A 62,591-nucleotide genomic window follows, 5' to 3' on the forward strand; every position below is an offset into this window, starting at 1 on the left:
GCCTGCACACAGGATGTCTTTTTTGTTATTTTCAATTGCCTTAAACAGTCTATATCTCACATCAGCATAGAAATATATCTCTTAAATACATGCAAACCTTTAATTAAAAATAAACTATTAAACATACAAAATTGGAACAATAGTTTATAACAATTGCGAAACAGGACGAAATAATAGCTATCTTTCCATTTAGACCATTCAATACAATACGTCTTTGTCTCTAAATCCTTATTTGTTTGAGGGAGACAAAAGCTAGAATGGGATGGATGGATGAATAGATGACAGACATAAGCACAGAAAGACCTATCTCTGTGTCTGTCTCACCTCCATCTATTTATTTTTATTTAAATCCTTCGATTTTATTTTAAAACACCATAAGATAACATTAATTAATCAATTGCATTTAAATTCTGTCACAATCAGACTTACGAATGAAGGTTGAGTTTTTCATGAGCCCCTAAAATATTTTAACTGTCCATTACTTTAGGATACTACTGTTCCAAGCATCAGCTTATAGAGAATATCTCCAGATACTCTCCTATCCTCCTAATTACTTGCAAGGTAATAAAGCTTGCATGATCAAGGGAAAACACAAGGCAGTCTCCAGAGTCTTCAATCTTAATAGGAAGGTTAACAAAAAAAAAACAAGCTGTCTAGGATGAAAAAAGATCACATGAAAGAGATGTTCAGTACTCCTGTCTAGTTGTGTGTGAAACTGGAGATCCAGAAGGAGGGATATTCAGTTGGTTCCATTGTTGTGAAAGGATTCACCCATTGGGTCACATCACCTTTAGGGATCTCCATATCTCATCAAATGAGTAAGGAAGTTGCACAGGGCAGGACCCATGAAAATAGAGGGGGAAAAAATGGATCCTCTAAGACCTAGCTCTAGATTATTTTAGAATATAACCTCAATTTAGAGGGAATATCCAAGATGTATATTAAATGGTGTATTTAATTTAATTTAACTCCCAATACACTTTTATATGCAGAGATAAATAATGATATCTTAGGATCCTGGAGTTGTCTTGTCTTTCACAGCTCTTCTCCTCTGGAATAACATTCACCCCAAGGTCTGTTTGACCCCAGACCAGCTGCCTTTTGGAAAAGCTTTAAAAGTTGGCCTTTGCAACAGGCCAAAGGGCAGGGTGAAATTATAATTCCCCTTGACTCATGGAATATTCCTGCTTGTGTACTTCCCCTATTGTTAATTTTGTTTTTGGTTGTGTGTTTTTAGTTGTATGTTCTAATGATGTTACCATTAAGATCATAATGATGTTTTTTGTTCAGTGCGTCCTTCAGAATTTTTGTGGCTTATTATTATTATGGTTGGTCGCACAGTCAGCCAGATGTTTAGACTGGATTGGGCATTTTTATCCACCTATCGAGTCCTTCCCAAGGACCTGGGATAGGCAGAGGTTGTTTGACGGTGTTAAAAGTATCACCGCAGGTTGTAAGCTGTTCAAAGTAAAGCTGCCTTTTGCAATTGACTGATGGTAATTTCGTCAATGCTGATGGTGTTCAAGTGGCACTCCAGTTGTTTTGGGATTGCAACCAAGGTGCCTATTACTATTGGTACTATTTTTGCTTTCTTTTGCCACAGTCAGTCTTATTACTCTTTCCAGAAATTCATTCTTTGCAGATTTATTATTAAACTCATCTGCTTTTTTCTGGTGAAGCTGAATGGTGTAAAACACATTAATTAGGGTTAATACATTTCAGGTAATCAGACTAAGACGTTTTGTGACCCACTGTATAATTCTATGTTTCTGACAAACACATATTTATTATTTGGAAGGTTTATTTATTATTTTAGTTTTATGTCCTGCTTTCCATACAAGAGCTCTATGCAGTATGTGTATTTATTGCTCTCTGGGAATCATATAGAACAAAACAAAACCAATCTTGTTAGGGAAAATATAGTGGAGTTTTCAAACTGCTTCAAAGAAAAGGGAAGTTATATATTCTCTATAACCCCTGGGGGTAGGTTCTAGAACCAATGGCTGAAAGCTTTGAGGATGGCCATCATGACTTGTCTGTTTGAGATGTCAACCATAGGACAACCCCACCAGAGATACGGTGAATTCACCTTTTCTAAAGGACTTCTAACAGAGATTGGATGGTCATCTGCTACCAGCACTATGATTCTATTGCAGATGACCATTTTTTTCCCCCAGATTGTGTCGATGTACTTATTCTTCTTATCAGTGGAAGAACGTAATTGCCAGTATAGTTGCATTGACACATCTCCTGTTAGCACAATTTGAAGGCCTTGTATTATAGAACAGTTGTCATTACTGGTCTTAGTGGAGAACAGCAATTACTTTCTTTGCTTACTTTGGCAATTCCTCAATTCATGCTATTTTTGCTGCTGAGAGCCAGTGTGGTGCAGTGGTAAAGGTGGTGGATACAAGTGAGGAGCTTTAACTTCTACTCCACCATCATCCATGGAAACTCACTGGGTACCTTTGATTCAGTCACTTTCTCTCGGCCCAACTTGCCTCACAGAGTTATTGTTGTGAGGAAGAATAAGGAGAATTGTGTATGTTGCCTTAGGTTCCTCTACAAAAGGCAGAATATAAATCTAATACTTAAAAAATTCTATTACTTAGATGAAAGTTGCTTGGGATATTTGGAGACGGGTGGGATTTAAAAGTTAATTAGCAAGTAAGTCAATACAGTTGGAAGAAGTACCTTGGACCTCTTGTAAACATGAACACAGTATCTCCTTGCTATTCCAAAGTAGCCCTCTTTTGATCAGGTTTCTTCTCAGCTATACCTGATGTACAAATAACATAGTTTTCAGGATAAAATACTGCAGACTCTAGAAGACATATGTCTCAAAAGAAGCTTGATGGTCTGCTTGACAAAAGGTAAAACCATGTCTATGTAAAGCTTTGAAGGTATTGCTTGACTTTAAAAAAGTATAAGTGAAACACTCCTGGTGAAGCTGCTTCATGAAGCAACCTAATTTCTACTCATTTCTAAAAAACTGATTCGTGGCTGTGTACAGGAGGTGAATGGAGGAAACTCTGATGAGACTATGTGACATACATACTTACATGTGACACAAAGTTGCAAGTGTGAAAACCTCAGTTTTTCATTGTTATGTCTTAACTCATGCATTATCATTTTCACATCATCACAATTTCTACAGAATGCCTATGATCATAGTAGAGGTAGTACTAGTAACAACGTTATTTACTGTATGCTTATATAGATATTTTCTTGAAAAACATAAAGTATCAACAAATATGAAGAATAAAACAATCTAACAATCAGTGAAAGATATCTGAATGTAATAATCAATAGAAAGCATTTCCTAATATTAGCACAGCCATAATATGAACCAAGAGTGCATAAGGACAAACGACTTTGATAGATTAATAAAAGCCCTGAAAAATAAATATTTTAAGAATATTTCTGGCCAGTAAGAGATGAACATAATTCAAGGGGGAGTAGATTCCACAGAGTAGATGTCAGATGGGGAAAAATCCTAAAATGTGAGGTGGTCATGAGGAAAAATGAACCAACCGTGACTGAATGATTGAACTTAGTCCGTAGGAATAAATGTTGTTACAAATTGTCCAAGAATTGGGTGTTCCTGTAGACAGGGCTCAGAAGGTCAGCACCATCAAGCAAAATTAAGAGCTATGCCAAATACCCAACCATCATAGTGATTCAAAAAAGAAGTAAGAGTGGACTGGGAAAGATTTAAGATCACATGAATCAACCTATTCTGGAGCTGACTCTGTAGATGGAGAACAGTCGGGAGGTTCACCAACAGTAATCTAGGTACGACACCATCAAGGCATGAAGCAGCTGCTTAACCATTTTTGAAGGATGATGTGAAAAAAAATCTCCCAGTATTCAGCAGGCAAAAATTACAAGTTCTTATAGTTTTACAGCTTTAAGTATTTAAAGTAAGTTACTTATCAATACTCTCAGTTTGGAATCATTCTAACTGTCCTTTTGTAAACTCTGGAGGATATAAGCTTCCTTGATATCTTCCTTATGACGTCCTTCACCTCCTTATTTCTCAGGCTGTAAATGAGAGGATTTGCAACAGGGGTCAAGACTGTATATAAGAGAGACAAAATATGATTGATATCACTAAATCCTTTAGGTTTTGGTAACATATAAACAACCATGATGGCTCCATAAAACATACAAACCACTATCAGATGAGATGAACAAGTGGAAAAGGCCGTTTTCCTCCCAAAGGTGGAACGAATTCTCAAGATAGTAGATATGATGTATATATAGGAAGTCAAGGTGAGGAGAAAAGGTGGTAAAGTAAATGCAAAGGCAAGGATAAAACTAATAAGTTCAACCAGGTTTGTGTCACTACAAGAAAGTTTTATAAGTGGAACAGAATCGCAAAAATAATGATCAATTTCATTTGGTCCACAGAATGTTAACTGTAACATTAAAATCAAGACAAATGAAGAAGCTATAAGGCCACTTATTCATGAGGAAGCTGCCAGCTGGATACAGATTTGTGCATTCATACTTGTTGTATAATGCAAGGGTTTGCATATTGCTAAATATCAATCATACGACATTACAGACAGGAGATAACATTCAGTTCCTATGAGGTAGCTAAAGAAGAAAAATTGCACAAAGCAGCCACTGAAGGAAATGGTGTTTTCATCAGTCAATAAGCCCACCATCATCTTGGGTACAATATTTGAGATGTAGCAAGTCTCTAGGCATGACAAATTTCCCAGGAAGAAGTACATGGGCGTATGAAGATGTTGATCAACTGCAACTAAAATTACTATGAGAACATTTCCAGCCATGGCTACAATATAAAGTATTAGAAAAACAAAGAAGAGGGTAGATTGCCATTGTTCAGATTTTCCAAACCTCAAAATGATAAATCCTGTGATATTCATCTGTTATCTTCGTTCTATTTCTTCCATAATTGAAAGAAAGCAAACAGTAGGAACCGAACAGGTCTCCTACTACATCCTTGAAAAAAAGAGAAAGTTTAGATGTTACAAAACACATTGCAGTATATTCCATCTTAGAAGGGGACTTTTAATTTTGAAATACTTTTGGTAAGTTCCCTGCATAATGGAAATGGTGTCTACTCTTCTATATTCTATTGTAAATACTGCATCCAGAAGGCAGTTTTAGCTCTGAGCGTCTAAATAACAACTCAAAAAAAAAAACATGGTGCAAGCCATTTTCCTTTCTTTTCTTTACACATAGATGGACTTCCTCATTCTTAGTACTTTTACCACGTAATATTTAAAGGATTATACTCGATTCTGCGTAGACTTAGAGTTTAGGTAAAACTCTCCTCATTTATTTTGATGGCCCTAATGTGCAGTCTATACATATTCTTATAAGGTTGGCCAGAAAAAAAAAAAAGGGTGGGTGGGTGGGTGGGTGGACAGGCAATCGGGTAGTGGAGATGTATAGAATGGAATTGAAGAACAAAGTTATCACACAGGCCAGTATTCCTCTACTCAGCATGGTCACTCTTATAAATCTCCTCGTGTTGTGGAAGGGGAAAAATTGACTGGAAATAATTGACTGTTGTCCGCTTTACTTCTTGCCCTGCAGAATATTGCTACTTTTAATTTTACTCGAGCACAAAATAGCTGAATTTAAGATAGAAATTCTTTATTTCCAGCACCACAATATTTTTTTCAACATGAAACCATTTTTGTTGATAATCTCTTTGTTTATATTACACATTTTCAGAAAGTGTTGTGAGATAGGAAAATAATTACCTGTGTGACCTGATAGGAAAGACATCTTCATGATTCAGAATGAATGTGGCAGTTTCACATTTTGCCTCCTCACTTTATGAAGATACAACTTTTTTGTAATTATTGGCTTGGGGAAATCATTACAAGTTGTAATTTGCTGTCTATCTTTTTTTTTTTTTTTTTAAGTCATGAATTACTCTAGAGGGAAAGCATTAATCTGATTCCCATTGCTTGTGTTCAGAATTATAGAAGAATGCTTCCCTAGATATTTCTGTTTATTGGCTTTTGAAGTCATTGGATATTCTAATAATTTTTTTAAATTTTTATCTGAACTTTGTTGAGAAGGAAGGAAGGAAGGAAGGAAGGAAGGAAGGAAGGAAGGAAGGAAGGAAGGAAGAAAGGAAGGAAGGAAGGAAGGAAGGAAGGAAGGAAGGAAGGAAGGAAGGAAGGAAGGAAGGAAGGGAGAGAGAGAGATTTCCACACACAGATGAACAGGTATACTGCTGTGCCTCTAAGTAGGCAAGCTTGCTCTCTATATATTTTTTTAAAATAGAAGTGAAATCTTATCATATAAGAACCTTAACTTAATGGGATTTAGTGGGAGATAGTTTCAATCTGAATCAGGAGGGCCACAATTTTGCTCCTTCCTTACAGCATTCCTTTTCAATGTGTCTAGAAAGTGGCAAGATTTTGATCTTTATTGTACTGCATTAGGAAGGAAAGCCCTTCTATCCACTCTCACAAATGCTAGTTATTCTTCCTTTTCCCATGCACTGAAATCTACTATGAATCATCATATTGATTATTTTAATAGTAAAAAAAAAAAAAAACCCATCAAGCAGAGAAGTTCATGTTATATTTTTAGTATTCCTGGTTGTGTTTCTGCTTGCAATGCTATTCTTTCATAGTATCATACACTTGGAAAGTTCCTTAAATCTAGTCTACTCCAACTCCCTGCTTGGTACAGGACCCATGACAGCATGTTTCATAGATGACCATCTGTCTGAAAAGGTTCCGGTTGACATCTACTCTAAACCATCTTTGTACAGATTCATTGATTGATTTTTTACCACAGTACAATCAACCAATCATCTTGGTGGCTTATGTAAGCTGAAAATACATTTATAACTTATAACTATTCAGCTTTGTTGGGACCCAGGTTATACTGTATGCATGTAAATAAAATTATGTTGTATCTTCAAAGTGATTTGGTTGCTTTAGGTGAGCCAGGTTTTGGCCACAGCAATGCTTTGAAGGCAATCTAGAAATTGTAGTTGTTGCTGAATTTGTCCATAAGAGAAATTTAGCAATGTAATCCCTTCGCTATTGGTATTGCCAGTGTATTTCTATGTACAGTTGTAAGTGTTATTTAAGTTCTTCAGAGATCAGGTCCTTGTTACTTATGCACAATGTTCTCCCAATTGAATCTGAAGGAAACAATTAGCAAGTTGGGGAGTGAAGGACAGGCTTATTGATGGTTGCCCCCGGCCTTGTAGAATAGCTCATACTTTTAGGTTGGAATGGCACCCACATTGCAAGCCTTTTGGAGACAGCTAAAACATATTTTGTCTGTGCCTTTAGGATTTAATGTATTATTATGTAGTCCTTATTTATTTATTTTGACTATGTCATTATTTTAGGCTTGGTTTTGGGGTTTTTATTATGATAATATTAGCTTCTTGGGTTAATCATGATGTTGGAATAGATTGTGTTTGAATATAAATATACCCCTTCTATAGTATCTGGATGAGTGTTCTAATTTTGATACCAAACCTGTTATAATGCAGGCTACACTCAGATAGGGAAGCTCACAAAGCTTTCGTTATGGGAATAAAATAAAGGGTGATCATGAGTAAGCTGCCTTGACCTCCTGGTGAAAAGGTGGGAAATAGATATAGCAAAATAAGTGTATACATATATGGGAATCTAGATTTAAATTAGGATGTACAGGTGTAGATCTGTGGATTCTCATAATCTTCAAACTTGAGAACTAATGATGATGATTATGGTCATACCTAAACAAGTAAAGAAATAAAATGAAGAAATGAAAGACTGGGGGCAGAGAAGCATAAGGGCACATGCATTTTATGTGTAACTAGAGAATTGGCACTGGATACACAGTATTTTCATGCAATAGTTTACATTGTTGTTAATTAAGTCAATGGATTTAACAATAACATAAACAAGAATCCACTGTATGTTGAAAGCTAAGCTGAATAATCTACTACACTGACCCAGTACTGGTTAGTATATAGATTGGAGGTTCGTTTTGTTTTGCTTAATTTCATAGTCTAGGGCTAAGTGAAAGTGACTGCCCCAGAGTTCTCCATCCAGATTCCGGTCTGAGAACAAGCACTGACAGTCTTCTGGTTTCTAGCCAATGCTTTTATCTGTACAGCCATCTGTCTGTCCTCTGTCCCTCTGTTTTTCTCTGTTTCTGAAAAACTTGTTCCTATGTGTTAAAGTATTCCAAATAAGTTTCTAAGCGCTAAAGAGGAACATTGATGAAATTTTTTTTGAATATAGAAAATATGTAAATATTTCAAATAAAGAAATGGTTGAGACCTTCAATCTATTGGATAACCTGAATAAAATAATCCCTCCAATTTTATACAACTTAACTATGATCACACAATATTTCTTTCCATTGTCCATATTTACTTTACAATAGTTGGCCTATAATTCAAAATAATACAATTAATGGCAAAAAAGTCTTCTAAAACAAAATTAAGAACAGAATTAACCTATTATTTTCCTAATGCTTCATAATCTCATTTGTCCCTAATACTGCTTGGCATTTGTAAAAACATGCATTATAGATGCTTATTAATAATCTTTCCATGCTTTCATTAAAATCATGGAAAATTTCATCTAATATATTTATTGTAATGAGTAGCATATCCTGAGCATCAACTCTCAAATTCATTGGAAGAATTTTTTTCAGGTGACAGTGAATAAAATTAGTCATAATATACAATATAATACATTATAACATTATAACAGTTGCAGATTTTTATCTGGAAAGAGACTTTGGAAAGAAAGAAATGTGGTATTGACTAAAGGAATCTCACCATTCCTCTTCTTCCCTGCCAACTTCTCCATCTTCTTCTCTGATTATGAAAACAATTTTCTTCTGATTTCCTTTGAAAGAAAATGAAAATTCCTGCAGATATTATTTCTCAGGGCATCCTTGACCTCCTTGTTTCTCAAACTGTATATAAAGGGGTTGACCAGAGGAGGCAAAACTGTGTACAAGAGAGAGAGAAATTTTTGCATGTCTCCCCTAATCTCAGCCTTTGGGGTCATATACACAATAATTAGAGCTCCATAGAAAACAGAAACTACAATCAAGTGAGATGAGCAGGTAGAAAAAGCCTTTTGCCTCCCAGTAGTAGAGGGAATTTTTAAGATGGCAACAATTATATAAATGTAAGATACAAGCGTCAGAAGAAAAGGAGGGAACGTGAATATGGAGGCCACTATGAAGCTCAACATTTGCACCACGCTAGTATCACTGCAGGAGAGTCTCAGAATAGGAAAGTATTCACAGATGTAATGATCAATCTCAGTGGAGCTACAGAAGTTTAACTGCAACATCAACACAAGGAGTACGGTCAAAGCCACAAATCCATTGATCCAAGATATAGCTGCCAGCTGGATAGATGTCCAGCTTTTCATGATGGCTACATAATGCAATGGTTTACAGATTGCTAAATATCTGTCATAAGACATCACGCAGAGTAAACAGCATTCTGCAGATACCAATGAACCAACGAAATAGAGTTGTGTGAAACAGCCAATGAAGGAAATTGTCCTGTCCCCAGTCAGGAGAGCTGAAATCATCCTTGGAAATATATTGGAACTGTAGCAAGCCTCCAGGAAGGAGAGGTTCCCCAGGAAAAAGTACATGGGGCTTTTAAGATGTGGATCCAAGACAATCAGCAGAAGAATGAGCAGATTTCCCGTTATGGTCACCATGTAAGTCATTAAAAGAGTCAGGAAAAGAAGCACCCGTAGTTCAGAGAATTCTTGAAACCCCAACAGGATAAATTCTGTTATCTTCGTGTGGTTTCTGAACATGATAGGTATGGGAACAGTTCCTGAAATAATGTGCAATATAGTTAAAGGGATATGTTTGTTTGTCTGTATGTCTGTATGTCTGTATGTATGTAAATCCACATAGAGGAAGATGAAATTAAACTAAATGAATGCCCTAGGCAAAGCAAGATGCCTATGAGCAGATAATTTGACTTTGGCCTTAACTACTTTCTGGTTAAAGGGATATATTTTATTATTTGGCATCAAGACCCAACACTTCTGAGAGTTAAAAATTTTTGATCATTCTTTGGCACCCATAGAAGCACTGTTACAATAAAATGCACTGGTGGACAGGAGGCAGTTATATGCAGAAACAATTTTTGCAAGTCAGCCTGCACACAGGATGTCTTTTTTGTTATTTTCAATTGCCTTAAACAGTCTATATCTCACATCAGCATAGAAATATATTTCTTAATTACATGCAAACCTTTAATTAAAAATAAACTATTAAACATACAAAATTGGAACAATAGTTTATAACAATTGCGAAACAGGACGAAATAATAGCTATCTTTCCATTTAGACCATTCAATACAATACATCTTTGTCTCTAAATCCTTATTGTTTGAGGGAGACAAAAGCTAGAATGGGATGGATGGATGAATAGATGACAGACATAAGCACAGAAAGACCTATCTCTGTGTCTGTCTCACCTCCATCTATTTATTTTTATTTAAAACCTTTGATTTTATTTTAAAACACCATAAGGTAACATTAATTAATCAATTGCATTTAAATTCTGTCACAATCAGACTTACGAATGAAGGTTGAGTTTTTCATGAGCCCCTAAAATATTTTAACTGTCCATTACTTTAGGATACTACTGTTCCAAGCATCAGCTTATAGAGAATATCTCCAGATACTCTCCTATCCTTCTAATTGCTTGCAGGGTAATAAAGCTTGCATGATCAAGGGAAAACACCAGGCAGTCTCCGGAGTCTTCAATCTTAATAGGAAGATTAACAGAAAAAGACAAGCTGTTGTCTAGGATGAAAAAGATCACATGAAAGAGATGTTCAGTACTCCTGTCTACTTGTGTGTGAAACTGGAGATCCAGGATATTCAGTTGGTTCCATTGTTGTGAAAGGATTCACCCATTGGGTCACATCACCTTTAGGGATCTCCATATCTCATCAAATGAGTAAGGAAGTTGCATAGGGCAGGACCCATGAAAATAAAGGGGGAAAAAATGGATCCTCTAAGACCCAGCTCTAGATTATTTTAGAATATAACCTCAATTTAGAGGGAATATCCAAGATGTATATTTAATGGTGTACTTCATTTAATTTAACTCCCAATACACTTTTATATGCAGAGATAAATAATGATATCTTAGGATCCTGGAGTTGTCTTGTCTTTCACAGCTCTTCTCCTCTGGAATAACATTCACCCCAAGGTCTGTTTGACCCCAGACCAGCTGCCTTTTGGAAAAGCTTTAAAAGTTGGCCTTTGCAACAGGCCAAAGGGCAGGGTGAAATTATAATTCCCCTTGACTCATGGAATATTCCTGCTTGTGTACTTCCCCTATTGTTATTTTTGTTTTTGGTTGTGTGTTTTTAGTTGTATGTTCTAATGATGTTACCATTAAGATCATAATGATGTTTTTTGTTCAGTGCGTCCTTCAGAATTTTTGTGGCTTATTATTATTATGGTTGGTCGCACAGTCAGCCAGATGTTTAGACTGGATTGGGCATTTTTATCCACCTATCGAGTCCTTCCCAAGGACCTGGGATAGGCAGAGGTTGTTTGACGGTGTTAAAAGTATCACCGCAGGTTGTAAGCTGTTCAAAGTAAAGCTGCCTTTTGCAATTGACTGATGGTAATTTCGTCAATGCTGATGGTGTTCAAGTGGCACTCCAGTTGTTTTGGGATTGCAACCAAGGTGCCTATTACTATTGGTACTATTTTTGCTTTCTTTTGCCACAGTCAGTCTTATTACTCTTTCCAGAAATTCATTCTTTGCAGGTCTATTATTAAACTCACCTGCTTTTTTCTGGTGAAGCTGAATGCTCTAAAGCACATTAATTAGGGTTAATGCATTTCATGTAATCAGACTAACTAGTTTTGTGACCCATTGTATAATTCTATGTTACTGACATACACGTAATTATTATTTGCAAGGTTTATTTATTATTTTAGTTTTATGTCCTGCTTTCCATACAAGAGCTCTATGCAGTATGTGTAGTCTTTTATTTATTGCTCTCTGGGAATCATATAGAACAAAACAAAACCAATCTTGTTAGGGAAAATATAGTGGTGTCTTCAAACTTCTTCAAAGAAAAGGGACTTGATATATTCTCTATCACCCCTGAGCATAGGTTCTAGAACTAATGGCTGAAAGCTATGAGGTAGGAAAGTCAGGATGGCCATCATGACTTGTCTGTTTGAGACGTCAACTATAGGACCAGCCCGCCAAAGACATGGTGAATTCACCTTTTCCACAGGACTTCTAACAGAGATTGGATGGTCACCTGCTACCAGCACTATGATTCTATTGCAGATGACCATTTTTTTTCCAGATTGCGTAGATGTACTTATTCTTCTTATCAGTGGAAGAACGTAATTGCCAGTATAGTTGCATTGACACATCTCCTGTTAGCACAATTTGAAGGCCTGGTACTATAGAACAGTTGTCATTACTGGTCTTAGTGGAGAACAGCAATTACTTTCTTTGCTTACTTTGGCAATTCCTCAATTCATGCTATTTTTGCTGCTGAGAGCCAGTGTGGTGTAGTGGTAAAGGTGGTGGATACAAGTGAGGAGCTTTAACTTCTACTCCACCATCATCCATGGAAACTCACTGGGTACCTTTGATTCAGTCACTTTCTCTCGGCCCAACTTGCCTCACAGAGTCATTGTTGTGAGGAAGAATAAGGAGAATTGTGTATGTTGCCTTAGGTTCCTCTACAAAAGGCAGAATATAAATCTAATACTTAAAAAATTCTATTACTTAGATGAAAGTTGCTTGGGATATTTGGAGACAGGTGGGATTTAAAAGTTAATTAGCAAGTAAGTCAATACAGTTGGAAGAAGTACCTTGGACCTCTTGTAAACATGAACACAGTATCTCCTTGCTATTCCAAAGTAGCCCTCTTTTGATCAGGTTTCTTCTCAGCTATACCTGATGTACAAATAACATAGTTTTCAGGATAAAATACTGCAGACTCTAGAAGACATATGTCTCAAAAGAAGCTTGATGGTCTGCTTGACAAAAGGTAAAACCATGTCTATGTAAAGCTTTGAAGGTATTGCTTGACTTTAAAAAAGTATAAGTGAAACACTCCTGGTGAAGCTGCTTCATGAAGCAACCTAATTTCTACTCATTTCTAAAAAACTGATTCGTGGCTGTGCACAGGAGGTGAATGGAGGAAACTCTGATGAGACTATGTGACATACATACTTACATGTGACACAAAGTTGCAAGTGTGAAAACCTCAGTTTTTCATTGTTATGTCTTAACTCATGCATTATCATTTTCACATCATCACAATTTCTACAGAATGCCTATGATCATAGTAGAGGTAGTACTAGTAACAACGTTATTTACTGTATGCTTATATAGATATTTTCTTGAAAAACATAAAGTATCAACAAATATGAAGAATAAAACAATCTAACAATCAGTGAAAGATATCTGAATGTAATAATCAATAGAAAGCATTTCCTAATATTAGCACAGCCATAATATGAACCAAGAGTGCATAAGGACAAACGACTTTGATAGATTAATAAAAGCCCTGAAAAATAAATATTTTAAGAATATTTCTGGCCAGTAAGAGATGAACATAATTCAAGGGGGAGTAGATTCCACAGAGTAGATGTCAGATGGGGAAAAATCCTAAAATGTGAGGTGGTCATGAGGAAAAATGAACCAACCGTGACTGAATGATTGAACTTAGTCCGTAGGAATAAATGTTGTTACAAATTGTCCAAGAATTGGGTGTTCCTGTAGATAGGGATCAGAAGGTCAGCACCATCAAGCAAAATTAAGAGCTATACCAAATACCCAACCATCATAGTGATTGGAAAAAGAAGTAAGAGTGGATTGGGAAAGATTTAAGATCACATGAATCAATCTATTCTGGAGCTGACACTGTAGATGTAGAACAGCCAGGAGTTTCGCCAACAAACTAATACAGTAATCCAGGTACGACACCATCAAGGCACGAAGTAGCTGCTTAACCATTTTTGAAGGATGATGTGAAAAAAATTCTCCCAGTATTCAGCAGGCAAAAATTACAAGTTCCTATAGTTTTATAGTTTAAAGTATTTAAAGTAAGTTTCTTATCGATACTCTCATTTTAGAATCATCCTAACTGTCCTTTGTAAACTCTGGAGGATATAAGCTTCCTTGATATCTTCCTTATGACATCCTTCACCTCCTTATTTCTCAGGCTGTAAATGAGAGGATTTGCAACAGGGGTCAAGACTGTATATAAGAGAGACAAAATTTTGTTGACATCACTAAGTGCTTTAGATTTTGGTAACATATAAACAACCATGATGGCTCCATAAAACATAGAAACTACTATCAGATGAGATGAGCAAGTAGAAAAGGCCTTTTTCCTCCCAATAGTGGAGGGAATTCTCAAGATAGTAGATATGATGTATATATAGGAAGTCAAGGTGAGGAGAAATGGTGGTAAAGTAAATGCAAAGGTAAAGATAAAACTTATAAGTTCTACCAGGTTGGTGTCACTACAGGAAAGTTTTATAAGGGGAACAGAATCACAAAAATAATGATCAATTTCATTTGGTCCACAGAATGTAAGCTGTAATATTAAACTCAAGTAGGTGAAAGTGGCTATAAGGCCATTTATCCATGAAGAAGCTGCCAGCTGGATACAAATTCGAGTATTCATACTTGTTGCATAATGCAAGGGTTTGCATATTGCTAAATATCGATCATATGACATTACAGACAGAAGATAACATTCAGTTCCTATGAGGTAGCTAAAGAAGAAAAATTGAACAAAGCAGCCACTGAAGGAAATGGTGTTTTCATCAGTCAATAAGCCCACCATCATCTTGGGTACAATATTTGAGATGTAGCAAGTCTCTAGGCATGACAAATTTCCCAGGAAGAAGTACATGGGCGTATGAAGGTGTTGATCAACTGCAACTAAAATTACAATGAGAACATTTCCAGCCATGGCTACAATATAAAGTATTAGAAAAACAAAGAAGAGGGTAGATTGCCATTGTTCAGATTTTCCAAACCCCAAAATGATAAATCCTGTGATATTCATCTGTTATCTTCGTTCTATTTCTTCCATAATTGAAAGAAAGCAAACAGTAGGAACCGAACAGATCTCCTACTACATCCTTGAAAAAAAGAGAAAGTTTAGATGTTACAAAACACATTGCAGTATATTCAATCTTAGAAGGGGACTTTTAATTTTGAAATACTTTTGGTAAGTTCCCTGCATAATGGAAATGGTGTCTACTCTTCTATATTCTATTGTAAATACTGCATCGAAGGCAGTTTTAGCTCTGAGCGTCTAAATAACAACTCAAAGAAAAACATGGTGCAAGCCATTTTCTTTTCTTTACAAACAGATGGACTTCCTCATTCTTAGTACTTTTACTACGTAATATATAAAGGATTATACTCGATTCTGTGTAGACTTAGAGTTTAAGTAAAACGCTCCTCATTTATTTTGATGACCCTAACATGCGGTCTATACATATTCTTATAAGGTTGGCCAGAAAAAAAAAAGGGTGGGTGAGTGGATGGGAGAGGGAATTGGGTAGTGGAGATGTATAGAATGGAATTGAAGAACAAAGTTATCACACAGGCCGGTATTCCTCTTCTCAGCCTGATTACTCTTATAAACCTCCTCGTGTTGTGGAAGGGGAAAAAATTGCCTGGAAATAATTGACTGTTGTCCGCTTTACTTCTTGCCCTGCAGAATATTGCTACTTTTAATTTTATTCGAGCACAAAATAGCTGAATTTAAGATAGAAATTCTTTATTTCCAGCACCACAATATTTTTTTCAACACGAAACCATTTTTGTTGATAATCTCTTTGTTTATATTACACATTTTCAGAAAGTGTTGTGAGATAGGAAAATAATTACCTGTGTGACCTGATAGGAAAGACATCTTCATGATTCAGAATGAATGTGGCAGTTTCACATTTTGCCTCCTCACTTTATGAAGATACAACTTTTTTGTAATTATTGGCTTGGGGAAATCATTACAAGTTGTAACTTGCTGTCTATCTTTTTTTTTTTTTTTTTAAGTCATGAATTACTCTAGAGGGAAAGCATTAATCTGATTCCCATTGCTTGTGTTCAGAATTATAGAAGAATGCTTCCCTAGATATTTCTGTTTATTGGCTTTTGAAGTCATTGGATATTCTAATAATTTTTTTAAATTTTTATCTGAACTTTGTTGAGAAGGAAGGAAGGAAGGAAGGAAGGAAGGAAGGAAGGAAGGAAGGAAGGAAGGAAGGAAGGAAGGAAGGAAGGAAGGGAGGGAGGGAGGGAGGGAGGGAGGGAGGGAGGGAGGGAGGGAAGACATATGAAAGATAGATAGAAGATAGATAGATAGATAGATAGATAGATAGATAGATAGATAGATAGATAGATAGATAGATAGATTTCCACAGACAGATGAACAGGTATATTGCTATACCTCTAAGTAGGCAAGCTTGCTTAATATTTTTTAAAAATAGAAGTGAAATCTTATCATATAAGAACCTTAACTTAATGGGATTTAGTGGGAGATAGTTTCAATCTGAATCAGGAGGGCCACAATTTTGCTCCTTCCTTACAGCATTCCTTTTCAATGTGTCTAGAAAGTGGCAAGATTTTGATCTTTATTGTACTGCATTAGGAAGGAAAGTCCTTCTATCCACTCTCACAAATGCTAGTTATTCTTCCTTTTCCCATGCACTGAAATCTACTATGAATCATCATATTGATTATTTTAATAGTAATAAAAAAATGCAAAGAAGTTCATGTTATATTTTTAGTATTCCTGGTTGTGTTTCTGGTCACAATGCTGTTCTTTCATAGGATCATACACTTGGAAAGTTCCTTAAATCTAGTCTACTCCAACTCCCTGCTCAGCATGGAACCCATGACAGCATGTTTGATAGATGACCATCTGTTTGAAGACCCCTTGAGAAGGAGAACTCACCATTTCATGTGGCAGCCTGTTTTACTGAATGTCAGCTTGTCCTGCCAGTAGGAGGTTCCTGTTGACATCTACTCTAAACCATCTTCGTTATAGATTGATTGATTTTTTACCATAGTGCAATCAACTAAATCTTGGTGGCTTATGTAAGCTGAAAATACATTTATAACTTATAACTACTCAGCTTTGCTGGGACCCAGGTATGCATACATGTAAATAAAATTACGTTGTATCTTCAAAGTGATTTGGTTGCTTTAGGTGAGCCAGGTTTTGGCCACAGCAATGCTTTGAATTCAATCTAGAACTTGTAGTTGTTGCTGAATTTGTGCATAAGAGAAATTTAGCAATGTAATCCCTTCACTATTGGTTTTGCCAGTGTATTTCTACGTACAATTGGAAGTGTTATTTAAGTTCTTCAGCGATCAGCTCCTTGTTACTTATGTACAATGTTCTCCCAATTGAATCTGAAGGAAACAATTAGGAAGTTGGGGAGTGAAGCACAGGCTTATTGATGCTTGCCCCCAGCCTTGTCAAATAGCTCATACTTTGAGGTTGGAATGGCACCCACATTGCAAGCCTTTTGGAGACAGCTAAAATATATTTTGTCTGTGCCTTTAGGATTTAATGTATTATTATGTAGTGCTTATTTATTTATATTGACTATGACATTATTTTAGGCTTGGTTTGGGTTTTTTTATTAAGATAATATTAGCTTCTTGGGTTAATCATGATGTTGGAATAGATTGTGTTTGAATATAAATATAACCCTTCTATAGTATCTGGATGAGTGTTCTAATTTTGACACCAAACCTGTTATAATCCAGGCTACACTCAGATAGGGAAGCTCACAAAGCTTTTGTTATGGGAATAAAATAAAGGATGATCACAAGTAAGCTGCCTTGACCTCCTGGTGGGAAATATATATAGCAAAATAAATGTATACATATATGGGAATCTAGATTTAAATTAGGATGTACAGGTGTAGATCTGTGGATTCTCATAATCTTCGAACTTGAGAACTAATGATGATGATTATGGTCATACCTAAACAAGCAAAGAAATAAAATGAAGAAATGAAAGACTGGGGACAGAGAAGCATAAGGGTGCATGCATTATATGTGTAACTAGAGAATTGGCACTGGATACACAGTATTTTCATGCAATAGTTTACATTGTTGTTAATTAAGTCAATAGATTTAACAATAACATAAACAAGAATCCACTGTACATTGAAAGTTATGTCCAATAATCTACTACACTGATCTCGTACTGGTTAGTATATAGATTGGAGTTTTGTTTTGTTTAATTTCATAGTCTACGGCTAAGTGAAAGTGACTGGCCCAGAATTACCCATCCAGATTCCAGTCTGAGGACCAGTATTGAGAGTCTCCTGGATTCTAGTCTAATGCCTTTATCTGTACAGCAAACTGGCTATTCTCTGTCTCTCTGTTTTTCTCTGTCTCTTTCTGAGAAACTTGTTTCTATGTGTTAAAGTGTTCCAAATAAGTTTGTAAGTGCTAAAGAGGAACATTGATTAAATGCTTTTTGAATATAGAAAATATGTAAATATTTCAAATAAAGTAATGGTTGAGACCTTCAATCTATTGGATAACCTGAACAAAATGTATTCCTCCCATTTTACACAATCAACTAAACTATGATCCCACAATATTTCTTTCCGTTGTCCATATTTACCTTACAATAGTTGGCATATAATTCAAAATAACACAATTAACAACAACAAAAGTCTCCTAAAAGAAAATTAAGAATAGAATTAACCTATTATTTTCCGAATGGTTCATAATCTCATTTGTCCCTAATACTGCTTAGCATTTGTAAAAACATCCATTATATACGCTGTTTAATAATCTTTCCATGCTTTCATTAAAAACATGGAAAATTTAATTTAAGGTATTTATTGTAACGAGTAGTATATCCTGATCATCATCTCTCAAATTCATTGGAATATTTTTTTTCAGATGACAGTGAAATAAAATTAGTCATAATATACAATATAATACATTCTAACATTATAGCAGTTGCAGGTTTTTATCTGGAAAGAGACTTTGGAAAGAAAGAAATGTGGTATTGACTAAAGGAATCTCACCATTCCTTTTCTTCCCTGCCAACTTCTCCATCTTCTTCTCTGATTATGAAAACAATTTTCTTCTGATTTCCTTTGAAAGAAAATGAAAATTCCTGCAGATATTGTTTCTCAGGGCATCCTTGACCTCCTTATTTCTCAGACTGTATATAAAGGGGTTGACCAGAGGAGGCAAAACGGTATACAAGAGAGAGGAAAATTTTTGCATGTCTCTCCTAATTTCAGCCTTTGGGGTCATATACACAATAATTAGAGCTCCATAGAAAACAGAAACTACAATCAAGTGAGATGAGCAGGTAGAAAAAGCCTTTTGCCTCCCAGTAGTAGAGGGAATTTTTAAGACGGCAACAATAATATAAATGTAAGATACAAGCGTCAGGAGAAAAGGTGGGAACGTGAATATGGAGGCCACTATGAAGCTCAACATTTGCACCACACTAGTATCACTGCAGGAGAGTCTCAGAATAGGAAAGTATTCACAGAAGTAATGATCAATCTCAGTGGAGCTACAGAAGTTTAACTGTAACATCAACACAAGGAGTACGGTCAAAGCCACAAATCCATTGATCCAAGATACAGCTGCCAGCTGGATAGATGTCCAGCTTTTCATGATGGCTGCATAATGCAATGGTTTACAGATTGCTAAATATCTGTCATAAGACATCACACAGAGTAAACAGCATTCTGCAGATACCAATGAACCAAAGAAATAGAGTTGTGTGAAACAGCTAATGAAGGAAATTGTCCTGTCCCCAGTCAGGAGAGCTGAAATCACCCTTGGAAATATATTGGAACTGTAGCAAGCCTCCAGGAAGGAGAGGTTCCCCAGGAAAAAGTACATGGGGCTTTTAAGATGTGGATCCAAGACAATCAGCAGAAGAATGAGCAGATTTCCTGTTATGGTCACCATGTAAGTCATTAAAAGAGTCAGGAAAAGAAGCACCCGTAGTTCAGAGAATTCTTGAAACCCCAACAGGATAAATTCTGTTATCTTCGTGTGGTTTCTGAACATGATAGGTATGGGAACAGTTCCTGAAATAATGTGCAATATAGTTAAAGGAAAAAAATATATACATGTAAATCCACATAGAGGACGATGAAATTAAACTAAATGAATGCCCTAGGCAAAGCAAGATGCCTATAAGCAGATAATTTGACTTTGACTTTAAGTATTTTCTGATGAAAGAGACATAAGTTATTATTTAGTGTCAAGACCCAACACTTTGCATGTGCCTGTCTGTTTACAAACAAACACACATATTCATTCTTCTCCTTTGATTTCATTTTCAAACATGTGAGATAACTTTAATTAATTAATTACATTTATATCCTGCCACATTGAAAAATGACTTATGAATGAAGTCATTTTCGACTTGTTTGTAAGCACCCGAAAACATGTTTTTCATGGTGGACAACTTCAACATAATAATGTTGCAAATATTACTTTATAAAGGGTTTCCTTATATTCTGGTATTCCCCTAACTGCTTACATGACAATTAAATCTGCATTATCATGGGAATAGATAAAACAAATATAATTGTCTAGAGTCTTTGGTCTTAAAGGGAAGATTAATAAATAAAAACAAGCTGCTGTATTGGATGTAAAAGATCCCTTGAAGCAGACTAATGTATGCTCAGTACTGATGTCTGGATATGAGTAGAATTGGAAATGCACTGGGAGGGATATCCAGTTGGTTCCATTATTGTAAAAAGAGTTCAGCCATTGGCCACCTCACTTTAGGGCTCTCCATACCTCACTGAATCAGGAGAGACTGAGGCAGGGCATGTCACATGAAGAGAGAGAAAAAAATGGAAGCTCTGAGACCCAGATCTAGATTATCAAGCAGGAGTGAGTATCGAGGATATAGTATGCAATTACATTTACACTAAACATCCAGAGATAAAAAAGTGATACCTTGGAACTCTGGAGGTTTGACTTCTCTGTAGCACCCCTGCCCTCTGGAATACCATTCCCCTGAGGTCCACTTAGGAAAGCTTCAAAAACATGGCCTTTTTTAACAGGCCAAAGGCCAGGCTCATTTGTCACGCCACTTGACTGTTGATGGGTAGTTGGAATATTCTTTTTCGTATATTCCAACATGTTGTTTTTGGTGTTTGATTATATGTTGTCAACATGTTTTTAGTCCTAAAGAAATTTTAATCTCATATGACCCTTTAAGAGTTTTTGTTTGTGTTTATGTGGGGGCAGGGAGTGCTTTCTTAAATTAATGTTTTTATTATTATCACCAAAACTTTTTTTTCAAGTTTATTGTTAAACTCACTTATCTTTTTCTGATGAAACTGAATCCTCTAAAATACATTAATTAGGGTTAAACATTTACTAACTAGTTGTGGCCCATTTTATAAGTCGGCATTTCAAATATGCTAGGAAGTATTATTTGGAGGGTTTATTTATTTGTTCATTTATTAGTTTTATATCCCACTTTCCATTCAGGAGCTATATATGAGGTACATATTGCTCCCTCCTTCTGTTTTCCCCTGAACAACCATATTATGGGGATCATACAGAATTTATCTGGATAAGCCAGTGGAACAGGCAGCCATATGCTTTGCTGAATTCTCCTTTTTAAAGTCTTCAATCAGGGGCTGTATAGTCTGCCTGAAATATTTTAATGGATTCTGCAAAGAGCAGGAGGCAGACTAAATGATCTCTATGGAGACTTTCCACTCTATCTTTGTTGTTATCATTAACATTAGGTTTGTTATCTGATAAGAGGAAAGCAAGATGAAACTTTTCTGGACATCCTGGAATATTTTCTAACAAGGGTAAGAAGAGAGATAGACATATTGATAAGACATATATAAAAGATGTTGGGTGGTTTCTATCAATGTTGTATCTCAGGGACAAGTTCTTCTGGAAAAGGGAATTTTGTCTAATCTACAGCTGAGAATAGTTGGAGATAAAACATCATGTCTGGCTCTAAAATGGTTTGCTGCTGAGCAGAGGATATAAAAGTGGTGAAATATTTATTTGGTTGCCACCTAGAGTATTCTAAATACCCATTGATATCATGTGAAATTAAACTACATTAATTCTGTTGTTCAATATCTAATAATCTACTTGGATCATTTGAGAGGCTCATTCTAAGGACAACTGGTCAAGAGGGAGGCTAGTACTAGTAAATACCAGGACCACTAAAATGATTGGTCAAAACTACAGGACTCAATCCTGTCAAGGAAAAAATGGCCCTTGAGCCAATAAGTAAATACGAATTGCCATGTCTTTGCCTCTACTTTCAATGATCTTACCTCCAGCTTTGGTGCTGCATTTGATACACATTTAGATACACAGAAAGCCTATTTCTAGAGGGTTTCTTAGGGAATGGGCCTAGCTGTATACCATAAAACACCATAATGTTTCTTCAAATAACTTCATCGCTGCAGGAATACATTCCTTGCCTTAACATGAGGGAAACTCAATATTGCTACTGAGTTTCTTAGTGCTAATAGGTTTACATAATTATGAGGTTTCCAAGGGCCAATAGCATATGGAACCACCCCCAAATGGTCCACATGCTTTTTAGTCTTTTTAAGTAAAGTCCACTACTTCAGTTTTCTAGTAATTAATTACCAAATGTTGTTCTTTGCACTAGTCAAGAAAGTGATTGAATGAGGCCAACTGAGGTTTGTGAGATAATAGCAATGTCCTCAGCATGAAAAAGAAGTGATATACTAATGCCTGCAATCTGAAGTCAGTGCAAATTAGAATCAGGCAGATGACCTGTTAGGGAATTTAGGTAAAAGTAAATGATGTGAAGCCCAAAGTACAACTTTTTCTGCTCCTTTCTGACAGTTAAGCACACTAGGTGAGTTACTTGTGACACTACTAGTAGGCTTTTTGTACAAACATTGAATGAGAAAAAGTAAATTCCTATGCTAGTGTTTTCCAATTTCCTCCACTAGATTTCCCTTGAAATAGCATCAAATGCCTATTTAAATCTACACAGGCTACAAATAATGGAGTCTTTGCTTTATGTTTATATCTTTCAGTTAAGTGAATATGATCAATGGTAGGGCAACTAGAGTGAAAACCTGCTTGTTCATTACCTAATATAATAGATTCTTTCTTTATCCAGTCCTGCAAGTTCCAATTTAGAGGGCATACATAAAGTTTATTAATTATGCTTAAAGACTAACAGGTCTCTAATTAGCCAGATCTGCTCTGTTCACTTTCTAAAATATGGGGATAATGATGACCTCACACCAGTGTTGTGGATGATATCTTGTTTGATCCATGTATGTGAAAGGAAAGGCCAAAACAAGAATCCACCAGCCAATTTTATTTAATGTGTGATTTATTTTTATAAATAAAACAATATAAGAACTATTGTAAGTCCATTCTGAATCTAATATAATATTCATAAAACATTTTCTAATATTAGTACAACCATAATATAAATCAATAGTGCATAATGACAACTGATTTTATGGCTGAATAAAACCCCTACAAAATAAATGTTTTAAGGGTATTACTGGACATCAAGAGAGTAATATGATTTAGGGGGAAACTGATTCCAGAAAGCAGTAGCTAGATGGAGAAAGCCCTAAAATGTGAGGTGGTCATTCTAACATGAGGAAAAATGAACTAACCTTGATTATATGGTTGAACTGACTTCATGAGACTATGTGTTGAATCAAAGTATTTAAATAATTACGTGTTCCTGTACACAAGGTTCAGAAAGTCAGCACCTTCAAGTGAAACTGATATCTCTCCCAAAGACTGAAACAATGTAACAATTCGGAAAAATAAGAAGTAGGGTGTATTGGAAGAGATTGAGGGCTGTACAAATCACACTTTTCAAGACTTGACTCAACTCGTGGAAAACATCAAGATGATCTGCCAACAGATTATTACAGTGATCCAGAAAGGACATAATGAAGACATGAGCTAGCAGCTTAGATATATATTTGAACAATGAATTCTCCTCATATGCAGAAGGTAGAAAGTTCAGGGGGTTAAAATAAGATTCTCATCAATGTCCCCATTTTTAAAATAATCACAACTGTCCTCTTTAAAATCTAAAAGACATAAACTTTCTTCCTGCCTTCCTTATGGAATTCTTCACCTCCTTATTTCTCAGGCTGTAAATGAGAGGATTTGCAACAGGGGGCAAGACTGTATATAAGAGAGATAAAATTTTGTTGACATCACTAAGTGCTTTAGACTTTGGTAACAAATATACAATCATGATGGCTCCGTAAAACATAGAAACCACTATCAGATGAGATGAGCAAGTGGAAAAGGCCTTTTTCCTTCCAACAGTGGAAGGAATTCTCAAGATAGTAGATATGATATATATATAGGAAGTGAAGGTGAGGAGAAAAGGTGGTAAAGTAAATACAAAGGTAAAGATGAAACTTGTAAGTTCTACTAAGTTGGTGTCACTACAGGAAAGTTTTATAAGTGGAACAGTATCACAAAAATAATGATCAATTTCATTTGGACCACAGAATGTAAGCTGCAGCATTAAACTCAAAAGGATCAAAGCAGCTATAAGGCCAGTTATCCATGAAGAAGCTGCTAGTTGGATACAAATTCGTGCTTTCATACCTGTTGCATAATGCAAAGGTTTGCATATCGCTAAATATCGATCATATGACATTACAGACAGGAGATAGCATTCAGTAGCCACTAGGAAGCCAAAGCAAAAAAATTGCAAAGAGCAGCCACTGAAGGAAATGGTGTTTTCATCAGTCAGTAAGCCCACCATCATCTTGGGTACAATATTTGAGATGTAGCAAGTCTCTAGGCATGACAAGTTCCCCAGGAAGAAGTACATGGGCGTATGAAGATGGTGATCAACTGCAACTAAAATTATAATGAGAATATTTGCAACCATGGCTACAATATAAAGCACTAGGAAAGAAAAGAAAAGGATGGATTTCCATTGTTCAAATTTTCCAAACCCCAAAATGATAAATTCTGTGACATTCATCTGCCCTCTTCGGTCCACTTAGTCCATAACTGAAAGAATGCGTATAGTTGGAACCAGTAGATCTTCTATTGCATCCTTGGGAAAAAAGGGAGAAATAGGATGTTATAAAACAATTACCAATACATTCCATCTGAGAAGGGGACTGGTAATTTTGACTTACTCTGGATGAGTTCCCCAATGGCCTTCTTCCCTGCATAATGGAAGTGGTGTCTTCTCTCCTATATTCTATTAGAAATACTGCATTTAGAAAGCAGTTTCTCCCACCCAGAGCATACCAGTAACAACTCAAAATCGAAAACACTGAAAGAATCCTGTTTGTACAAATGGATGAACTTCCTTATTCTAAACACTATTTTAGCACAATGCTTGGAGTAGAGCTAAAGCTCCATTCATTGCCTGTAGTGGTCCCACATGCAATCTGAACACATTATTATACACTGAGGTTAAAGGAAGGATGATAGGGAACAATTTGATGAAAGAAGAGAGCTTCAGAATGGAATGGAACAACAATGGGGTCACAGGGACGAGGCTTCCTTTTTGCTCCTTGATCATTTCTGCAATATTGATTGTATTTTGGAGGGCAAGTGAATATTGCTTGTTGCAGTGCAGAACACTCCTTAATTTTGATTTACTAGAGCACTAAATATATGACTACTAGGCAAACCATCTTTGTTTTCGACATTATATGAACTTTTTCATCAAGAAACCATTAAAAAAACCCATTCTTTTCACTGAACATTGTCAGAAAAAGTTATGACATACAAAAAAGGCTTACCTCTGTGATATGAGAGCAAGGACATCTTTGTGATTCAGAATGAATGTGGCAGAGTTTCATTATTTATACCCTCACTTTTTAAACGTTCATCTTTCTGGTGATTAGGAGCTTAGGGAATCATAACTTGAGAGAGAGAGAGAACGAGAGAATGAGAGAATGAGAAAATGAGAGAGAGAATGAGAGAGAGAACATTAAATATCCCAGAGGAGAAGTATTAACGTGGTGCCTATTACTTTTTAACTTGCTGTCTTCCTTCCTTCCTTCCTTCCTTCCTTCCTTCCTTCCTTCCTTCCTTCCTTCCTTCCTTCCTTCCTTTGTCTTTGTCTTTGTCTTTGTCTTTGTCTTTGTCTTTGTCTTTGTCTTTGTCTTTGTCTTTGTCTTTGTCTTTGTCTTTGTCTTTGTCTTTGTCTTTGTCTTTGTCTTTCAGAACATTATATAATCCATAGGAGAAATTTTAATCTGGTGCCTATTGCTTCTATTCAGAATCATTTGTTAATCCTTCTCCTCCTCCTGAAAATTGTTTTCTTGTCCTTTATCTCTCATAGTAAGGTATCACAGGAAAACTCTGTGTCTATGTCTACCCCATTTAGTGTTAGGCCATAAATCTGTTTTCTTGACATTCTCTTGACATATCTTTTTTTTTTTTTAATCTATCTGCTATTAATATGGTGACCCAAGAAGCACCAGTTTTCTATCTCCCCAATTTTTTCTTTGGACAAAAATATACAGAAATTCACAAAATAAAGAAAAGACTGGGGGGGGGGGGAACCTGAAGCAATTTTAATAGGAAGCGTTCTACATTCTATTGTCTAGTCCCTAGTGACACTGTATTTCTGGAAATTGGAGCTAGCAAGGACCAAGGATCAATGGTACTGCAGCAGTAAAGGTGTTAGTTTAATGAATCCCAGGTTCTAGTCCACCAACTTCCATGGAAGCTCACTGGGTGTCTTGGGTCAGTCATTTTCCCTGATTCCAATCTACCTCACAGGGTTGTTGCTTTTGAAAGAATAGGAGGGCGCACTATGTATGCCACTTATAAAAAGCAGGATAGAAATCAAATAAATATAATATTTTATTTCTTCCATGATAGAGACTTAGACTCTTTGAAGATAGGTGGGATCTCAAAGTTAGTAAATTAATAAATAAATCTGGAAGAAGTACTTTGTAACTTTTTGTCATGGTGACCTCAAACCCAGATGAGCGACAATGAGCCACCTGCTCCAGACTTACCCAATGAACCACCACCTAAGGACCTGCAGGCTGTTGAGGCAAGGCCATCCAATAATCAACAGGAGCAGCTGCCATCAATCTCCAAAGATGAGGAGTCTGAGTTACCCCCACCCCACAATGCAAGGATTCTCCTCACAGAGAAGAGAACAGAGCAATGGTGTTCTACAAGGTTGCTGGAAAGAAAGGATCCATGTCCTTCCTGTAATGAGCAGTACCAGCACTGGGTCTCCTTAAGCAGAGCAGCAAACTAAAGCCACTCCATTGGCAACAACCATTTGCTAACCCAGATGTTGTGTGCCTTGAATTCTGACTTTCAATCCCATGACTTTACCTTTGAACCCCGGACTGGCTGGTGAACTTTTGGTGTCCCTTTGACCCTTGGATTTCACTTCGACTACTCTTGTACCTGCTGCTTTGGACTTGGAACTCAAATAAGGCAAGTTTGCTTGACTTTTGGGACTTCTTTCCTGTTCTGTGCGCACGTGCATTGCGCTCACACTCTCCCTGCTGCTTAGGAACTTGTTTATAAGACCAACACTAAAGCTTGCAACCATTTCTCTCCTGTGTTTGTGTATGTTGGGCCTGGGACAGGACACTTCTCTAAGTGTGAATGCAACATCTAGGAGTCATATCTCTCAGAGGAAATATCTGCTCCACAAACTATAAAAATTAGAGCTGTGTAAAACTCTGGATGTGATGCTTCCAAAGAATTCATGTGAAACACCCCTTTGAAGCCTTGTGAAGCAATCTAACTTCCACAACTTCTAAAAAAATAATAATTCATGGGTATACAAAGAGGAAAATGGGGAGACTGCAAATGACCAAGTGTGTTGAAATATTGCAATGCATTGCATGTGACATTGGGATACAAGTAAAAAAGGCTCCGTTTTCATACCGATGTCATGTCAACCATTTTGCCATTTTTCATACCACCATAATAACTCTTAAGTATTGATAATCATAATAGGAGTAGTGGTGGTGGCAGAAGTAATTTTATTTAGGCTCTAAGGATATAGATATCTGTACTGTATCTCAATATACAACAATATCAGCAGTGAAAATAAGATAGCAATCAGTGTAAGACATTTTCTAATCAAATATATTAATCAATAGAAAACATTTGTAATACTAGTGCAACAACAGTACGAACCAATAATGAACAATTTTTCCATGCTGGTAGCCCTCCTCTGAATTTTTTCATATTATTACAATCCTTTTTGAACCACGTAGCAGTACTCCAAATGGAGTCTAACTAAGGAAGAATAAAGGACAAACAGCTACTTCTGGATTCTATGATGCTGTTAATGCACCCCAAGTTATTAATTCATTTGAGAAATGAGGGGTGGTTGGAATTTCCTTGTTTGTGTATTTCCCTAACACATTAGTATTTCCACATTTGGTTATGTGTTTTTGTGATGCCCTTAATGTTTATGCTTCCTGGCCTTGATCAAATAATAATAACAACCAGAAAATCATTCTTTGCATGTCTGTTATTATATTCAGCTGCCCTTTTCTTGTGAAACTGAATGCTTTAATTGATGTTAATATATTTGCATGTGTCCAGATTAACTAAATGCCTTGATCCCTTTAATTAGTCAGTGTTTCCAATGAACAAAGAAGTATTATTCAGAGTTTTTTTTAATTATTGTTATTATTTTCTCTTTTATATCCCATTTTCCATTCAAGAGTTCTATGCAGGTTCCATAATGTTCCTTCCTGTTTCCCCACAACAATCACCCTGTAGGTATTTTATATTTATTTTCAAATTAATAGCCACAGGTAGGTGATTATTACAATAAATAAAAAAGATCAAAACATCATGCAAAGAATAAAATAATCCTTTAACCGTGCCCCCACCTACCTTTCTCTAGTTGACAGAACACTCTTCTAAATCAGAGTCCCCTTCATGAAAAAATGGGAAGGAAATTTTGGATTCAAAGTCTATTTTATTCTTTTCTAACATACAAACACTTTGTGAAGTGCTCCTATATTCTGAGGACACTGCATCTCTGGAAATCAGAACTAGCAAGGACCATAAAATCAATGGTCTTAAAGTCATAACCATTAGAAGGGCTGTGCACATTTTAAAATATGGTGTCCCCCTGTGATGCCAAGGATTCCCCTACTTCTTTTGAGCATAACAGCTGCAACACAGGTAGTTTTCATCTAATATGTATTATTATATTATGATTTTATATTACTACTGATCCATTATGATTATGATGGTTATTGTACAGAACAATGTGAAATCACAGCTGCCAGTTCTTTAGCTGGTGTTGGCCATCATTTGCATCGAGTTCTTTCCAAGAACCTAGGATATCATTATGTATTGGCATAGTATATGTGCAGATCCAAACAGTGTGGCCCTTTGTAATTGACAGATGGAAATTCTTCAATGAGCAGATTTTCTTAGTGTTGTCCAAGGATTTTTGGTATGGCACACAGTGTGCCAATATTATTATTGTTGTTGGTCGCACAGTCAGCCAGATGTTTAGACTGGATTTGGCATTTTTATCCACCTATCGAGTCCTTCCTAAGGACCTGGGATAGGCAGATGTTGTCTGATGTTTCACCTTGTACTTCTGGGCACTCCAGGAAGGTTGCAGTTCTGGAATATGACAGCACTGGACGATAATGGGTTCCTGGTAGCTTCACGTTTGATTCTTCTCAAATCTTGGGCAGTTAATTTAAGTCTTTTTTTCTCAACACATTTCTTGCAACCCTGTTGACTATTTGCAACAAAAGTTTGATGGTTATGTGGTTACGCCCCAATATCTTAGCAATTTCAAGAGTGCTGCTTCCCTCTGAAAGACTTTTTACAGTTTTTGACATTTCAGAGTCAGGTAAATCTCTTTTTTGACCCATTTTGCCTGAGGAAAAGAAGCTGCCTAATAATTATGCACACCTTGATATAGGGTGTTGATCTCCTTAGGCCACGCCCTCCCTCATTACACAAATACACATCACCTGATATGCTTATATCCAATAAGCATTCAGGTTTATACAGCTTGGAGGTGGAAAATATGCATAAAAATGATGATATGGTCAAAATACTCACTTGCCTAATAATTGTGCACACAGTGTAGAAAAACTGTTAATATTTGTGTCCCAAAAATATGAAGAAATAGTGAATAATGATTCTGGTTTCATAAATGTCCTCAAAAAGAAATATTTTAAGGGTAACTTTAGACATCAAGAATTGAACATAATTCAAGGGAGAGGTGATTCCAGAGTATAGGAGGAAAAGCCCTAAAGTGGTAGTCATTTTAACATGAGAAAAAATTAACTGACCTTGATTACATTTGAATTGAACTCACAGGAATATAAGCTGATTTAAAAAATAATAATAATAATAACAGGGTATACCTGTTTGCATGGCTCAGAAGGTTAGCACCCTGAAGGAAAACTGAGAGCTGTCAGAAATACCCAGAACACATAGGAAGAAGATGTAGGAATGCATTGGAAAGAATTTCAGATCATTTGAGGCGTATTATTCTGGACCTGACTTACTGGGTTGAGAACCATCAAGAGGGTTGGCCAACAAATTATTACAGTAATCTAGATGGGATACCATTAGTATATGGACTAACATGGAGGAGGATGTTGTGGATTTTTTTTCTAATGTTCAACAGCTAAAAATTACAACAGATTGTAAATAATAGTTTACATTATTTAGATTGTAAATAATTACAATAGATTTATAAATAAAAGTCTTTAAGTTTCTTGACAATATCTCCATTTTATAAATCATCCTAACCATGTTTTGTAAACTCTGGAGGATATAAGTTTCCTTGATACATTTTTTATGCCATCCTTCACCTCCTTATTTCTCAGGCTATATATAAGAGGATTTGCAACAGGGGGCAAGACTGTGTAAAAGAGAGAGCAAATGTAGTTGACATTGTTAAGTACTTTAGGCTTTGGTAACATATAAACAACCATGATGGCTCCATAAAACATAGAAACCACTATCAGATGAGATGAACAAGTGGAAAAGGCCTTTTTCCTCCCGACAGTGGAAGGAATTCTCAAGATAGTAGATATGATGTATATATAGGATGTCAAGGTGAGGAGAAAAGGTGGCAAAGTAAATGCAAAGGCAAGGATAAAACTCATAAGTTCTACCAGGTTGCTGTCACTACAGGAAAGTTGTATGAGTGGAAGAGTATCACAAAAATAATGATCAATTTCATTTGGTCCACAGAATGTTAACTGTAACATTAAAATCAAGACAAACAAAGAAGCTATAAGGCCAGTTATCCATGAGGAAGCTGCCAGCTGGATACAGATTTGTGCATTCATACTTGTTGCATAATGCAACGGTTTGCATATTGCTAAATATCGATCATATGACATTACAGACAGGAGATAGCATTCTGTTCCTATGAAGTAGCTAAAGAAGAAAAATTGTACAAAGCATCCACTGAAGGAAATGGTGTTTTCATCAGTCAATAAGCCCACCATCATCTTGGGTACAATATTTGAGATGTAGCAAGTCTCTAGGCATGACAAATTTCCCAGGAAGAAGTACATGGGCGTATGAAGATGTTGATCAACTGCAACTAAAATTATAATGAGAACATTTCCAGTCATGGCTACAATATAAAGCACCAGGAAAATAAAAAAGAGAATATATTGCCATTGTCCAAGGTTTCCAAACCCCAAAATGATAAATTCAGTAATATTCATCTGTGACCTTCGTTCTGTTTTCTCCATGATATGTTTCTCCAACATGCATATAGTGGGAACCACACAGATCTCATATTGCATCCTTGAAAAGGAAAATTGAAATTACCAATTCTGAATTTTGAGAACAGTTTCTCTAGCTCTGATTGCTAAAGTAACTGCACACAATTTAAAAAATTGAGAGAATCCCATTTATACTCATACTTAGCAGTTTTAACTTTTTAGATGTCAATATTGAGGTTCAATTTTAGCATTCTCCTTGGTAGTAAAAATCTACTTTTTCATCATCATTGTCCCAGTATGGTATGTAAGCTATACATACTGTTGTATTTTGAGGGGGAAAAGAAGAGAGACAGAAATAGTATAGAGAAATACAACATGTAATGAACTAACATGGCACAGCTTCTTCTTTCCGTGATCACTCTGACATCCTCATAGTACTTTTGTGGGCAGAATGAATTTACCCAGAAACATGTTGTATTGTGAACTTTATTTGTTGAGATGCAGAATACTATTTCACTGTAATGTAGAGTGCCAAATAGCTGAATATAAGGTAAGCATTCATTCTTTTCCACACTACATAAATGTTTTTGTAGTGGAATCATTTTTATTGATAGTCTCATTGTATTGAAGGTTTTCGGAAAGAGTCATGAAATAGGAAGATACTTACCTCTGTGATCAGAGAGCAAGGACATCAGAATGAATATGGCAGTTCCACATTCTGCACTTTATGGAGATACAGCTTTTTGTGATTATGAGATCAGGGCTATCATAGCAAGTTCTGTAGTTTAATATCTTTAAAAAAAAAAAAAATGAAATACCCCAGAGGGGAAATGTTTGTCTAGTGCCCATTGGTTCTGTTCAGTTTCATAGATGAATCTTCCCTAGATGACTCTGTTAATTGGCCTTTGAAATCATTCAATATTTTTGAAAGAAAAAAATTCTATTCCACTTTTCATCTTACCTGGGCTGAAAAGAGGGAGGGAGGGAGGGAGGGAGGGAGGGAGGGAGGAAGGAAGGAAGGAAGGAAGGAAGGAAGGAAGGAAGGAAGGAAGGAAGGAAGGAAGGAAGGAAGGAAGGAAGGAAGGATAACACAACATGTGTGGATTTCGTGGATGTGATTTCACTCTGAATCAGTAGGGCCACAGGATTTTTCTTTCTTTTTCTTTTTTTCTTTTTTGTTCTTTTTATCGCAGCATTTCCTTCTCTGCATCTAGCTAATTTGCTCTGTAACATACTGCATTAGGGAGCAAAAGATTAAATCCCTAGGATTCACTCTTATTTATTCCAGTAAATTTGCCCTTTCCCATGTGCAGAAGTCCAATATGAATCCTCATTAATTATTTTTAGTAAAAATGCACCAGCATAGAGAACTATCACTGGGTCTCCTGTTCTGGAGAGCTATCAACCAGTTTCCAACCTTCCCTTTGAGAAGATGTCCAGACAACAGTTGTAGAGGGTCTGGGAGGAAGCAGATTGTCTAGACCTATTTCAGCCAAGTTTCAGTGTGGGGTTTAGCATGGAGACAGCATGCTCACACTTGTCAGTGATCTTTGGCAGAGCTGGAATGGGGGAAGTGCATCCACCCTGGTGCTCCTTGATCACTTAGAAGGTTTTAGAGGTTTTATTTACCCATCTTCATTTACTTATTATTTTTCTACCTTGCCAGTCAACCATTTCATTTTCTAAATGAATCTCAAACTTTCACAATGCAGGTAGTCCTTGGGTTACAATGGCAATTGGGACCAGAATTTCTGTTGCTAAGTAACCCACTCATAAAGTGCAATGTCACTTGACTGCATCACTTAGCAGCAGCCATCTTGGTCATCCCAGTTCCTGTTATAACCTCAGGACCATGTGGGCCATTAAGCAGGAAGAGGCGGGAGTCCCAGGCAAGTAGGCCAGTGGGTGAGAACCATGGGTGGGTGGGTGCCACCGCTCCACTGAGAAGGAAAGGGCCCAGGGCCACAAGTCCTCTGCACTGCACTACATGCCACTCCTAGACAGGGCAATCCTCCTGCTGGGTAGCATGGTGGGATCATTTCCATGGTGCTTCCCCTGTGTATGGTCTGGTTACCTGGTGGTGATTCTGGTGGCTACTTGGTTGAGGGCGTCCCACATGGCAAGGCAGCCAGAGGGGGAATCAGTGGTGAGAACACTCTGCACAGCATAGCCAACAGAGCCCTCATGCCGTGGGGTTTGAGGCCAGCTGGACTCAGTGAACCCAGTGGAGGGGAGGCAGGCGAAGAAGACAATGAAGTTCAGCTGGGACAATGAAGGTCAAACAATAACATCTGCCTATCCCAGATCCTTGGGAAGGACTCGATAGGTGGATAAAAATGCCACATCCAGTCTAAACATCTGGATGACTATGCGACTAACCATAATAGTAATAATAATATAGCAACAACATTCTTTTGAAATTAGAAAATCATTCTTTTTCTTATAAAACTGAATGCTGTAATTGATGTGAATATATTTGCAGGTGATCAGACTGGCTAAATCCCTTTAATTAGTTAGTGTTTCAAACAAAGACACAAGCAAACAAGTATTATTTGGAAGATTTGTTTATTTATTTATGGTCTCCCCCCCCCCCCTTTCGTATCCCATAGTCCATTCAGGAATGCTATGCAGGTTCCATAATGCTCCCTTCTATTTTCCCTACAACAATCACCATGGGAGTATATTTACTCCCTTGGAAACTACTTCATCAACCATCCACTTACTTCTAAAAACCTTCTTCATGTGTACATAGAAGAGGAACAGGGCATGCAAATGACAGACTGTGTAATGCAAGCAATGTGATGCATATACTTATGTGTGACATTGGGATACAAATGTAAAAGGCTCAATTTTGCATTGTGACATCCTGATACAGGTTAAGCCATTTTTACATCACAACTGCTACCAAATCCCTACGATCATAATAGTGTTAACAATAGTAATTTGGTTTAGTCGGTGAATACACAGCTACATTAAATATTTTCATGATATAAACCTTGACAATCAATAAAACAATATAATAATCCATGCAAGACATTTCCTAATCAAATGTATTTATATATGGGTTTGTGTATTAAATAAAAAGATTTTATAATATTAGCAAAACCATAATAGGAAGCAATAGTGAATAATTAATATATATTAATTGACTGAACTGATTCCAGACAGTAGGAACTAGATGAGAGGTTGTTGTTTTAATATAAGCAAAAGTTAACTGATTTTGACTGTGTGATTGAACAAGTACAGAGAAATAATTAGTTGTTGCTGTACGCATGGGCCAGGTCAGCACCATCAAGTGAAATGGATAGCTCTCATTTGTAAGGCAATGCCTGAGGTAAAACAGTCAGATTAGGAACTTCTGGAATACAAAGCAATTACTCATAACCTATAAGCTTTACAATTTGGATCTCTAGTATCTGAAGCAATGTATCTTAGTATAGATTCCATCTTATATAGTTAGGTCATTCTCAGAGGCCCTGCCTTGAGTACTCTCCTGTACTCAAGAGTGCTATGAATGTGTACCTGGAAATGAACTTGGGTATTTTTGGCACCAAGGCAAGACCTTTTCCTACAAGTAGGTCTGCTGAAGTTTCAAAAATTTAATATTGCATTTTTAATGTATAAATCAATCAGGCGTTTAAAAAAAAAACTTGAAAAATCCTACCAAAGCTTTCCCACATGTAGTATTTTTATATGATAAATGGGGAAGTTGATTTGTATAGTACAAATCTACCAATATTATTTCTCAGGGCCTCTCTGACCTCCTTATTTCTTAGACTGTATATAAATGGGTTGGCCAGTGGGGGCAGAGCTATGTATAAAAAAGAGGAAAATTTGGGCATGTCTCTGTTTTCACTTCTTGGCAGCATGTAAGCAGTCATGAGAGATCCATAGAAAATAGAAACCACAACCAAATGAGAAGAGCAGGTGGAAAAGGCTTTCTGCCTTCCAGTGACAGAGGGGATTTTTAAGATGGCATCTATAATGCATACATAGGATAAGAGTGTTAAGAGAAAAGGAGGAAGTGTGAATATGGCAGCTACAACATAACTCATAATTTCCAATAACCAAGTGTCACTACAGGAAATCTTTAGAAGGGCAAAATAGTTGCAGAAATAATGGTTTATTTCATTAGAACTGCAAAATGTTAATCGCTGTAACATCAAAATGAGTAATATTGAAAATACAGCAAATCCATTGATCCAAGATGAAGCTGTTAGATGGATACAAGTCTGAGAATTCATGATTGTCAAATAATGCAGTGGTTTACAGATTGCTAGGTATCTGTCATAAGACATCACACACAGTAAACAGCATTCTGTAGCTACCAAAGAACTACAGAGGTACCATTGCATAAAACAGTTACTGAATGAAATGCTTCCATTCCCAGTTAGGAGAGCTGAAAGCATTCTTGGGAATATGTTAGAACTATAACAAATTTCTAGGAAGGAGAGGCTTCCTAGGAAGAAATACATGGGCATTTTAAGGTGCTGATCGAAGATGACTAGCATAAGGATGAGAATGTTTCCAATCACGGTTACAATGTAAATCACTAGAAAACTCAGAAAAAGAAATATTTGGAATTCATAGAATTCCTGAAATCCCAGCAGAATGAATTTGTCTATCCTCGTCTGATTCCCCAGCATCATGGTAACAAGGAAAACCAAGTCCTATTAAAAAGAAAAAGAAAAGAAAAGAAATGAGCAAACTAATGATATTACCATAGGGATATTCAACCTATTTTTTTCTTAGTGATAATTTGGCCAAGATACTGGAAGAAAATTGTCAGAGTGTTCAGTGTGTTATCTATCATCTGATTGACTCCCACTCATTTTTTGTTTTCTATATTTGGTGATGCAGGATCCATAATAATAAATAGAGATAGCTAGAAGATGTTATGTCTCAGTATTTCATTTGTTTATCCTCACAAAATATTTATGGCTAGATACAATGTATATTTTTCTCCTTTCCTGACAATTCTGTCTATATGGGTTGACCAGTTGTTCATGATATAAAGCATGGAATTAGTCAAGGACTCACTTTTTATCACACTATTTTGAAGGACAGAATGTGACTCTATAAATTAATCTACTGTGAATATGCCAATGTAGTTTAGTGTCCTTTCAGCTAGTACTGTTCTAAATCCAATTAAGTGTGGGAATATTTTGTATCTTAAAAGCATAATACAGTACATTATTACTTATGACCTTACTTATTCACAATTATATCATGGACAGTAATTATTCATGATCATAACAATATAAAACACTTGTATGGATGAAAACTAGAAATTCAGCTTTATATGGAAATGTCTTATGTTGCAGAATTTTACACATGCATGTGTATACATACACATACACACTTACACACACTCATAGCCATTCACAAATATAATATATTAAAAAGAAAATATTTCTTTCTGACTGTTAAAAAACCTTGAAAACTACTTGATTACAAAACAATAACTCAACAATATTTATAATCCATTGTTTGATAAAATAGATATTCAGCAGTACAGTTGGGGCATAGATTAAACAATTCCAATGCTCAGAATATGATAATCAATAAATCTTTGGTTTCTTTGCATTATATTTCTATAGTCTGAAAATTATAATTACTTAAACCAAAAAATATTATTTTATATTTGGTGAGCACCTGTAATGGTTTGTGGGAATGACCTTGGCAGACAGGAAGACAGCTGTAGACTTATACAACTGATGTGCAAAAAGTATCTCATGCAAGATTCTGTTAATATAACCTTACAATGAAGATAGAGCTAGTATTTATTCTTGTGCTTCTTGTCTGGACTACCTTGAAGGGCTAACATCAATCTTGCAAGTCTGAAAGCATTCCACCCCTCCTTTCTTTTACTCTCCAGAAAGCTAGGGAAGGCCCCTTCTGAAACACTTCCCATGCGCCCTCTGCATCTGTGGACTGAGATACCTTTTGCACGATGGTTGACTAGTCTGCAGCTCTTCCACTTGTCTCCCAAGGTCATTCCCACATACCATGACAGCACCTATGCAGCTATTTTTATTTAAATATTTATTTTACCAACATGTTATGCCAGATTAAATCTGATAATCTTCAAAATGACACTAATGACACTAGACTTGTGGTTCCTGCTGAAATAGTGAACATGACTATCTATACATCTGGAAACTTTGTTTGAAAGGCTAATTCTTTCATTATTCCTAAAGAACAAAGAAAACATTGTTTAAAAATAAAGTTTATATAGTAATAGTTACCTTTCTTTTGCTGCCTGGTATTCTCCATTGAAGTATTTCATGATAAAAAAAAAATCCAAAATCCTTCCTCTGATTTCATTCAAAATGTGTACTACAGGATGTTAATATATACAGTAAGGATATGGACCACCCTGGTGTTTTGTTTTGTTTTGTTTTTTTAATTTAAAAATTATTTCTTCTGGGCTTTTATTGATGCAGAAGAAAATATCACCAATTAGAAATATTTTTATCTATAAGTAGCTTTGATGATAAAATTCAGTCTAATAGTATAAAACCATCACCATCCAGGAATGTTGGTTTTTATTAAGGGGAAGATAAACAACTCTTCAGCCAACAGGGATGTATTTTGAAAACAAGCAAGTACGAATTGGATGGGGAGTAAAACATAGATTAATATGGAAAGTGGAATATTACATCATTATGCCTCTCTCAATGCCCTTATGGGAAAATCCTTCAAGTACTTTGAGAGTCCCAGCCCTCTGTATCCTGGAATCTCGGAAAAATCAGTTGGCATATCTGGCCAGAATGTCTGAGAAATTGCTCCAGCTTCCCTTGCTGCACACCTTATGAAGCCAGCAGTACATACATGTGATCAATAATCACACATTTTAATAGTAAATAAAATAGCAAAACATGTTGCTCTTGCAGCTTGTTCATTTTATTGGCTAATTAGTTATATCTGGGATTCCTAGCCTGCCAACTAATTGTCTTCCATTTTATTAAGATAATAATAATAATAATAATAATAATAATAATAATAATAACAACCCTCCAGTGATGCAATTAAAGCACCATGCATTAGTATTATTAAAAGCACAAATATAAATTGATGAAAAATAGCCAACATGCCCCTAAAATGTCTTTAAAGGTCTATGAGAGAACTGTAAAAGAATTTGCCCTTTCTTCTTTTGGGGACAGTGATACACACGCCATATGACCTGCCATTTGTGTCCAAAGTTAGGTTACTGCTGTCAGGTATAGGAAAAAAAAGATTTAACTGATATTCATGGTTTCTTTTATCCCTGGAACGGGGTGAAGTGTTGTCCCATTCTTTATCCCAACAGTAAAAAAGGTGGATCCTGAATCTGTTGTTAGAGGAGCAAACTGCTTCTTTTGAGACTGTTATAAATCACCAATATATTGTACTATGAGATCATCCTAGTATTTTCACAAAAGCTAAACATATTTGATAATTTAGATTCCCCCCCCCGCCCCCAGTGAGGTGGGAACTGTAATGAATGGAAGCTGTTGTACTGTTCTTTCTTTTTTCTTGAAAGAAGTATGGGAAGTTGGGGTGTGTGCGGAGAAATGCAATAACAATAACAACAAAAATATGATGAAGCTCTGGAAACTTGACAGAGTTAATATCCTCTAAAGGATTTAGTCTCCCTGCTGTTTTAATCCCATCTAACCAAAAAACAAAGCAGCAGGTTTGTTTTCTAATGCTTCCTCATGATAGTCTATGGATGAAACTTCTTTTTCAGATTGAGTTTGAAATCATAAAGCACCCTGAAAAAAAAGATTTGCTCTTGGGTCTTGATTCACAAAGTCAATTCCCACCTGCTTTTGAATCTAGAATTTCCAATCTGAAAAAGAGGCTAGTTTATGCAAGCCCACCAATGTGAGGCTTATGGCTGGGGGAAAAAAATAAAGTATGTCCTAATTTGAGAAGTTCTCCAAAACTCTCTAAACATCCAAGGGATTTATATTTATGTTTTAAAACTCTCAAAACATAAATGTGATGTATATTAAATTACCAAAAGTAACTTATATTAGGAAAAACTGCTTCCAAAATACATTTATTAGGCAAAATAGAAATTAAGTATATTAGAAAGAATACAGATAAAAGAAATATCAGTGGTTATGTAGATATACAGAAATATATTATTAAACTTATGCAGGAATGGAGAAGCAGTATTTGGTAGGAAAAATCAAGAACAAAGAGAAACCACAACTGATGAGTTTCATTAGACTAAATGTAATGGAAGGCATGTGCGAGGAGGATACTGGAATGGAGGATCAAGGCTATCAGGAGGGAGGGAGAGAGGGAGGGAATACAATCAGGAGGGAGGGAGTACATTCCAGGAGAGGGTAAAAGGCAAGCACTTTCTCTGCCCGCAGCAGGACTGTGAGAACATGAAGAGGCTGAGACTGGTCCCTCCCTAGAGTCTCACGGGGTATAGCCACTAGTTGTTTTAGCATAGATTTAGTCTGGTGAGATTCTGTCTTTAGTGTGTAAGCTAATAAAGGAACTATACCGGATTGGACTGCCTTGTTGTTGTTCTTGGGCTAGGCCTGACACTAAAGAGAGATTCCTACTATGTCAATATAGAAATCATATTTAGCCTGGGTTGGAATTGTGTATTTAAATTTCCACTGGAGTATTACAGTACAGAGATGGACACAGTTAAGCCTGTTGCCATAAAAAGCCCTTCAGGACCCCATCTGCAGCTCCCCAACACCTCAAAAGTATGCAACACCAAACCAGACACAGTGTTTTACATAACCAATCATATTGTCACATTTAAAATGCTAGAGAAAAAGAAGTCCGTTTATTACATTTTTACTATATTAACTAACTTTAGGGACCTTGGTCTGCATTGCACAAACTGTCTAATGCTATTTCTCAGTGTCTCTTTGACTTCCTTGTTTCTTAGGCTGTATATAAAAGGGTTGGTGAGAGGAGGCAAAGCTGTGTATAACAGAGAGGAAATTTTTTGTGTATTTCTATTCACATTATTCTTTGGTAGCATATACACCACCATGAGCGAACCATAAAAAATGGAAACCACAAGCAAGTGAGAGGAACAGGTAGAAAAAGCTTTTTGTCTTCCAGTGGTAGAAGGAATTTTCAAAACAGCAGCTATGATATATATGTAAGAGATCAGAGTTAGGAGAAAAGGTGGAAGTGTGAATAGGACAGCAACAATAAAACTCATAATTTCTATCAAGCTAGTGTCAGTGCAAGAGAGATTAAGAAGTGAGAAGTAGTCACAAAAATAGTGATCCATTTCATTGGAGCCACAAAACGTTAATTGTAACATCAGATGAAGCAATATCACAAACGTTACAAATCCATTGACCCAAGATGCAACTACGAGTTGGATGCAGGTTTGGGCTTGCATGATTGCTGCATAGTGCAGTGGTTTACAAATAGCCAGATATCGGTCATAAGACATTGCACAGAGTAAGCAACATTCTGTAGCCTCTAAGGAACCAAAGAGATACCACTGGGTGAAGCAGCTGTTAAATGAAATCATTTTGTTCCCAGTAAGAAGAGCAGAAAGCACTCTTGGAAAAATATTGGAAGTGTAGAAAACCTCCAAGAAGGAGAGGTTCCCCAGAAAGAAGTACATGGGCGTATGAAGGTGGCGATCAAAGAGAACTAGTGCCACAATAAGAGCGTTTCCAGTTAAGGCTACAGCATAAATGACTAAGAAGCTCAAGAAAAGAAGTGTTTGTACTTTATAGAATTCCCCAAATCCTAGAAGGACAAATTCTGCAATCTTTGTTTGATTTCTGATCATCATGGAAATAAGAACTTCAAATTCTGTTAAAAAAAGGAATATAAAATAGGGAGGTTATCATAGGTAAGCTGGTTTTCTTTTTCAGACAGTACCCAAAGGGTTATACACATTAGAAAATTCAATACATGAATAACAAAATACAGAATCGTGTGAATGAAAGTAGGGGACCTACAACCATATCAAACAGCCTCTCCCTTCCCCGTGCTGAGTGTGGACATTCAATAATGGAATGACTATGTGTTTCAAGAATTCTTTAATCATGTAAAATAAAATATTATGGGAGATAATATAATGTTATAATATTCAGCAGAATGGTGAAGGAGTCCACTCTTGGAAAGGTCATCAAATTTACCTTCAAAGTAATTAGGGTTGAGACAGATTAACTGGCACAAGATTATCCAGCTCATTGTGTATAAAGTAGTATAGAATTTGGGTTTCCCTGCTCCTAATCCAACACCATAACAGCTAGACCACACTGGCTCTCATATTGGAAAGGATTTTTTTAACAAGGCATATGTCATCTATCTATATCTATGTCTATCTATACATCATCTATCAGTACCCTCACTAAATGGAAATGATGCATGTGGATTTTCATGTCTTATCCCAACTTTCATTAAAAACACATTTAACCAGTAATATTAATTTTCCTCTTTTAAAATACAGTCTTACCTGAAGTTTTTCTATCTATCAAGAAATACATTAGGAAGAAACACATAGGTATACAAGGAGTGGAAGGGAGTTTGCACAATGTAGAAGTTCTTACCTTTCTGCTGTTTAATAAATGCATATGTCTTTGTGTTGTTTTGACAGGCAGAAGGAAATAAGACTCTTCAAAGACAATGCAAGTCATTCAGGGTTATGTTCTTTCTCAGTGACAGCATTTATGCAACACTACAGATGTGTACAAATGTTGATGTTCAGCACAGCACATTTTGTACTTTACAATTACTCAATGTCAACTTTTCTTACCTAGTGTTCACTTGCACTGTACATTTAGGAACACATTTTGAAAACCATACACTTAATCAACAGAACAGCATATTTATGTACATAATTTAATAGTAATATACTATGGATACAAATGGGAAGAGTTCCCTCAAGAGAACATCTCAAAATAGTATCCTCCCAGCATGCTTGTTTTATTAAGAGGCAGAAAGAATAGATAGCTCAATCACTGGAGGAAAAAAAGTCTCTTAAATGTACATTTCCTCAGACATTGATTTGATATTCCTGCTGTCTAGAGGTAAAATAAGGATGGCTCCTCCCTGTGGAGGATGGGGATTTTTGTGCCATGAATTTGGTATTAACTGATGACATACATCGATTTTCTCCATGACTATTTGTCCCCAACTGATCCTCAGGTCTTCCAATAGTGCACCCACTGCTACTGTAGCAGTCCATCCACTTTGCTGCTGGGCATCCTCTTCTTCTCTTTCCTTCCACCTTTCCCGGCTTTAAAGCCTTCTCTAAAGAGCTAGGCCTTTGCATAATGTGTTAAAAAGTAGGATAATTTGAGCCTGGTCATTTGGGACTTGAGTGAGAACTCTGGGTTGATTTGTTCAATGAACCTTTGGTTTGTTTTCTTGGCTGTTCATAGTATTCTCAGGGGTTTACTTCAACACCAAACTTCAAAAGTGTCAATATTCTTCCTATCCTGCTACTTCAAAGTCCAACTTTTGCTAACAGGTGGTGTCACAGGGAATACACTGCTTGCATTATTCTGATCTTGGTTGGTATAGACACATAATAGCATCTGAATATCTTGTCCAAGACCTTCATGGATACTCTGCCAAGTGCTACTATGTGCCATAATGAAATTTTCCTCCAGTTTAAAACCACACTCATTTTCTTCTAATCCAGCTTCCTTTAATATATATTCAGCATAAGCATATAGATTAAATAAATAGAGGGAGAGTATAGAGGCTTGTCTTACACTTTTGCCAATCTAGATCTGGTCTGTTTCACTATGTCCTGTCCATATTGTGGCTTCCTGACATGTGTGTGTGTGTGTGTGTGTGTGTGTTGTATGAGTATAATGAGATATTCTGGGATTTCCATTTTTCTCAGTATATTCTACAGCTTAACATGATCAACACAACTGAAGGCCTTTCTATAACCAATGGAAATAATTGTGACATTTTTTCTTCTTTCTTCTATCCAGCATGCATCATTAATAATGTTTCATGCCCCTCATTCATTTCTAAAGCCAGCTTGAACATCTGGTATCTCCCTTTTCATCTAAGGTTCTAATCTACTGTATGTTGGATGATCCTAAATATTATTCTGCTAGCATGTGAAATTAAAGATATTGTAAAATAGTAATACATTCTGCTAAGTCTCCTTTTTTTGGTATTGGAATGTAGATTGACCTCTTCCAATCTGTTAGCTGCTGTGTTGTTCTCCAGATTTGGTGGTCTAGTATGATTAGAATCTTTACTGATTTTTCTTCTGTTGTTTGCTATATTTATGTGAGTATTCCATCAGTTCCTATAGCCTTCTGACTTGATAATGACCAGAGTGCTGCTCTAATATAATCTTCTAGTACTAAATGTTCTTGTATGTAGAGAAAATGCTCTGAAATTACTTGCCAATTAATTAGTTGGCATCTATACTATACAGTATTTCAGTATACTCCTCCTATCTTTGTTTAATCTTCTTTCAATCAGTTCCTGTCTGTCCTTTATCATACCAATTTGAGGTTGGAATCTCCTTCTGAGTTCTACTGCTTCATTTTAATTTCTTAAGCCATACAGTCCAACTACATTTTCAACCTTAATATTTTCAAAATTTGCATTTCAGTCTCCAATCACAAGCAGCACATCTTGCTTGTATGGTCTGTTGTTTTCAAATTGAACTTGATCATAAAACTCATCAAGCACCTCTTCTTTTGCATTAGTGATCAGAGCAAAAGTTAGATAATCATATTAAAGGGTTGTCTGTGAAATCTAATAGATATTATTGGGTCATTCATTGCACTGTAGCTATAAAAGCCCCACCATGTCTTCTTTGTTTTTCACATCCTGAGTGGTAAATATTGTGCATTTCTGGCTAACAATGGTCTACCCCAATCCATCTCAATTCATTGATGCCTAAGATATCAATCTGTAATGGTTTCATTTCATTTTTCAATGTATTGAGTTTTCTGTGTCTATGCTACTTATGGTTCCATGTTCCTACTACAATTATGTCTTTGCAGCTTTGGATTTTCTTTTCCTTGTGGCAACATTAGCAACTAGACATCTTGTAAGTTTTCAACTAGCCATGTCATAAACACTATTTGTACTCAAAAAATTCTCAGCTGTACCCGGGAATGACGGGACAGCGACCAGGATCGGGCGCCCTCCAGCCGAGCGGTGGTCGATGTGCGTGAACCAAGGGCCAGACGGTTCAGGCGTCACGATGACCCGAGGTTCAGGGTCCCAGAACCGCGAGTGGGATGAGAAGTTCGCCCGACTAGAGGAGAGGGTCAAGCGGCGCCTAGACGCCATGGAGGCAATGCTCCAGACCCTGCTACAGAGAGTGGGACCATCAGCGGTGAGTGATGGCGCGAGCAACAGGGGTGGCAATCCGGCACCCCAGCCGGCACCGCCCACGATGCCCCAGTCGGTGGACCAACGGGCGGCAGACGCCCTGAGACTTCGAGGCATCACTGGGAAGTTCTCAGGGGACCCTGAACAGCTGCCACATTTTTTGACGCACGTTAGGGGTTTCATGCAGAGGGGTGGTCACCTATTCGCTAGGGACGAGGATAGAGTATCCTACGTGGCCGAGCTGCTAGATGGCCAAGCAGCTAGCTGGGTGATCGGACTATATGACGCCAACGCGGCGGAACTACGCAGTTTCCCGGACTTCATGCAGGCGCTCTGGGACAGATTCGAGGACACATTGAGCGCCAAGCGGGCGGAGGACGACATCCTGCAGTTCAGACAGCGGGGCAAGTCGGTATCGGAGAACGCCCTGGAGTTCCGGAGGTTGGTAGAGAAGTTCACGGACCGGCCGGAGTCCCTGAGGGTGAAGTATTTTAAGAGGGGGCTCAATCCAGAGATCCTGGAGCGGGCACTGGGACGGGACGACCCGTCCACAGTGAAAGATTGGATCTGGCTGGCGGAATCGGCATGGCGGCAGATTCAACAAAGCGCGAGGCGACGGGACCAGACGAGGGACCAGCCAAGGGAGAGAACCCCCGAGGAGAGGCGGAGCAGTCGGCGGCAGTCCACCGGGGGGCGAGAGGTGACCAGAGCCCCGAACCTGTGCTTCCGGTGCGGAGGCAGAGGCCACCGAGCGGCGCAGTGCCCGACGGAGCGGGAAGGAACCTCACCACGGCCTGAAGTCAAGCCCCCGCGTTCGACCGGGAAAAGGGCCGGCGACTGACCGCAGAAAGGGGCAGTGGCGGTGGTGACCGAAAAAGGACGGGGGGGGTGGTCGACCCCGGAGACGGCGTCCTCCGGAGAGGACTCGGAGCCGGCGGGAAACGAGGCGCGCTCGCACTGAACGGCGTCCCAGTGCGAGCAGGGGAACCGAGGCGCGCGGACCCAATCGGAGATGAGGACTGCCCTCCGTTCCGGGTGAGAATACACATCCGGGGGGTGAGATCCGGAGGGGAGGCACAGCTGCGGGCGCTGCTGGATTCAGGCTGCACCCACTGCTTGATGCACCCAGCTGTGGTCTCGGGACTCGGACTACAGCTGAGGTGCCTCCGGGAGCCCATTGCATTCAGCCAGCTAGACGGCACGCTGGCGGGGGGGGGCAGCTCAGTATTACACCGAGCTGGTCCAGATGATGATCGGGAGTCACCGGGAAGAACTAAGATTTGTGGTGGTCCCGGTGGCCGACTACGCGGTGGTGCTCGGCTTGGCGTGGCTGCGGCGACGGAACCCACGGGTCGACTGGACGGCGGAGGCAGTGCGGTTCGGGGTTGACAGACCGGCGAAGTGCGAGAACAGAGGGGACCGAGCCGTGGCAACGGGTGCGGCCGCAACCACAGACGGGCAAGTGGAGGATCCGAGACACAGGGAGACGGGGCGAGAGCAGACGGAGCCTGAGACCCGGGCGGCAACAGCAGCAGCAGCAGCGCCGGGACCCCGGAGACTCGCAACGATCCCGAGGCGTGGGGAGGCAGCGGCGACTGGCAAGACAACTGCAAAGCGAGAGGCAGGGTCCGGGGAACCCACGACGGGTGGCGGAATCCCGAGGCAATATCGAGACCTGGCGGCAGCGTTCGGGGAGAAGGAGTCCGACCAGCTCCCTCCACACTGGCCCAGTGATTGCGCCATCGAGTTAGAGCCAGGGGCAACTCTGCCTAAGCCGAAAATGTACTCCCTGTCAAGGAGGGAGATGGGGGCTCTGCGGGAGTTCATAGACAAGAACCTAGTGCAGGGATTCATCCAACCCACGAAGTCACCATTAGCGGCCCTGGTACTATTCCGGGAGAAGAAGGATGGCTCGCTCCAGATGTGCGTGGACTACCGGGGGCTGAACGCAATCAGCACCGAGTACAAATACCCCCTCCCCCTGATGATCCATTTTTGCGAATGGATCCATATTTTATTTTAGTTCTGATGATCAACCCTATCATTAAATTAAATGCAAAATGCATTTAAATATTAATTACATATGCATTAAAATTGAATATTTCATGTTATTGTGAGGTAAAACCTGTTTTACTGGGTTTTTTAAAAATATTTTTTACTAAGGATTTTCACAGAAATAAAAGATAAATACAAAATAGTTTAAAGTAAAAGTAAGAGAAAAAGAATAAGGAAAATGAAAGATAGTGCAGGTAGAAGAAAAGAAAAAGAGAAGAGAAGAGAAGAGAAGAGAAGAGAAGAGAAGAGAAGAGAAGAGAAGAGAAGAGAAGAGAAGAGAAGAGAAGAGAAGAGAAGAGAAGAGAAGAGAAGAGGTATATAAAGAAATGAGTCTTTGCAGCAGTTACAAGCAAACATATTATTTCTGCTCCCTCTTTAAGCTTACATCATACATTCCTACTTCCTATATTCAATCCTTTTTAATCAACTGGAGGCAAAACCAGTTTTAGATGAATCAACTATTAACAGCATTTTCCCTTAATCATTTAAGTGACTAGTTTCTCCCTTGAGAAGGAGAAGGTATTATCTACACTGGGAACAAACAGGATATAATATCATGTGTTCTAGTAGAAATAAAGGCTTGGCATGCTTAAAGCGGTGCATTACCAATTAGAAAGAATATAATTTGAAGTTATTCCTAACTTTCAAATGGCACCAGGAGGAAGAATGAAGTCCAAATTCCAGGCTGCCAACCAGTGCTTCCTTCTTGGTGGTATCAGATTACAGTGTCTTTGCACTTCCAGTTCCTCCTGAGGAGAAATGTGACCATCAGTTAAATGTTTACCTATTCATAATTAGAATATGTCTTTTCCATTGATGAAACTCCAGCAAAGCACTCCTATACTAGAAAAATTCCCTATTGATTATTGCTTTTTCCCTTTTCTGAAAGACATTTTTCCCTATCGGAGAAAAATCATACTTTACCATTAAAAAAAAAAAAGTGTGTTGCTTCATATGTTGAGAAGTGCCATTATTTAATTAATCTTCACAATATTAAATGCATTTAACTTGCTTGGTTCCAACCACAGAATTTTAAGGATATAATTAACGTTCCAAGTGCCTGAAATTGCAGGACTGTTGTGCTACGGATTTCATCTAACAGGAACAAATACCACTGCAGGAATGCTTAGTGGTATAAGAAGAATCTTTTCCCCAAGGAGAAAAACATTCTACTTTTTTCATATGTGGTACGTGAGCTCAGTGCTGCAATGGAACTTGCTAGCTTTTTAGATAAATAAAACTACTGCTAGATCCTCTCTAATAGTTGTGGGTTGTTTTTTTTCCTTTTATGTGTTTTTCCAATACATCACATAAACCATGATAGATATGTAAATATCTCAGGGAATAATTTATAGCTTATGTGACCTGGCAGTTGTAGAGCTTGAATATTCTATTTGGATTTACAAAACAGAGAGTCTTACAGTAGAATAAGTTAATCTTTCTTTTATCTCTTACCTGCCAACCCTGCCTAGGGGTCTGACAATGGTGGGGAGCTTTTACAATGGCCGTGTCGAGCTCATGTAAGGATTGATTCTGCCACTGATCATGATTTTTTGTTCTCATTGATTATCGGTGTTTTTTTATATGTTTGTACATTGGTTGTTAAACTTGTTTTTATTGGATTGCTGCTCACCTGTTGTGAGGTGCCCAGAGTTGGTTAGATGAGTTGGGCAGCCAGACAAATCAAAGAAATAATAATTACATTGATATGAAATATTCCACTTACCAGTAAAATGAAGGTTAATAATCACTGCTGGAGCTGAAGTGTGTCAAGAATATATAATTCAAATAACCATGAAAGAAAAATAATTGGGCCTTTTAAATCCTACTATTCATAGAAAATAAAGAGGTTTAAAAATGGAGAAGGGGAATCATTGGTTTTGTTCCATTATGCTTCTGTAAAAATCCAGCAGATAAATTGAAGTGGAAGTTAAATTCCTTTCCTCTTGCTATTGGAAGTATCAGTTGACTCATAACCCCTATAAATCAGATGGTTAGGCTGATCACAAAAACGTTTTTTTTTTTTTTCAAACCCCACAGGATCAGAACCACAATGGATCCCATAATGTTAATTATTTTTAATGAACATGGTATCCTTATCCATTGTTCAAATTTTCACTTCAATTATTCAGTACTTCTCTAGCATAGTCAAGAGCCTGGAATGAAACTATATCTGGAAGGATGCTCTCTAACACAGAGTCCATTGAATGTTACAATGATGGGGGGGGGGGGGGGATAAATGGAGGTTTCATGAAACATCAAATTGAGAAGATAGATAAGGCTATACTTGCCATAATGGAGGTTAGTTTTTCATAGGAGAATAATAGCAAATGAAAATGGAATAACCAGAAACATACATCAATTTTCTTCAAGGCTTAATGTTGTGACATGATGTACTCTTTGAAATAAGTGTTCTAAGCAAGAGGCTCTTCCTGGGTATTCACCTTGGTATATCTGGGAAAATTGCATAACCACCAAACCAAAATCATACCTATAATTTCACCCATCATATGGGGATTTGAAGATTTTCTGAAGAATGCAGACAACTTTAGAGAAACTCCACATTGACAATATTTTCTAATATATGCAAGTAAAGAATCTCTGAATAAGAAGATAGTATGCCTATCAGACATAGGATAATCCTGTAGAGATCCCAAATGATAAATCAAACTTATATTCTTCAACCAGATACTAGATTGGGCAGAAAGTTAGTTGAATAACATTTCTTGCAGTTTAACAAACACAGTGTTATATTTTGACATGCATAATATTCCAAAATTCCTTTCCATGTTGAAGAAGATCTGTACCAATAGAGGACTTTAAAGGCAATGTTAAAACATGATGACATGCACTATATTGATGCAAATGGTTTGGAAATGAAATGAAATCCCTTTCAAGTTCTATTCACTCTTCAGACCCTAGAAAGTCACTTAATATGTCTGAAAAGAGCACTTGAAAGTGTTAGTTCTTTAGTGAGATAGGTAGCAGAGCAACAACATGAGAGGAATAGACAAGAAAGAAAGCAGAACTGAGTCCTTTCCAAGTTTAGGTCCAAGTGAGAAAGTAATGGGGCATCATTTCTGCTTCCCTCCTAATGTTGTAAGTCAATCCCATACTATCCCTCAAAAACAGAGTTCTGAAATTCTCTAATACTTCAGAGAAAAGAGAAAAGAAAATCGCTATGAGAAAATCATTTTTGGAGCAATAAACTGTGTAATAAGTTATTTTTGTTGCTCTAGTTCCATTGCAGAATGTGATTTAATATGACAATGTATGATACAATATTATTACAATTTTTATTACAAAAATTAATATTTCAAAGGTTAATATTACAATGTACGTAAATATGACATGTCAATTACCATGATGTAATCTATAACATATTTTGTGGTGAAGAGAAACAAAAATTGGAATTAGACTTGCATTACATGAGATTCTAAAGGAATTTGACATTCTGCTTTAGCTGAGACATCAAAGGAATTTGGGAGAGCTGGAAACAAGTTTCTAAATAAAAAGGAATGGCTGGTCAGCTATGAAAACGCTTTGATACACTCTTCCATTTATAAACTGTACTGGGACCTGCATCTGTGTACTGGGATGATCCTTAGATAGAATAAAGAAAATGTTTTTGGCAGCTGACATTAGTTATCCCAATGTGGCAGCAAATCAGCAGAATCTGTGGTGTGCACATGTCAAAAACTGCAAGAGGGCACATGAAGCATCCTGAAAAAAGACCCTCTGCTTCTGTAAATGCAGTGATGTCATACAAATGGGCAAAATGGGTTTGGCTTTGATCATAACACTGTGTCTGCCATCTTGAAGACATTTTGAACATTCCCTTCTTTAGACACCCATGTAGCAAATACTAGCTATTTATTGGAGGAGGAGGATGCCCTGTCTAGACATAGATAGATGGATCATTGTGCACCTGGAACTAATATGCCAATTTCAAAGTTTTTCTGATGCAAACTGTATGATTCATTTTAACTGTTATATTTCATTGATTCAAGGTTGGTGACAACTGAGAACCTGAACAAGAATCAATGTAGTTTAATCATAACACAATCCACTGATATAGACAAACAGACAGACAGATGATAGATAGATAAATGAAAACAAATTCATTTTTAATTATGAATTGTACCATGAATTGAAAGATGGACTGCTTTCAGTCATTGTAAAAGTGATTATGGATTATCCCAGTGGTGATTAAAATCTAGAAAATTTAAATAGAAATATTAAAAAGTTGAATTGAAGGTACTCAGAATACAAAGTGCTGCTGTTCAGTCACGTCTGAAGGCAAGGGGTCATGTGAGTGGAGATGGTGAAGGTGAGATATTCCTCCCCACCACCACATTTCTATTTAACCCATGCATGAAGTGAATGAATGAAGTCATAATGTGTAGTTTTTCCCTGAGAATATGGGGTATCAATGGCATATGTAATTTTTCCTAATGCTAATTTCATACTACAGCCAATATTGTCACAGAATAATCCCATGAATTTAATCTTTTGGACAAATAGACCATTTCCCCCAGTTCCAGTAGATGACTGTATTAAATTTCATCAAATGTGTGGTTTCTTAGATAGGAATTAAATACATTCCAAAATTGCTTGAATTCTGCAAATTATGAGGAAATCATGTAAGTCTTTTAATTGGTAATTCTATATATATTATCAATATAATAATTCATATAGAATAATATTCCCACATTATTTCTGATGGAATAATATTTTGTTAGTTGTCTTGCTCATCATCCTCTTAATTGACTCATTGACTTCCTTGTTTCTTAAGCTGTAGATAAGGGGATTCAGCATTGGTGTGATGGTAGTGTACATCAAAGCCAACACTTTGTTACTGTCCTCTACATTAGTGGACTTGGGTTGCAGATAAATCAAACTACCACTCCCATAGTACAAACTCACAACCATGAGATGAGAAGAGCAGGTAGAGAAGGCCTTTTGACGTCCTTCAGCTGAAGTCATCTTTAAGATGCTGGAAATAATGAGAAAATATGATACAATAATAAGGAAAAAAGGTGTGAAAATAACAAGAATGGTGGCAGTAAACAGCTGCATTTCATAGAAAGAGGTGTCAATGCGTGAAAGTTTGATTAGAGGTGGAATATCACAGAAAAAATAATTAATGTGATGTGTTCCACAAAATGGTAAGGTGAAGATCCAAGCTGTTTGGAGCAAAGACACCAGGTTGCCAGCAAAACATGACAAAACTGTCAGTGAAAAGCAAGCAGTCTTATTCATGATAATCACATATCTCAGTGGTTTGCATATGGCCACATAGCGGTCATAGGCCATAACTGCTAGAAGGAAACATTCTGAAGCTCCCCAAAAGAGTAAGAAGAACATTTGTGTGGCACAACCAACATAGGTAATTCTCTTGTCCTTTGAAAGAAAATCTACCAGCATTCTGGGAAGAGTAACTGAAGAGTAGCAGATATCCATAAAAGACAAAACTTGCAGAAAGAAATACATTGGTGCCTGAAGTGCTGGGTCTACCATGATGATCATGAAAATGAGCATATTCCCTGCAATAATCATTGTGTAAATCAACAGAAAAACAAAGAACAGTGGCACTTGCAGGTCAGGGTGATTGGCTAAACCCAGGAGGACAAATCCATTTTCTTCCGTAACATTCATTGGCCTTGCTGGCAATTTTTGTTTCTATTGAAAGATAATAATAATAATAATAATAATAATAATAATAATAATAATAATGATGATGATGATGATGATGATGATGATGATGATGATAGTGATAATAGTACTAATAGTAATTTTACATTATTTTTAAAAGAAATAATTCTAATAAATTAAGATCTACAACATTCCCCTAAATTTAGCTCCAGCCTGAAACTGCAGTACTTTATCAGGACATAAATTTCATTAAGTTGAATAAATCTTATTTCCAGATAAATGGATATAGGGCTGCATATTCAGTTAGTTACATTAGCTCGTATTGATCTTAATGGAGCAACTTAATTGTGTTTTAAATCCTACTGAGTTCTAATAATAATATGCTTTAAATTCAATTACTTTATTTTGGATCCAAACTGAAATGTTTAACTTATACTTTGAAAAGACTTGTGTTTTATCCTAGTTCTGAAGATGAACACTATAATGAAATTAAATGCAGAGGTTCCTTTAATATAAATTACACACGCTTTATTACAGTCTCACGGGGAATTCAGTTTGAAAGTTGCATTATATCATTATGAAACAAAATCAGTTTAATGTAAATGTAATATACAAAGGATAATCATGTTTGGGGGGGTCCCTAATCATGTACTCTACTAATCCCCCCCAATCCAGTCCTAAATATCTCAAAATAGTGAGATATATATCTCACCCAAATATCTCTCCAAATAGTGGGAGAAAGTAATTATCTTAAAAAGCCAAGTAGGAGATGGTAATATCTGTTTTATTAGTAGTAAATGCTTGGTAGGCTTAAACCTGTGAATTTCCAGTCAGAGAGAATATAATCAGTTGTTACCTCACCTTTCAAACCCTGTCAGGATGATTATTCCCATACTCTACAGGAAGTGTTTCCTTGTGGTTCATATAAGACTGCAGTATAATATTCCTTCCAGTTCTCCCCAGTAGAAATTAGACTTCTTATCATACCTACACTCTCACACAGGAAATGCTGCTCTTAAACATAGACAGAATTACCACTTCCCATTAACGCTACATCAGCACTGTTGTCCTGCTTCTAACAATTTTTCCTTGATGGGTTGTTATTCCTCTTTCTGTTTTTTCCCCCGTTTCGCAAAGGACATACTTTATCTGTGTGTATAGCTGGACTTCTTTTTAAAATGTTCTCTCAATGTTTGATATAAAAGGAAAAGAACTTTAAACAGATGCCAGGATATTTCAAGGTAGATGGTTCACCCACCATTACAGTATATTTAAGAATTAAATAATGCATCCTTATGTATGCTACAGACAAATACAGTAAGCTTTATCAGCTCCATAGATATATCTAATATTTCGTGACAATTGTTTCTTAATAATATCCTTAATTCAACTAATTTGAATAGCAAGAAAATCAACTTTTTTCAATATGGGCTTCAATAACCATTGCTAATCAGTTTTCACTCACTGGACTAACAAGCATAACAGTGTGAGTTTGTGTGTGTGTTTCATCACTAACACACTGAATTATGAAATTATGAAAGAGGTATCTATAGAAGGCCTCTGTTTAGTATCTCCTTAATTTTCTTATAGGCATTTGTACAGTTTTACAGGCTAATATGATGTATTCTTATTGAATACCTATTTGGATGCTAGCTAATAGGCTCAGTCCAAATCTGAGTGGTGTAAGCAGAAGCCTCAGCAATATTAATGGGTCTTACTTCAAAGAAAGCACAGATGGTCCTATTAGTGAGCTTTCAAAGGAGGCTATGAATACATCTCTGTTTAGCATCAAAAAAACACTTTGGAATAAGGTCTTCCTATATAATGCCATTTGTAAACTGAGTTAGTTTTTACAAAGTAGTTATGGAAGAGATCTAGATACCTTTAAGGAATTAATGTTAGTATAAGGGATATCCAATTTTCTTAGCACCATCACTACAGTTTTGATACTGCCTTGATGCTTTAATTGTTATATTCAAACAGCCCAATAAAAAATCATTAATTTATGTCATTTAAACAAAGTGGGTTACTTCTTATGTGGGGTGGGATGATTTTTACTTCTGTTTAAAAAAATGAACAAAGTCTCAACAAGACTAAATTAATTTAACTTCCATGAATTTCAGTTACTTAACCTTTCCACTGATTATCATTAGAACTTCCAAGTGTCTGATATAGCCACGATTGTTGTCCTATGAATTTAATCTAGGAGGAACAAATACCATTATAGAAAAGTCTCATCATTATAAGGGGGACCTCTTCTTCCACAGAGAAGCATGGTATATTTTAGCTAACATTTTAAATACATTTCAACTTCAGTGAGGGTGTTACAGTAGAATCAACTAATCTTTCTCCTATCTCTGATTAAATTAATGTGTAAAGATTCACTTACCAGTCAAAGGAAAGTTAAAAATCAGCAGTGTAATTGAAATGTGTCAAGGATACATAACTGAAATAATCAGGATAGCAAAATAGCAAAGCCAAATGCCTTTTCAATCTTACCATTCACAGGCCATGGAAGGATGTAAAAATGAGGAAGGGAAAGAATTGGCTTTGTTCTATTGTACTTTCATTGAAATGGAGCACATAGACTGGAGTAGGAATTAAAGCTCTTTTCTCTTCCACTTCGAAGTGTTGGTTGACTTGTATCCCCTGCCTCTCAGGTGGGCAGGCTGATCTCACAGGCAGTTTTTGATTGCTTCACACCCACAGGACCAGAACTGTGTTGAAGCCTTTTCTTTCCTCAAAACATGACAGTGTAATTCATTAACTTTTGTTTCAGTGTGAAAGTATTTTCTTTAACCATTTAACTGATGCAAATGCCAAGTTATAAAAGTAATAAATTTTAATCAGACATGCATTTATACTCATCACATTATTCCCTTTTGGGGTAAGTAAAGTTATGGAAAGAACACCAACTTTTTTTCCACGCTTCTGACATAACCATCTCTCACTTCTACATAGGAAAGTTGACAGAAGTATGACTTTATGCACAGGCATTTTCACTTCTTTTGATATTCTTCTCCATAACAGTCCACATAATTCCCATTATCTACCAACATATACATGTCTTATACATTTCCATCCATTTCCCCAACTATTTCCATCTTTTGAAAACATTGTATGTCAGTACACTTATTCAGTTAGTTTTTTAGTATTTACACATTGTTTGAAATAATTAATTTACTTTCTGTGTCAAACGGAACTCTCTTGGTCTTTGATATGTTAATTTTCAAAACCCTACTCCTTGTTGCATCATACATCCTGTCTAATATGTGCTGCAAATCATTTGGTTCTCAGCCAACAAAATAGCATCATCTGAATACAAAATATTATGAGCATTCCCAACCAAAACACCTGCTCCACAACCATTTTTTTATTTAGTTCCGTCATGTGCCACAGTTTTCATGTTTATCAATAAGCCTACAAGTTGAGATGGTCAACATTTATTTATTTGTCTATTTAGCAATTTTATATGGCTGCTCATCTCTCTAGATGTCACTCTGGGCAGTGTATGACTAACAATTAAAACTCTGTCACAATCGTTAAAACACTTAAAACAATAAAAATAAATACAAAGCAAGATTGTGAGAGAAAAACAACCATCTAAGCACAATACAACCATCTCACAGGCTCCCCGTGGGGTCCCCAAAGTTGCTGGAGAAACCATGTTTTCAGGACTTTCCAAAAGGCTAACAGGTATTGGCCTATCGTAACCTCGGGGGGAAGATGTTCCAGAGGGTGGGAGCCACAGCAGAAAAGGCACATCATCTGGGTCCTGTCAGATGAAACCTTTTAGCAGATAGGACCCAAACACACCACTTCTGCTGGAACTGATGGGATAGGTAGATGTGATCAGGAAGAGGCGGTCCCTTAGATAACCTGGATGCATGCCATGTAGGGCTTTAAAGGTCAAAACCAGCACCTTGAATTGCAACCAGAAGCAAACCAGCAGACCATGCAGCTCATGGTGTAGTGTGTGCCAGCCTAGGGGCACACATAACTGAATGCACAGCCATACTCTGCACTAGCTTCCAGATACTCTTCAAGGGCAGCCCCATGTACAGCACATTATAGTAATCCATTCTCTGTGTAAAGGGTGTGTTTGCTTTAATGCATAACATTAAAAAGAGAATTTAAAAGTCAATAGCTAAATTAAAAACAACAAAAAGTGGAAGATCCCTCTCTCCCCACCCCCCACCCCCCGTCCCTGCCCTGTTTTTAAGCTAAATATTAAATACTGATCACATAGACCATGAATAGAGAGTAAACATTATGTGTGATCCAAGAATGTAAGTCCAGGTGGTTTTGTCTTTCCATTGAAAAAAAGTGACATTCCTTGTTCAGTCCCACACCTGATCAATCCAAAGTTCTTCATATATTGATACATTCCAAATTTTTAGTACCTAATTCAGCCTCACATTATCATCTTTAACTTCTGTTCTTCTTCCCAAGACCATATTAACAAAAGAGGACAATAGATTTATGTGTCCCTCTAATGTTTTGTATTTTCAGCATAATTAACTTAATACCCAATCCTTCCTAAACATTTTTGAGGCATCCAATAATAATAAAAAAAAATCCCGCCCCAGCATTTGTAGATATTGGGTACTAGGTGAAACATTTCTCTCTCTCTCTCTCTCTCTCCTGGACCAATATTGGGGGGGGGGGATAGGAATTGCTGCAGAACTACACCTGTCTTTGATGACTAGGGTTTGATGGAACCTGGCCAAATTTCTTCTAAAGAAATTAAATTCAGGGAAGGAGAAAGCAAGGAGTCCTCAGAAAGGAGGAGTTGGTCGGTTAAGTAGCAAATAAGGACCTTTCTGGCTGGGAGGAATCCTCCGAAAACTAAGAACAACCTTTTTATCCATTCCCATGGGGGCTTGTAGTTAAAATAAAGCAAATCCAAGTTGCCATTTGAATGTTGCTCATTTCTTGGGGGGGGGGATTATTCTGAAGGTGTAAAACACAAAGAAGAAAAGTGTTTTGTAGTTCTTCCTGACCTGACTGGAGGGGAAGATAGAAGACAACGTTTAACATCCAAACGTAATGAAACTTATTTAGTTTCAGTCCTTGAGAACTAGTATGATAAATTGGTTAGGGTTTGAAGTAAGATTAGGGAGAATTCAGTGGGTAACCTTGGACCAGTCACTCTTTATCAGGCCCACCTACCTCCCAGGGTGGTGGCTGTGAAGGTAAAATGAAGGGAGATCTCATGGAAGCTGTCTTGACCTCTTGGAGAAAAGAAGGGATAGAAGTTGAACAAATAAATAATAAAATATCTCAAAGATTGCTTAAAAAAAATTGCATATATTCATTGAATTCAAAAACAAATGGAAAGAAAAAAAATATAATACAGAGTTACAAAGAAAGGGGAAAAAGAAAGAAAACTAAAAAAACAAAGAACATATATTCATGGCTGCATATGCATTCATACAAGTTCCATTTTCACATTTCAATGAACAGTAGACATATTTCAATATAATCATCATTCATATTGGTAGGCAATAGTATCAATTTTGTACGCAGATGAGTTTTTGAATCCATATATTTATATTTCCAAGACAGAAGGTTAAGTATTCTACTTCTAAGCATTGCACAGCCAATCTACCTTCTTTGTCCAAATGTCAATTTCCGTATGACAGGAATATAGTACAGTAAAACAAAACAAAACAAAAAATTGATCTAAGCTCAAATGGTACAATTGATCTAAGCTCAAATGAAGTTTTTGATATTGATGGTAATACTTTTTCTCATAATCGATGCAAAATAGCAGTCTTTAATTTTTTAATCCATTGAACAATTAAAGTTTGCATATCAAATTAATTCATAACCAACAAAAACCGAAAAACAATAACTACAGAATTGTTGGTATCATAAGGTTTAATAACCAGCTGAAATAGATTAGGTATTTCTGAAGCTGAAAATGCTACAAATCCAACCTGGGATGTCAGTAGAAGTTGTAATTGTAAATGCTGCAACTGAGACACACTAGGCACTTAATACTTATACTTTAAAATGGAAAACATTAAAAATTCATCATTTCAATCTACTAATTAATCCAAAGTATAAATCTCAGCTAACATCCATTTTTTGTCGTATAACAAGGTGTTTTTTCTAAATTAATATTGAAATCTGGATTACTCCATACCATCAAATTAGTATGAGAAAAACAATGAGAATGCTTTGTGTCAATATAACACCAGTTAGAACTAGTTTATTTTATTTTGATCCTGATGCAGTCCAACTAGCTAAAACAAAAATGGATGATCATTCTCACTGGGTCCAAGAAGAAGAATTTCAAATAAGATTAGTAGTCCAAAATGTGGAACTATCACCCTCCTCAATGTTTTCGACTGCATTCTTACACTGTTTCTTAGGGGTAAGCCCCATCAGGTACAAAACTGTACATTACTGAATCTCTTTTAAAGAAGAACAAAAAATCTACCTAACAGCTTCTTCAGGGCTTCTTTCACATCCTTATTTCTCAAGGTGTATATTAAGGGGTTGAGTAATGAGGGAAGGACTGTGTATAACAGAGAAAATAATTTGCTATAATTTTTCTTTTGTTCAGTTTCTGGCATTAAGTACACAATTGTTATTGCCCCATAGAAAAAAGAGACAACAATCAGGTGAGAAGAACAGGTGGAAAAGGCCTTTTGTCTCCCAGTTCTAGATGGAATTCTCAAAATGGTCCTCAGGATAAATATGTAAGACATCAAGGTCAAAATAAAAGGAGGAAATGTGAATATATAAGCCAGGATTGCAATGGCATATTTTGCAAGAGTGGTATCACTGCAAGACAGCTTTATTAATGGCAAGGATTCACAAAAGAAATGATCAATTTCACTGGGGCCACAGAACCAAAGCTGTAACATTAAGACCAAATACACAGAGGTAAACACAGTGCCATTGATCCAAGAGACAGCAGCCAGCTGGATGCACCGGGCAACTCTCATTGTTGTTACATAATGCAGAGGTTTACATATGGCTAAAAATCTATCATAAGACATCACAGAGAGGAGGTAGCATTCTGTGCTACCCAGGGAAGCAAAGAAATAGAACTGTATGATACATCCTTTGAAGGAGATGGACTTTTCCCCTGTTAAGAGACTGTCCAGCATCTTAGGCAAGATTGTAGAGCTGTACATCATTTCCAAACAGGACAAATTCCCTAGGAAGAAATACATGGGTGTATGCAAATGTTGATCAACCAGAATTAGAAGAACAGTGAGGAAATTGGCCATCATGGTAAAAATGTACAGTATTAAGAACAGTATATATAGGAGCATCTGCATATCATGAAGCTCCCCGAATCCCAGAAGGATGAAATGAGTGATGACAGTCTGGTTACCTTCCATTGTATTTCACATTACATGTATACTGGTTCAGAAGGTCAGTTTATACATATGTGGTAGAAAACAGCTGTAGAATTTGAAAATCAGAAGTATCCATCATAGTTTCACTCTACAGGCAGTCAAGAAGCTAAGTTCATGTCAACTTCTGTTGAAAACTACATGTTAAACAAAAAACAAAAAACTATTTCCGTAATTGCACAAATGTAATATTGTGTTATTAAAATACACTTGAAAATATGAAAATTGTGGGTTAGAACTAAGATGGGTCCAGGTACTGTTTGGATCTGTACAAAATGCTTAATCAAATGCTACTGATCATTATATCTGTGGTTTGAAGTGAAATGAGGTTTCTAAATATCTGGGCTGGTTTTCTTTCATAAAACGTAATGTGATGCATTTAAGGCAGAAAGTCTTTGTTTAAAAAGGGAAGGAGCAGTTTAAAAGGTTGTAGAAACTTTTCCAGAAAAATAAATGATTTGCATGAACCAAATTTCAGAAATCCCATATTTAATTTTCACCAATAAATTATTCTTCTGAACTGTGCGTTCTGGATATGTATTTGAGGTTCAGAAAAGCTGGACATATTTTTCTACATCAGGCATGGCCTTAAGGAATCAAAGTTGAATGTGCCATTTTTGATTCCTCAGAGACTATTCTGATCACAATGGCTTGAAAAATATGAAAGTAATTAGTATACTTGTAATTCAAACCAAGGCAGATTTTAAAACATTAGGTTTATATAATATGCAATTATTTAGAAAACCACTCTGCATGACCTTGATAACTTTTTAGTGATTTTCTTTCCTCAAAGATAGTTCTCCCAGTGTCCAGGTCCATGGGATTTTCACATAACTAACATACATAGGAATATATATATTTCAGTCACTAACTCACTGAGTTATGAAACCTTTAAGAAATTAATGTTACTATAATGGATATCCAATTTCCTTAGCACCATCACTGCAGTTTTGATATGGCCTTGATGCTTTATTTTTTCTATTCAATCAGCCTCATAAAAAATAATTAATTTATGTTGTTTAAACAAAGTAGGTAATTTATGTGGAGTGGGATTTTTAAAAAAATTTCTTTTAAAAAATAAAAAAAATCTCCAGAAGAGTAAATGAATTTAATTTCCATTACTTTCAGCTGTAGGTGTCTAAGGGTTTACTGAACCTTTCCACCGAAATCATTAGGACTTCCAAGTGCCTGATATTCTATTTTATTTTATTCTATATATTTTACCTGACATTTTACAAAAACTTCAGCTTCCAAAAAGTGAGGCTGTCCCAGTAGGATCAACTAATCTTTCTCCTATCTCTGATTAAATTAATGTGTAAAGATTCACCTACCAGTCAAAGGAAAGTTAATAATTACCAGTGTGATTGAAATGTGTCAGGGATACATAACTTAAATAATCAGGACAGCAAAATAGCAAAGCCAAATGCCTTTTCAATCTTACCATTCACAGGCCATGGAAGGATGTAAAAACGAGGAAGGGAAAGAATTGGCTTTGTTCTATTGTACTTCCATTGAAATAGAGCACATAGACTGGAGTAGGAATTAAAGCTCTTTTCTCTTCCACTTGGAGGTGTCAGTTGACTCATATCCCCTGCCTCTCAGGTGGGCAGGCTGATCTCAAAGGCAATTCCTGATTACTTTGCACCCCCAGGACCAGAACCATGCTGGAGCCTTTTATTTCCTCAGAACGTGACAGTGTAATTTATTAATTATTTTTCAGCGTGAAAGTGTTTTCTTTAACTATTTAACTGACACAAATGCCAACTTATAAAAGTAATAAATTATGACCAGACATGCATATATACTCATCACATTATTCCCTTTTGGGGTAAGTAAAGTTCTGCAAAGGACACCAACTTTTTTTTTCTTTTTACACACTTCTGACATAACCATCTCTCACTTCTACATAAGAAAGTTGAAATAAGTATGATTTTATGCACAGGCATTTTCACTTCTTTTGATATTCTTCTCCATAATTCCCCTTATCTACCAGTGTATACATGTCTTATATTTTTTCTTCCATTTCCCCATCCATTTCTCCATCTTTTGGAAACATCATGTGTCAGTACACATATTAACCTTGTTAGGATCATAGAATCATAGGGTTGGAAGTGGCCTTGGATTTCTTCTAGTATAACTCCCTGCCCAGTGCAGAAAGCCTCATACTCTTCTGAACAAATGGCTGTCCACTCTTTTCTTGAAAGCCTCCAGTGATGGAGCACCACAACTTCAGGAGGCAGGCTGTTCCATTGTTTAATAGCTCCCAGAGTCAGGAAGTTCCTCCTCTGTTCAAATATGGATCTCTTACTATAAAGTTTCCACTCAGTGGATCTTGTCTTATCCTCAGGTTCCAGGAAGAATAAATTCCCCTCCTTACTCTCTTCATCTTTTGGAAAACATATCTTTCCTTTAGCCACTCTTCATAGGATTTAGCCTCCAAGCCCCTCACCAACTTGATGCTTTTCTCTGTATTCAG

At 36.9% G+C, this 62,591-nt stretch overlaps 9 protein-coding genes and 1 pseudogene across 9 annotated transcripts; all 10 read right to left on the bottom strand.

The window, feature by feature from the left end:
* Positions 1–3,944: 3,944 nt before the first annotated feature.
* Positions 3,945–4,925, bottom strand: LOC148215630 (olfactory receptor OR9H1-like; annotated as a pseudogene).
* A 3,912-nt stretch (positions 4,926–8,837) lies between these two features.
* On the bottom strand, positions 8,838–9,803 carry LOC148215631 (olfactory receptor 2AP1-like). Its single transcript, XM_088143112.1, has one exon. The coding sequence runs from the start codon at positions 9,801–9,803 to the stop codon at positions 8,838–8,840; it is 966 nt and encodes a 321-aa protein (XP_087999238.1).
* A 4,325-nt stretch (positions 9,804–14,128) lies between these two features.
* Positions 14,129–15,097, bottom strand: LOC148215632 (olfactory receptor 10A7-like). The gene has a single exon (XM_088143113.1). The coding sequence runs from the start codon at positions 15,068–15,070 to the stop codon at positions 14,129–14,131; it is 942 nt and encodes a 313-aa protein (XP_087999239.1). The 5' UTR covers positions 15,071–15,097.
* Positions 15,098–19,116: 4,019 nt separating this feature from the next.
* Positions 19,117–21,171, bottom strand: LOC148215633 (olfactory receptor 2AP1-like). The gene is made up of 2 exons (XM_088143114.1): positions 21,039–21,171; positions 19,117–20,102 (listed from the first exon to the last, which is right to left on the bottom strand). Exons 1-2 carry the CDS (start codon positions 21,169–21,171, stop codon positions 19,117–19,119), a joined length of 1,119 nt encoding a protein of 372 aa, XP_087999240.1.
* Positions 21,172–24,103: 2,932 nt separating this feature from the next.
* On the bottom strand, positions 24,104–25,054 carry LOC112543002 (olfactory receptor 10A7-like). Its single transcript, XM_025177058.2, has one exon. The coding sequence runs from the start codon at positions 25,025–25,027 to the stop codon at positions 24,104–24,106; it is 924 nt and encodes a 307-aa protein (XP_025032826.1). The 5' UTR covers positions 25,028–25,054.
* Positions 25,055–30,779: 5,725 nt separating this feature from the next.
* Positions 30,780–31,748, bottom strand: LOC112543003 (olfactory receptor 2AP1-like). Its single transcript, XM_025177059.2, has one exon. The coding sequence runs from the start codon at positions 31,746–31,748 to the stop codon at positions 30,780–30,782; it is 969 nt and encodes a 322-aa protein (XP_025032827.2).
* Positions 31,749–35,410: 3,662 nt separating this feature from the next.
* On the bottom strand, positions 35,411–36,370 carry LOC112543004 (olfactory receptor 2AP1-like). The gene has a single exon (XM_025177061.1). The coding sequence runs from the start codon at positions 36,368–36,370 to the stop codon at positions 35,411–35,413; it is 960 nt and encodes a 319-aa protein (XP_025032829.1).
* Positions 36,371–40,524: 4,154 nt separating this feature from the next.
* Positions 40,525–41,496, bottom strand: LOC107326723 (olfactory receptor 2AP1-like). The gene has a single exon (XM_015891288.2). It carries the CDS (start codon positions 41,494–41,496, stop codon positions 40,525–40,527), a length of 972 nt encoding a protein of 323 aa, XP_015746774.2.
* A 10,301-nt stretch (positions 41,497–51,797) lies between these two features.
* On the bottom strand, positions 51,798–52,742 carry LOC148215634 (olfactory receptor 10A7-like). The gene has a single exon (XM_088143116.1). It carries the CDS (start codon positions 52,740–52,742, stop codon positions 51,798–51,800), a length of 945 nt encoding a protein of 314 aa, XP_087999242.1.
* Positions 52,743–59,164: 6,422 nt separating this feature from the next.
* Positions 59,165–60,100, bottom strand: LOC112543178 (olfactory receptor 10A7-like). The gene has a single exon (XM_025177399.2). It carries the CDS (start codon positions 60,098–60,100, stop codon positions 59,165–59,167), a length of 936 nt encoding a protein of 311 aa, XP_025033167.2.
* Positions 60,101–62,591: the final 2,491 nt, after the last annotated feature.

Source organism: Python bivittatus, unplaced genomic scaffold, assembly GCF_059951505.1.
Source record: "Python bivittatus isolate LINGU-HERP-01145 unplaced genomic scaffold, Pbiv_v1 ctg000470_np1212, whole genome shotgun sequence".
Taxonomy (NCBI): domain Eukaryota; kingdom Metazoa; phylum Chordata; class Lepidosauria; order Squamata; family Pythonidae; genus Python; species Python bivittatus.

Excerpts from the sequence above, each read along its gene's own strand:
- LOC112543178 (XM_025177399.2), bottom strand. The coding sequence starts at position 60,100 with ATGGAAGGTAACCAGACTGTCATCACTCATTTCATCCTTCTGGGATTC.
- LOC148215634 (XM_088143116.1), bottom strand. The coding sequence starts at position 52,742 with ATGAATGTTACGGAAGAAAATGGATTTGTCCTCCTGGGTTTAGCCAAT.
- LOC148215631 (XM_088143112.1), bottom strand. The coding sequence starts at position 9,803 with ATGTTCAGAAACCACACGAAGATAACAGAATTTATCCTGTTGGGGTTT.
- LOC148215633 (XM_088143114.1), bottom strand. The coding sequence starts at position 21,171 with ATGTTGGAATATACGAAAAAGAATATTCCAACTACCCATCAACAGTCA. Across the intron at positions 20,103-21,038 it reads AAGTGGACCTCAGGGGAATG|GAACTGTTCCCATACCTATC; the intron begins GTATTCCAGAGG and ends ACATTATTTCAG.
- LOC107326723 (XM_015891288.2), bottom strand. The coding sequence starts at position 41,496 with ATGATCAGAAATCAAACAAAGATTGCAGAATTTGTCCTTCTAGGATTT.
- LOC112543004 (XM_025177061.1), bottom strand. The coding sequence starts at position 36,370 with ATGATGCTGGGGAATCAGACGAGGATAGACAAATTCATTCTGCTGGGA.
- LOC148215632 (XM_088143113.1), bottom strand. The coding sequence starts at position 15,070 with ATGAATATCACAGGATTTATCATTTTGGGGTTTGGAAAATCTGAACAA.
- LOC112543003 (XM_025177059.2), bottom strand. The coding sequence starts at position 31,748 with ATGGAGAAAACAGAACGAAGGTCACAGATGAATATTACTGAATTTATC.
- LOC112543002 (XM_025177058.2), bottom strand. The coding sequence starts at position 25,027 with ATGAATGTCACAGAATTTATCATTTTGGGGTTTGGAAAATTTGAACAA.